Below are 60,948 nucleotides of genomic sequence, written 5' to 3' on the forward strand. Positions count from 1 at the left end.
CTGTCTCAGAATTATGTTCATTTGCAATGCACTTTGCTTCTTAAGTAGCGTGAAAAGTGTTGCATAAACTATGAAATGCCTCCTAACAGCACTGGCTATCGGTTTTCCGGTTCCATTTGATTTGATGTAGTTCATTTTACTTCGTTTTTCTGCCACTTTTGGTTAATCGTGAATGAAGATGAAGTGTTTATGCAAATTATCCTAGTGCTGGGGTTGCTTCCCTTAAGGGCAGGCATGCGATGCAGTCTCCACTGAACTCTTCCCAAGATCTTCCGTCCGTGGCAGTGTGCTAACTTGGCTCTCTAGGAGCCAGATCTGGCTCTTTCGTGCACTCATTCGGCTGTGAACTGGGAAGCCCACCTCCGTGCCCTACCATGATACCATCACTGGTTCCGGCCCATATAGGACCAACTTTTGTCATAATTATACATTTTGCACATGACATTATATTGGCTGCATCGCCCCACTCTCTCTTATCTCCCCAGCTACTACTTCATAGTGCCGTGTTTGACGTGAAATTGACATAATATTGTTATCAGGAAATTCTTTATTTTCGATTTCATACGACCATCGGTGGATTATTGAGATTGAGATGGGTGATGCCGCAGGATCTAGATGGTGAAAACTAAAAGTAAATTGTCATCAATTTAGAGTTAACGATAATAGCAGTGCCCCATCCCTTTGACAACTAACATTACCTAGAAGGCACTTTATCCAGCCTTCGTAAATCTAGCTCCATGAAAGTCAGTTTTAACGCCATTGAAGTTGAAATGTAGTTATTTTATGCGCATCAGGTTTGGCAACATTGCCAGCAGGCAAGGAGAAAAGCATTGATCATACGGGAGTATGATTTGATTCATTCTCTTGTGAATATAAAACTTCCGATGGAATAGAAAGAGATGTCAACGGGAAGAGGGCAGTTTGAAGATGCATTTCACCAGTGGAAAAGTCGAAACTTCAATCTGATTAGCCGTAACTTGATGTTGAAGTTGATTCCCCATACGGAATAGGCTACATGGGATTCCGAAAGTTCTTATTCATAATATTTTTCAAACATCGTGCCCAGCTTAATAATCAACATAAAACAAACGCTTCCACTTGCAACATGGAGAGAAATTCATACTCATGGATACACTCAGTTTTTTTTAGTAGCAGTGCCCATTTGGACGGTATTGAAATAATTCACAATTGGTGCGTAACTGTATCTCCTCCCCTTAAGAGGGGGAAAGCATCACCCCACCTTTCGCCCACTTGAAGCACTGCCCCCCTTCCCCTGAGAAAAAATCCTGCGGGCGGCCTTGGTGGCATGTGAAGCAATCTTGGGCGTTGTTCTTCCATGCCAGACAGGGGCCAGGGGAGTCTCAGCCCCCTTGACATTACGTCATTAAAAAAAAAATAGGTAATACTATTGTGAAAAGTGAAAATGTTGACAGCAGCTACGAGGGTCACTATTTATATTTTGAGCCTAACAATGAAAAAATAGGAATTTGGCATCGAAAACTGCTTTATTGTTTTTCGAAGTATTCTCCTTTATGGTCAATACACTTTTGCATTTGTCAAAGCAGTTTTTCCAATCTTCTTGAGACACCTCCATAATATGGTTTTTGAACGCATTAACGGCGTCTTCCGCCGACGAAAATCGTTGTCCACGCAATTTATTCTTGACATTCGGGAACAAGAAGAAGTCATTGGGTGCCAAATCAGGATTGTACGGCGGATGACCCATCAATTCGATTTTTTGACTGTTCATAAAGTCGGTTGTTAGACGAGATGTGTGACAGCTGGCATTGTCTTGATGAAGAATGATCCGACGGCGTTTGTTTGTTTTCCGTATTTGACCGAAGACCTCTGGCAAACAAATTGTTGTGTACCATTCAGAGTTGACCGTTCTACGTTCCTCTAAAGGCACAGTTGCCACATGACCAGTTTTCCCGAAAAAACAGGCGACCATTTGTTTCGACATGCTTCGAGCGCGAACAACTTTTGTTGGATTGGGTTCATCTTGAAACACCCATACAGTCGACTGCTGTTTACGTTTCGGCTCATATGCATATATCCATGATTCGTCACCTGTTACAATCTTATATACGACTTTTGAAGCACCACGATTGTATTTATTGAGCATTTGTTTGCACCAATTGACGCGAGCGTCTTTTTGAGTTTTTGTCAAATTGTGTGGGATCCAACGAGAACATACCTTTCTCACAGCTAAATGATCATGTAATATTTTATATATGCTGGTGGAACTAATGCCTATGGTTGCCTCAATCTCACAGTATGTCACATGACGATCTTGCAGTATTAGGTTTTGCACAGCATCAATGTTTTCTTGAACAACAACAACTGATTTTGGACGACCTTCGCGAATCTCGTCGGTGAGCGAATGGCGGCCACGATTAAATTCGTTATACCAGCGTTTCACAGTGGCAAAGGATGGGGCTTCATCGCCAAATGTGGAAGTAAGTTGATCGATGCACTCTTGTCTTGATAATCCACGTCGAAAATCGTAAAAAATCATCGCACGAAAATGTTCGAGTTAATTCCATTTTATTGTTGTCGCGCAATCTCCAAGGCAACATAAACAACACAAATGAAGGTATTGACAAAACATTTGAAGTACGTTATGGTCAATAATGCCAGACGATTCCGTGCAAACGTCAAATCGCGCCTAACTTCAATCAGTGTTGCCAAGGCTCAAAATATAAATAGTGACCCTCGTATTACATTCATTCATCTTGTTTAAGAGCCGAAGTCTAGGTAGAGAATTCTCTAGACTTTAGAAAGTCATTTTTTTAAGGGAACTCCTGCCTGCCCCTCCCACATCTACGTCAAAGATCAAAGCTCCCAATTTTTGGGAACGAAGGGGAGTTTTATTGCTTCGGGCAGGGGTGGAATTTACTGCAGGCACTATGATTGACTGTTGTGGATTTTTTCTTGTATGATATAAATATTTGTATCATTAAAAGTAGTATGGAGAGTGTAGTAAGGGATGATGTCAGTAGAAGTCAATTAACACTTCAATAGAAGGTTTAGAAGATAGAAAAAATTGTAGTATTTGCATGATATTTACACACACGCACGCGCGTAATTTACCATCATTTAATACTGTTAAACTTTCGTAAATAGACTTGGTGTACAAGGCCCCCCTTGATAACCCGTGATCTCCCCCTGGAGATCAATTCAAGCTACAGGCATAAGGCCTGGTCCATACACTGGCGTACGCGGAGAAGAGGGGAGCTGATGGGGCTACTCCCCCTCTCGAAATTTGGAGGAAATCAAAATTAAAGCAGTAAAAGCTCGGGATAAAAACAATTTGGTAAATGCAAACTCCGCTTAAAGTAACCTCCGATTACCATTTTTGTCTTTAAACAGCTTTTAAAACGAAGGTGAAAATCGGTGATTGCAAAATATTTCTGGGGGTCCGAACGAAGTGTCTCAAAGTAATAATAATAATAACGTTTAAACTAAAGTAATTATAATTATATTAAATGGATTAAAATAGTATTAATTAAAATATTCAAATTAATGAATATTAGGTATATTTGTATTACATAAAGTTAAAAGGCATTATAAGGATAATGAGATAACAGCATGTATTCATTATCTAGCTTTCGTATAGTTAAAGTCGGCAAAATTTGTAAAAAAAAACAAAGAGAAACAAGTGGCCTGGCAAGGAAATTAATGTAAAATAGATAAAGGATTTAATATCTAAAACAGATATTAGATACAGATGACGAAAAGTCAAGTTCCTGGTAATATCTTACGCAAATTAATGATCCTGATATAATTCTTGCCTTCCATAACTTCGGCGGAAATAAATAACACTCTAACCCCTAAATACGTCCACTCTAACCCCCCTAAATACGTCCTTGGCCCCTACCTAGAAAGCTGCTATGTGATACTACTTTTACCCAGCGCACTAAGAAAAGAAAAAAAGAGAATCCTGCGTATGCTACCAGTTGCAAGTGAGTGTGTATGTGGGGGGAGGTAGGTTGCGGGGGGTCATTGTAAATGCAAGAAAGAACATCACATGTAGCACGCATCTTCGAAAAGTCACGAGCTGCATCCTAAATCGTGTCAGCTGAAAAAGAAAAATATCTGCTGGGGTTTTTGTAGTAACATAAATAAAACATTGAAAGAAGTAAGATTTTTTTTTAAATTTTCTAAAGTGCATAGTTATTTGCATCTTTTGCACCTCTTAAGTACATTTTGCATGCATATTTTAGGTATTTTTAGTGCATAACTATCCGAGCTCTAATAATAAGTGTTAGCGGTTGAAAATAGGTTTTGAAAAGGAGCTGCTAAAGAAAATTAAGGGACGCGCAAGCATCCCCCCTGGCGCCTGATCCCACATTAAACCGTTTACGTCAACAAACATTTGTTTGGATTTATGTATGTAGAGAGGCTCGGAAACAATAATATCGAGAGGCTTCACCAGGGCCGGCGCTAGTCATTTTGGCGCCCTGGTCAGTGGCGGGAGATGCCGCTCCCTTTCAAACACGCCCCCCCCCCCCCGTCGTTACGCAGCGACGGGAAATTGAAAATCAATATATTCCTAAGTAAATCATTAAACTATAAAATAAATAATGAGACTTGTTACGCTAGTTCAATACTGTTAAGCACAAAAGGATATCTCGCTCGACCAGAGTTAAACTTTAAAAAATGCGACCCAAATTTTATATTATTATTATATCTTATGAAAACTCTCTCTCTCTCTCTCTCTCTCTCTCTCTATATATATATATATATATATATATATATATATTTATATTAGGAAAGAAATTAAGGCTTGACTTCATATGTTTACCGTTGTAGGTCTGTGATGTATGATTGGATTTTTAAAATAATTACATGTAATATTCCCGGATCTCCCGTGTGGGTGATATAAGGTCTGAATTCTTTCCTGTGTTGTCCTCGGATAAAGAAGCTCTTGGGTTCACCCAGCCTCAAATTAATGGGTACCTGGGGCAACCCTGGGAGGTAAAGGCGGCCGGAGAGTGGTGCTGATCACATCACCTCCAAAATGGCCGAGATCGGGAATGTGTGTGGCCCTACCCCCACAAATGTGCCTTCATGACATGGACATGCACGGGAAATTTTACCTTTACCTTTGCATGTAATATTCTTTTTCGTATAATGCTATCTTGCATAAAATGGAAACAAGCGTGTTTCAGACCGAAGATTGTATTTTTATTAGCCTTAATTTCCAAAAAAAAAAAAAAAAACGTTGTTCGCCACTTGTCACGGTTACCGACAAAGTTAATAAATTCGAAGTTCTACACTCACGTTAGGTGCATGACCCTTTATCAGTTTGTCTCCTTTGGTTTAATTGTTTTATTATTGCCGAAAGCATTTTTAGTTCATAATTTAATTCAGTAGCCATCATGTGTTAACGTTCCAGCAAGTTTTCAACACTTTTCAGACAAAGAGATCAGATGGCATGTTTCTATGCTCACTAATATCATAAAATAAATTGAAAATTCACTATCATGTTTAAGATGCTCAAATCGTTCTCTTAGTGCTAAAATAATGGTCTAGGACCTGGCAATAAAAATCAACTTTGTACTTTTTGTGGATCTTCAACAGTTTCGCCCATCAACCTGGACTCACAGCCCCCCCACCTCCACCCCACGACTCCACGAGTGGAAGGAGGCAGACCCTGCCAGGCTGCCAAGTGGCGTCTAAGAAACTTTGAAATGTTTCATCTCTCCTGCTTTTTTCAAAGCGCTGATATGTTTGTAAGAAATCATGTAACAGCATCTAACACATCGTAGATTAATGTTTTGAAGTCATTTGCTCATTACATTACTAAAAAAAAATAAAATAAAATACGTGGAGTAAAGAGTTATAACTAGTGTGTAAAGGAATGTAAAGCCACGCAACTGGTTAGCAATACACTGAGCCTCATGTGTGACCATTTGGCCAGTTTTATTGTCGCCAATTATTTGAAGGAGCGCATCATAGACCTCTCCCACTTGATTTCTCAACGGAGTTAGGCATCGAATCTGCTTTCCCACCTTGTAGCACTCAGTGGTTTTAAAGTGAGACTACTGATATGTTCCTTCAAAACGGTGGTTGGCATGTATTAAGTTCCAAGTTATATAATATAATATTATAACTTTCAAGTTTTCAATTGCCGTCCTGAAAATCCCTGAAAATTTGCCGCTCTGGGCGGTGGCATGGTTCGACCTCTCCCCCTTCCGCCGGCCCTGGGCTTCATGTATAATTTCATTATCGCCTTTCATGTTTCGTTGTTTTTTTAAATTTTGTGACCCTTTCTAAGCGGTTTTTACAATAAGTTCATTTTTTTCCTGATTATTAGAGGAAACATGCAGCTGGTCAATTCTTATCCCTCATCCGGCCCTGTTCTGCTCGCTTGTATTTCTCCTTTTATCAAATTTACATAATTGTTTATTTAATTCTCAGCGTCGCCGTTAATTTCCATAGGTAGAAAAGTGGAGCAATGTAAGAATACAAATCCAGCGTTTTACCACAGATTTTACTGAGCAAAAATTCTTCTTGTGAAACGGTTTCGTGCTTACTCGTGTACATACTTTGTAATCTTTGTACATGTCATTAATGCAAAGCTGTTCCACTTGTAGCCAAGTACCAAAAGATAAACAATTACCGCGTGACATGTAATGGAATGCCAAGCATTGCAAAGCATATACTAATAATAATTTATGATAGCGCAGACGACGCATGAAAAAAATTTCTCTTTGCCACATTGGTTGTTTTATCTTTCAACCAGATCTCAGAATGGCCTTATATAATGCATATATAAAGTATTGATAAAACATTTGAATATGATTTGATATTTGTATTCCAATATTTCGATGTGGAGAATTTGTTTTTGTGTAAATATCAGAAGTTTTCTTTCAAAATTATTTACTGAAATGTGGCAACTTGGATGGAATTTGACCACGCCTTTAGTACAACCAATGGTCATTCTTTGTTAAAACGGAAGTTGACTTCACATCCTGTAGTGCACCCGGCGGTTTGGCCGAGTGAATGTAGGGAAATTGGTTGTGAATTTTGCTATGCAGAAGGTGTAGAATAGTGGATATAAAAATAAAATATTTTGTGAAAAGAAGCCGTTAGTGACTGGATAAAATGTCAAGTGAATCTGTTAAAACAGTAAGTATGATATAAAGTTTCATAGTCTCATTTCGTGAAACAGTCCACCATTGTGTCAATAATACCAGAGGACACTGCACTCGGTACGATGAGGATAATGTTACGAAAAGTTTTGATGTTGTTGAGTATCAGTCAATAAAATTATACTTGTATTCTCCCCGTACAAGAGTAGAATAATATTAGTAGCAGTGTAATGTGCGAATAAGCTATAGGTCGAAGATAAATGAAAGATGTTTCGAGTTAGGCTTTCCAGGTTGTTTTTATTGCGAAACGCGAGAAAAGCTACTTCAGTTTTAAAATACGGTAATAACACGCTACGCAACATTGGGTGCGTCATGTACATCACTTTTATTTAAATTCAATGTACTGAATGTATGCATGTAAACAATGTACGGAACGTTTATTGGGGGTTTCTTTGATAGATAACATCTCTTCAGCCTTGACACATATGTATATTTACGAGCAAATTTGTTGCGATACACTACCTAGGTAAGTAAGGAAAATATCCAGGTAACAGTTTCATACATCGGAGACACATTTCTTCAATTTTACACAAGAAACTACGGAGCGAATTTACAATATAGAGAAAGTCTCCAATTTTGTTAATTTTCGGTATACTAACTAATTTTGACCTCCTAATCACGAATCTGTTGAAAAAAACCGGGGGTCACGTCTGAAAATTTGAAAAAAAAAGCAGATTGATTTTTTTTATATATAGGTGTATATGCGTAGTTTTACGAACAAAAATGTAATCTCCTGTCATTGTGTCCAACCACGCCGTTGTTTTACACGAAAATGATTTGTGATGTTCAATTCTAGTACGATCCCTATTTTTTCGATGAATTTAGGGGTGAAATGACTGCTAATGGAACCTAACCTAACAGGCCTAACCTAACCTCGTGTGAATGGTTCGTGGATGGATGGGTTTTGGGGCTAACGTCAAAGGTTTGTGGGGCTACCCGTGGATGGTTTGTTGGTCTACCCGTGGATGGTTTTTGGGTTAACGTCAATGGTTTGTGGGGCTACCCGTGGATGGTTTTTGGCACTAACGAACAATTTTTCATCAAAATGTACAATTTCCAGATGTGACCCCCGGTTTTTTACAACAGATTCGTGATTAGGAGGCCAAAATTAGTTAGTATACCGAAAATTAACGACTTACGGAAATGAGTTTCTCCAAGGTTTACAACGTTCGTCGAGGTATTTTCTTTCATCGTGGAAAATTTTTGACCGGGAAATCATGTATTTTTCAAGAGAAATATCTCACCGACGCACAATTGCCATTGCTTTCATTTGCTTGCCCTACGACAACTAGATGCTGCGTACCTTTGATGACGTAAGCCCCTGTCAGTGTTTCAAACCCTCCCCTTTTTTACTATGCTTGCCTAACGTAACCAAACCTAACCTAACCTTATCGGAAATAGTTCGTAGGGCTATCCGTGAATGGTTCGTTGGACTTTCCGTGAATGGTTTGTGGGGCTATCCGTGTATGGTTCGTGAGGCTATCCATCAGCTACCCGTGCATAATGTATAATTTCCACCGGTGACAAACACGATAGTAGGTAATTTTCGGTGCTGGAGGTTGAAACACTGCATACCCACAATGTGAGTCAAGATGTGCCTGCCATATTGTGTGTTCCAGAAGCGAAGAATGGAATAAAATAAAGCACTCAGAATGTGAAAAATTGAGTTTTGTTTTCGTGTAAAAAGCATAATGGCACCTTGAACTATGTGGTAAGACTGCAGTTTATGGGCTGCTAAGGAGGAACGCGGTTCATGATTTTTTGGTAACGTTTTGTAGTTATTAATCGAGAAAAATAAGTTTTAAGGTGCGGAAAAAAAATTCTTTAAAAAAACAAAACAGAAAAACATGTCAAGGTTGGGCGGTATTGAAATCGTAGCAACGAAGGAAAATGCATATTCCTGCACAAATCTAGTGAAAGCAAAAAATGCCTATGTTGTTAGGTAGCTAGGTTTAGTTCACATAGCCTAAATAATAATTAGTCATTGTGCGTAAACAATATGGACGCGAACAAATGGAGAAATGCATTGTTTTTAGTAGCAGGGAAAACATTTTTTACGTGCAATAATATAATAGTAATCGTAAAAGGAACACCGGAAAATGGAAGTAGAAGGTACGTACTTTCAGAGGATATAAATTTTGTTCGTCTATTTAGAGGAAAAAAGCAGCCCATGTTCTGCAGTGAGACCAACTATGTTCCGCAATACACAATTGGTAAGTATGAACCATGCGAAACACAAAATAAACGATTTTAATGTGTCTCCGATATATGAAACTGTTACCATTAACCGATAGTTTGGTAACTCAATGTACTTTAACAAAGTGCAAGGTGCATCATAGTTGAGTAAGTCGATGTAATGGAAAACCGTTGTTGACTTTTTTACTGTACACTCTTGTTAAAATGTGTATCCCTATTTCTTGTGTATGTATCAAGTCAGAATATGTGTTAGCATATGGGTTGAAGCAGGAAATGGGACCTGTTAACAATTGGCCCTCCCAAAGAAAAGACAGATGTGTAACAAGGTAGACAAAGATTTACTATTGCTTCTTATCCTAAAAATGTTCATATGGACTACACAAACATAATGATCGTTTTGTTTATTTTACATTGTAAAGTGTGTTAGGGCAGTTAGCTGTGGGTGTCATAGTTTTTCTGTACATTTTATCTCCACCTACAGAACTATTTAACAGAAAACTTTTGTCAATAATTGCCAGTTTTGAGAACACCTAGTGAAACATACTAGAATTGGTTCCCATTGCTTCAACAAGATTTCATCCTTCATGGAAATATTTTTGCCTTTTCTCATTCAATGTAAAAATCAAGTAATATACAGAAGTCAGAACAAGAAAATTGTGGGTTTACTTTCCTTGCCAGGACTATAATACTAGTAAGAAAATAAATTCTGAGTATGTTATGTACTTTCAGTGTACCTTATTTTGTATTATTAAGCTTTAGGCCCTCCACTGTTAAAATAATATCCTGCTTATATTGCTGGGTAAGACTACTTACTCCCTTTTCCTAAGGAATACGTGTCATATATCGTTGGAAAGCTTATTGTATAAGGAATTCAACAACGTAAATCCCAAAGTGAGGAAAAATTACCTGGAGGAGGAAATCGATAAAAACCAATGTTGTCCGTATATATGTGTAATTAAACGTACTGAGGAAATTTTTCGATGAAGCACATATTTAGGGGTGAAATTAGTGCTAGTGGAACCTAACCTAACCTCGTCCCCGTGAATGGTGAACAGAAAGCGTAAAAAGAAAAATTTACTTACCCGAAGAGATGCAGGCTGTCTGCAAGCACGGTTTTGAATGATGCACTAAATTATTACTGGGGATAAACGTATTTTACACTATCTACAAGTTTTTGGAACCTGTTCTTCATGCACCATACACACGCACAACACACCGCGAACGCAAAGAAGCAATCACCATGCAGAACGCAAACGAGCATTCACAATGCGGACACAAAGACAGCCTGCAGTGTTGTTAACTCCCATCGGTTACCACCAAAAGGCAATAAGGACGTAAAGTAGAGTCTAGCCTATTGCTGCTGTAACGTACTTGAATACTTACCTTGTACTCATCATAAGCATGAATTTCTATGTTGTCAATCAGATTTGAATTGTGTATACTTCTGAGACATTCACAATCAAGTAATGTGCCCTATAGTTTGTATGCATGCCAAGAAGAAGGGAGAGATTTGAAAATGTTTACTGTTTTCAGCATTTGCATAAACTGACAGATTCTGTCTAAATTTTGTATGTTATGATTTTGCCTGTAAGGGAGAAAAGTGTAACATTTCAATTCAGTGAGTACAATGGTGACTCTTTGGTACGTTAGTCGTTGCAGTGGAATAATTAAAATTATGTATACGATTAAGGGTAAGTCCTACCTATGTTTACATACTTACAAATTTGTGTATGTGCTACAAGTACTAATTCTTGCAAGAATCTAGCAGAAAAACTTCTTCCTCGAAATCACATCCTATCTCAACCCTAACACATGTTTGAGTGTTTTTCAGTTGTCGTGTCGTCATTGCCAGCACCCATTAGAACAAATGTGCTAACTAACATAAAACAAAATTGTAGGCCAGATCAGCCAGTATAATCTGTGTGGAGCGTGTGTTGTGTCGCCCCTGTATGTTTGTGATTGTCCTTTTGAGTGGGGAAAAAATGTGCTGGGGTAGGGGTTAAAGGTGGCCAGGTGTAATGCTGATCACATCATCCCAACTATGGCAGAGATCAAGGGTACCTTTACCTTTTACCTTAATGATGGAAATATGTCTGAAAATAAGAAACAACTGTTGTTCTACTCACGAACTCAAACTCCAACCTTCAGCAAAGTGTATCTTTTCTACCATGTCATCTAGGACGAATGATGAACAGATGAAATAAATGAATAGAACAAACACTATGACCAGTGTTTGAAGTTTAGAACCTCGAGCTTCGTAGTGCTTGATGCTGCCCGATCCACTATTAGCTGTCTTAATATTAGATGAATCGTTAAATGGAAGTGTAAGGTCCAGAAGACAAAAATGTGGTCCCTTTGACATGCATGTAAGATTTCGATGTGTTCAAATGTTTGCAGCACTTGGGGTGGTGGCCGTCAGCCACTGGGGTAGGAAAACAGGCAGGCTTAGTGCCAGAATCACGCGTAAGAGGATAGTCTCCAATGCCCTCTTAGAGTGGTAGGAACTAAGTACACCACCGCGCAGTGTGTACTCATCCTCTTTATGCACAGGAAGGCTAATGCGAGACTGGACCTACAGTTTAAAGTGCGATAGAAACCATTAGGGGCCAACACTGGATATCAAACACAGCCACGTTCATATAAAAAAATGTGGCTTCAGAATAGTCTATTTCTAAACCATTGCATAAATGTTGACTTGGGAGAAATTTAGCATTTTTTATGGAATTATTGAATGTGGAACGTTACAATATGCATAAAGTGGATTTAAAAAGAAAACTAAATTAATGTGTCTGTAAAGTGTGTACGAGGGTCACTATTTATATTTTGAGCCTAACAATGAAAAAACAGGAATTTGGCATTGAAAACTGCTTTATTGTTTTTCAAAGTATTCTCCTTTATGGTCAATACACTTTTGCATTTGTCAAAGCAGTTTTTCCAATCTTCTTGAGACACCTCCATAATATGGTTTTTGAACGCATCAACGGCATCTTCCGCCGACGAAAATCGTTGTCCACGCAATTTATTCTTGACATTCGGGAACAAGAAGAAGTCATTGGGTGCCAAATCAGGACTGTTTGGCGGATGACCCATCAATTCGATTTTTTGACTGTTCATAAAGTCGGTTGTTAGACGAGATGTGTGACAGCTGGCATTGTCTTGATGAAGAATGATCCGACGGCGATTGTTTGTTTTCCGTATTTGACCGAAGACCTCTGGCAAACAAATTGTTGTGTACCATTCAGAGTTGACCGTTCTACGTTCCTCTAAAGGCACAGTTGCCAAATGACCAGTTTTCCCGAAAAAACAGGCGACCATTTGTTTCGACATGCTTCGAGCGCGAACAACTTTTGTTGGATTGGGTTCATCTTGAAACACCCATACAGTCGACTGCTGTTTACGTTTCGGCTCATATGCATATATCCATGATTCGTCACCTGTTACAATCTTATATACGACTTTTGAAGCACCACGATTGTATTTATTGAGCATTTGTTTGCACCAATTGACGCGTGCGTCTTTTTGAGTTTTTGTCAAATTGTGTGGGATCCAACGAGAACATACCTTTCTCACAGCTAAATGATCATGTAATATTTTATATATGCTGGTGGAACTAATGCCTATGGTTGCCTCAATCTCACAGTATGTCACATGACGATCTTGCAGTATTAGGTTTTGCACAGCATCAATGTTTTCTTGAACAACGACAACTGATTTTGGACGACCTTCGCGAATCTCGTCGGTGAGCGAATGGCGGCCACGATTAAATTCATTATACCAGCGTTTCACAGTGGCAAAGGATGGGGCTTCATCGCCAAATGTGGAAGTAAGTTGATCGATGCACTCTTGTCTTGATAATCCACGTCGAAAATCGTAAAAAATCATCGCACGAAAATGTTCACGAGTTAATTCCATTTTATTGTTGTCGCGCAATCTCCAAGGCAACGTAAACAACACAAATGAAGCTATTGACAAAACATTTGAAGTACGTTATGGTCAATAATGCCAGACGATTCCGTGCAAACGTCAAATCGCGCCTAACTTCAATCAGTGTTGCCAAGGCTCAAAATATAAATAGTGACCCTTGTATTATATTTTCTAAAACTAAGGAGTGTAGACCAGTGTGATAGCTCTGATTATGTTATTTAGGCTTGATTCATTTAACATGTATATCCATCTGAAGCTACCATAACTTTGCTTTGAAATATTACTAATTTCACACAAGATAAAATATTTAATTGCAAAATTAATTTCTCCCATAATTCTGTTTAAAAAATGTATTTTTCATAATTTCCAGGATAATCTTCATAGGCAAACAACAGAAAATTCACATGAGGTAATTTGCTTTATGATTACATTTCATAGCCTAACTAGTATTCACAACATAATAATTTTAATAATTATGTATGTAAGTCTAGAAGTAAACACAGTCAAAAAAGTTTTGCATCAGGACGGAAAATGACAAAAGATATATGAAGCACAAGGTTTATTGACAATGACAGTGGGAATACAAAAAAAAGAAAATATATAAAGAACAAGACATGTTGAATGAAAAGGAAACAAAAAATGTACAATTTTCTCAGAAATGTGTTTAAACCGAAAATGGCACAATTCATAATGGAGGCAAAAAAACAACAACAAAGAACTGTCACAAGAAGACTGTTCGTCATACCAGATCCACCAGAAACATTGTCTACCACCTAGTGTGTCCTCCCCTGGCTGGAAGAAGGTCTTGAACATGCTGTGGCATACTGAGGATGAGAAGATCAAGGTGATCTTGTGGTAAATGATCCCATTCGTCCTGTGCTGCAAGAAGACAGGATGGTTTGCAATGGCATTTTTTAGCATTGCCCATGCACGTTCGATGCAATTCATGTCAGGACTTTGCGCTGGCCAGAGCATGCAATGGATATTCGCCACCTGCAGATAATCGTGCACCATCTGTGCATGGTGTGGATGGGCATTGTCATCCACAAAGACAAATTCATCACCATTTTCCTGAAATTGTTCCACAGTTGTCTGGAGAATGTCCCTGACATAACGAGCAGCTGTTTGTGTCCCTCTGATTGGAATTAGGTGCATTCGAGCATGATCCCTGACCACACCATGATTCCTCCTTGGTATGGATGGACCCCCTGGACACCACGAAGCTGCTCCTGCAGTCCAGGGCCTCGTCACACCCATCCTCTTCGTGAATCTGGCCTTAGACAGAGCCTACATTCATCGGTGAAGAGCACATTAGCCCAATGATCGGGTCCCCAATTTCAATGCACACGGTCACGTTGATGTCGTTTCAATAGGTACTGGTGCCGGAGAGGTCTTCTGGAACGTAAACCAATTTCTCCGAGTCTGTTACGGACAATTTGGTTTGACACACGCACACCAGAGGCTGCCTAGTGGGCATGAGTGATGTTCCTTGCTGTCATGGTATTCTGTCGCCAAGCTGAGAGTCGTACATAGAGGTGTTGAGCTGGTGTTGTGAACCGTGGACAACCTGTCCGTTGATGATCTGCTACTGTTCCTGTCTCTGTATACCGCCTCCAGGTCCTACAGACATCGCCTTGCGCCACTCCAACAGCCCTAGCTATAGCCCATTGTGACATGCCTGTCTACAGTAGCGTGATGATCCTGGCCCAATCAAACTACATTATCGTCCGTCTAGGCATGCCTTGCACACAGCTGCACTCGCTCGCCTTCGTTAACTGGACACAAGGAACACCTAACCAACCTTCGCCGACTACCGTGGTGCTACGCTCGAACACACGCATGTGCTTGCCGACTCCGGTAGTCGTCTGTGGTGATCGGTATTGCACATCGACCATGTTACTTCGCACAATGAGCTCTGCTTCATTGTTTCTTGTCCGCTTCGGCATGTTGTGGACCCTATTTTCATCGCTTCTCTTGTGATGCAAAACTTTTTTGACTGTGTTTATGTGGTCTTTTGCACAACTTTGCTGCCCAAAGACCAGCAACCACTGGTTGAGGATCGTCATAGCAGTTTTGAGAGGATAGATCGTGGCTTTGTTTTATGACATATTGCTTGTAAATCAGCAGAAACTACACCATGAACATGTAGAAAGTTCAGTGTTTGTTTCAATAATTCGGTAAAATAAGTGCTAAATTTATCCGTACTCTACGTTTATACAATGGTTTTCACACTTGCACACAAAGAAAGTAGCTACTCGGAAGGTCTGTGTTTGATAACTGTTGGAGTGACATGCTAGTTCAAGTCCCACTTTAGGCTGTAGGTCCAGTCCCCATTAGCCTTCCTGTGCATAAACCGTATTTGAAAACAAACTCTATGAACATGACTGTAAAAGGTATATTTTATTTTGTAAAATTTTCTGTAACCTCTCATTGTACCAATTAGGCTTTATTGACATTTAATATCCATTATTATTTCTTATAGTCTACGGTTATTACAAGCATAAAAACACAATTTTTCGTTGTGACGTTTCAGGAGAACACACGCACAGACGTGTTTTTATGCTTGTAATAACCATAGACTACAAGAAAAATAATTAATGCAATTAAAACAATAATTTCCAGATTAATTAATTTTGTTATTTACGTGGAGTAGGACCACTTTTCACGGAATGTCCCTAACACATTTCCGTGAGCATTTTTTTTTACAATAATCTTAGACAATCAGCTCTGTCCAGGGAAACAAGTGAACAATGGCTTATATATTAGGTAGCCATAAACAATTTCAGAAACAGATTGCATAGAAAAAATATTCTGAGCACAGAATTAAGCAGCCGTGTTGTGTTATGTCAAATTTGGGGGCGTGTACCCACTGTACCCTCTCGAGAATTATGTTGATTTTTTTTTTAAACTACAGATTTCGATGTTTTACATAATATATATTTGATTCCAAAGTATGGCCTACATAAGTAAGAACCTGCCATCTTGAAGTACTTTCATCACTTTTTATTAGGAAATACTGGTTGTATGCACACTCAAATAGCTAAAGAACACATGTGAAATATCACACCATCAAACTTGCTATCAGCACCAAACCAAACAGTCCAAACGACGTAAAATTATAAGCACTACTAATGATAATTTCACTTCTATTTTGGTATCATAAGTTTTCAGTCATTCGTGTTTGATTTACTTTATTTTTGAAATGGTAGGCAACATCATTTCTCTTGTGGAATGTCTTGTTGTGTGCTATATTCACTTGCAAGAAGCGTTCAGGCTCTATTGCTTCACTAATGTTACAGATGTACTTTACTTGAAAATAGCACATTTCCTGGTAAAAACAACTGAAAATGTTCATAAACAACGTCTCCATAAAGCATGCAAAGTATTTCACTTTCTCAAAGGGATACAGAGAGTCAAGGGTACCACAAATTTATATAATAGTAGAACAGGAACAGTTCATTATATAACATACAAAACTTCAGCCACACCTCCTAATGTAAGTTTACTTTTGCTGATTAAATTTAAATTAGTAACACTTTTGTTTCTCCTTTTCAGTTCACAAGCTTGGAAACTCCCGGCTATGTGGGTTTCGCCAACCTTCCCAATCAAGTTCACAGGAAGTCCGTGAAGAAGGGTTTTGAATTCACATTGATGGTTGTTGGTAAGTATTTTGTTGCATTTGGAACAAAGTATCTGTGGTTGTTTTAATCTTTAATCATTGGTTCAATTTATTACTGATCAAAGTTGATTCTGCAGAGGTCTCGTCGGTAGGGCATCTGACTGCCATGTGAGTGGGTGATCCAAGGTTGGAATTTTTCTGGTCGTGTCCCTGCATAAAATGGCTCTGGGTCTCACCCAGCCTCAAATCATTAGGAACGGGAGGGTGGTAAGGCAACAGGAGCATGATGCTGTTCCCATCACCTCCAAAATGGCCAAGATCAAGAATATGTGGAGTCGTACCCCCACATCCCGTAGATGTGCTTTCATGGCATGGTGCTATATGCACGAGGAATGTTACGTTTTTCTCTTGTTGAAGCAGTTAAATGCAGTTGAAGAGATTTTAATGTTAACCAGGTTAGGCCTAGAAAGTTTTGAAGCTTTCTAACTGTTTTTAGTTCTTGTTAATCCCAGAAGATGTTAGCAAGCCTGGAAAATTTGCTGAAACACTGCTCACTATCTTGAGATAAACTCATCATCATTCAGGTAAAATGATTAGTAATGTGTCTGATGGAGCCGTACAATCTCATAAAAAATTAACCATGTTCTTACATGGTAGCAAGTTTTCCATTTGAACTAGAGTTTTGCTTAAAATATTCCACACAAGATAAATATTTAATCACAAAATTAGTTTCACCCCATAATACAGTTGCAAAATAATAATTTCCAGGATAATTATAATCTTCAAAAGTGTCCCTCAGCATCGTTTTGCAAATCCTCTGAGAAAATATCAACCAGTATCGGTGATTGTCTGGTATCAGCGGATAAAAATATGTCACTATCATCTAAACTGCAATGTACTTAAATTAATTGGTTTACAATTTTTCAGGTGAAATATTGTCCCAGCAAATGACTGTTCCTATATACAGTGCAATAATACTGTTCAACAGTTGGCATCTGCCATCATATATGAAAAAGCCAATCTTGCATGCACGATTGAACTCACAGTTAGTTGCACTCTTGTTTAAAACTTATATGAATATGTATCATTGCTCAGTAAATGTTTCTATTTTTTCAGGCGAATCAGGCTTAGGAAAATCAACCCTTGTAAATAGCCTATTCCTTACTGATCTGTACCCAGAGAGGGTAGTGCCAGATGCTGTAGGTTAGTACCTTTCTTGTATATTAGCTTTGTATTTTCCTCATACAGTAGTTATAGTCCCCTTTACATCTGAAGTTACAGTTATCTGCAGTTCTTTGTCTACATAGTTGTGTACTGCAATGTTGTGAAAATGACACGTAAATGAGTTTAATGATTAAGAAGGTTTACACAAAACCAACAATATCCAAATGGTACTGTCCAAAATAAAATGGAAGGTTTGTTTCATTTTTTAAAACTTTAGGCTTGAAATATGGGAATTTGATCCTTAGAAACCTGTAGTTGAAATCGCACCCGAAGTACTACGCACGTAAAAAGAGCTACTACCTCTATTTCAAGCTCTTTGAAAGGTTGACTTCTAAGTTTGCTGCAAAGGTTGTGGGGGTGAGTAGTTGTTCTTTCGTGAGTTCCTTCATTTATATTATCTAATCATCATTCATCCTCATTGAAATTTGCCAGAAGTGGCAGAAAAGTTACCCAAAGTAAGAAAAATACAAAATTGATTATGTTACGATACTTTTCTACTGTTGGAGGTGAATTATGGGAAGTAACAGTTGGGCTGAGAAGTTCGTAGGCTAACATAGTAAAAAATATTTTTTTGACAAAATTCGATTTTATTATTCAATATAGTTGCCTTTGAGGGCGATACAACGATTATAGCGGTCATACAATTTTTCGATGCCATTTTTAGAGTACAATTTCTCTTTAGCCTCAAAATAGGCCTTAGTGTCGGCGATTACCTCTTCATCAGTGCTAAATTTCTTTCCAGCGAGCATTCTTTTAAGGTCTGCAAACAGGAAAAAGTCACTGGGGGCCAGATCTGGAGAATATGGTGGATGGGGAAGCAATTCGTAGTCTAATTCATATAATTTTGCCATCGTTTTCATTGATTTGTCTTGATGAAACAGCACTTTTCTCTTCTTCAAATGGGGCCGTTTTTTCGTGATTTCATCCTTTAAACGCTCCAACAACGCTATGTAATAATCTCAGCTATCTCCATCAACTTCACTTTACGATCATTTAAAATTATTTTGTGGACTTTTTTGATGTTTTCGTCGGTAACAGCCTCTTTGGGGCGTCCACTCCGTGCATCGTCTTCGATGCTCATTTCGCCTCGTTTAAATTTAGCAAACCACTTCTCAACGGTTGATTTTCCTGGTGCAGAGTCCGAATAATGTTTATCAAGCCAAGCCTTGGCTTCAACAGTATTTTTTTCGCCAAAAAGCAATGCTTTATTAACACACGAAATTCTTTTTTATCCATTTTTTCACAATAACAAAAGCTGCTTCACTCACAATGCTATATCTCACGAACTAATTATCCGGCAGCTGTGAAATTTATACACGTATCTTTTGAAGGTTAGTACTAAGTACAAATCACATGGATTTAATTCTAGTAACGCCATCTATGAGTCAGCCTACGAACTTTTCAGCCCAACTGTTAGAATTTTAAATGTGTAGTACTGTTCCTGTTCAATCAAAAATTATACAATACTCTGCATGCATCATGGAATTACAGCTGTTAATGTTTTGTATGAAATTTCTATTTCCTATTATTGTACATATTTTCCACACTTTTAGTACCTTTTTGCTTGCTTATTTGTCTACTTTTTAGTGTTTAGAAATCCAGGCTGTAGTAATCAGTCAGTTGTGCACTATTGCAGATTTTTTAAATTTTTTTTTCCAGAAAAGACCAACAAGACTGTGAAGCTCGATGCCTCGACTGTTGAAATAGAAGAACGTGGAGTAAAATTAAGGCTTACTGTAGTTGATACTCCTGGATATGGTGATGCCATTGATAACACAGACAGGTATGTCCGTTGAATAATAAATTAAGATGGAAAGTTCATCCACAGAAGTTATACTAGTTGGAGGGGCTGAGTCTATACTAAAGGCACGACCATGAAATTAGGTGGGTGGCAGTTGTGCTGTTGTCATGTTGGAGCACAACCCCGTGTGTTCAGAGGTTTAAGAGAATAAAAGACTTCATTGTATAGTTTGTCTTTGTAATCCATGTGATACAAACTGACAGTATTTGCTCAAAAGGTCAGGGACGACACAAAAGTGTTGCGGAGAGAGGTCGGTCTGATGCTCGAAGTAGGCAACGCAGCCCGGTTATGTTGCCACACAGTGCTCTGGAACCAGCTACTTTTGTCCTGTTCTTACTTTGCTTTTCCCATACATGGTACCAGGACAATTCTGCCCAGCTGCCTATTTTCATGGCTGTGCGTTTAGTGGTGATATATTAAATTGTAAAGCATTGATTGGAATTCATTTACAGATAATGGCCAAAATTTTTCCGATCTTTTGGTGTTCAACGGGGTCCACAAAATGAGATGTGGCACTTTCATGGAGTCCAATTATCCTGAAAGTTATGCAAATCAAAGTTTCCATATATTTTACACCAGTAATGTGTGAAAAACTTGACTTTATAATTACATAACCTACCAGGTGGGGCCACAATTAAATCAGAGCTCGTTCGAAGTAACGGATTGCACTGAAACCTGATATAGATTCTATTGAGACAATGTAGAGGAGAGTTCAAATTTTCACCGCCAGGTGCAAATTCACTTAGAATTAAATTTCCCCTAATCAGAGCACTCTGGAGTAATGGGTTGCAGTGAAACTTGGTATAGAAACTATGGAGGCCATGAGGAAGCGAATTTTGATGAAAAAAAAAATGTTCAAATTTTCAATACCAGGCGAATGTGGCACTGAAGTAACAACAATCAGTAATTTGAGTTTATGCCGGTACAGTGCACCCTGTCATCGTGAATGACACTTTGGAAGTAACACAGTGTGATCAATGGTTGCCAAAAGAGTTTCCTTTTATGTTGTTCAATATACACCAGGTATCAGCACCCCATTTGCACCTTGTTGTTAATATTTGAACCATATTATTTTTTTGTCACCTTTGCTTTTGCTTCGAACGGGCTCTGAGCAGGCAACTAATTGTGGCGACTCTATATGTTTTAATATTCTGATGTAATTCTTGAATATTTTGAAACAAAACTGTTGACAAATTGTTGTATAATAAATTGGAGTGGAATATTTGCGCACTAATAATAATCAATCTTTTGATATTTCAACTGTTACAATTCAGAAGCATCGATATCAGTAGCGTTACAAGCTAAGGTTCTGTCCCAGGGCTGGTCCCTGGAGACACAATTGGGGGCGTTAAAACCTTAGCCGTACCGAATTTCATCCACTGTATTTTTATTGATCCTGTCTTACAATTATTAACATCTTTGTTACTATGTTAGGTATATTCACCAGAAGAGATTTTAGCTGTGTCTCACAAAGTATATTCGTATATTTCAGCTTCAGGGCAATTATTCAGTACATTGACGATCAGTTTGAGAGGTTCCTGCGAGATGAAAGCGGCCTGAACAGGAGAAATATTGTTGACAACAGAATCCATTGTTGCTTCTACTTCATCTCTCCCTTTGGACATGGGTAAGTCTGTCTACACATCCAAGTACTTCAAACATGAATGAAACTGAGGTTATATTGTATCATAAAGAATGTATAGTACTTTTTTTCCCCAAGTAATGACACACTTTATATTTACAAGTATTTTTCCCCTTGCATATTAGTTGGGGCTGAATCAACATAAACCAGGATGGCGTCAAACCTGGAAAAGTCAGGGAAATTTGTTTTGATTGACAAATGTTTCTTTGTAGTATTTTCAGCGAAAAATACAGGCTCTACCAGGACTTGAACCTGGATCTCTGGCATACGGTGCCTGGCTTCACCTGATTTTTTGCTGTCACTGTTTTACCTGTGGAATTGTTACGAAATGTTTCTTTGTTGATGCGATGTAATGAATCTGCCAGGCCTTTGCTTGTAAAGAGGTCATTATGAAACTCTGCATGGTAAATCTTGTTGCAAAGCCTCTGTGTTAATTATTTAGACCCCTTTTACACACCGGACACAACCAGGACACCAGAAACAAGTAAGGGGGGGGGGGGGGGGCTAAATTACCAGAGGGATAAATCTGTAAATGTTACATGTAAAATGGCATTGAATTATCATATTTCTTTCTGTATGGGTGCAGCAAGGGGTGAAGCTGTTGATTGGAAGAGGAGGGGGGCACCACCACTTTGGTACCATTGGTGCCATCCGACAGTTGTCAGATATCATAGCACGACATTTTTTTTGGACATCGTGAATAGTCATGGGCACAAATGAGGGCTTTAATGCAGCTCAATTTTTGTGTGTAATGCTGTTGTATGACATTTTGTCGGATGAACATTTAGGCTCCAGTTATGCATGCAATTATTGTCAGGTATTCCAGTTTGACTATACACAAAACCACATACGCATTTGTAATTCCAGTTTGCTTAACCCTGCATTAATCTCGCACGGTCTCTCGTTCCGGGTGTGTGATTTTCACATCGTTATATATCAATGATTGTTTTGTCAACACCCTTCTGTCTAGCTGTGTTTCTAACCTTCCTCTTTTACCCCACGATTTTGTTTTCAGTGTTAGTGAGATTTTCGAACCGCTAGGGAGGGTTTGTTGAAGCCCCATGCTGTCTGAGTCTATGTGCAGTTTTTACTGAAAATCCGATAAGCCGTTGCATACCCAATTATAATTATTTTATAATTTTATAGAATTTCAATTTTTGTAGTTTTATAGAATCTCAGTTGTTGAAAGAAAAGATGTGATTGTAATAATTGAGAATTTAGCATTTTAGACCAATAATTGAACATACAGTCAACTCTCGATTCCACGACCTTTCACAGTTCCCTGGAAAAGGGTCGTTATTTCGAAGGGGTCGTTATTGGAATTTGCACCAATTTTCAACTTAAACTGAGTTCAAACGGACACAAAGATGCCTAGGAGATGGTAACACCATGTATCCTGGTAGTTATACAACCTGTTACGCACAGGATGCGTGTTGTGAGAAGGAAAATAGAACATGAAAATGTTTTCAGAAAAAATAATTTAAAATAATGTTACTTTCTTTCAATTGTGCACAGTCGTTGCTTTTCCAGGAAATTCTTACAATTCTAGTTCATGAGAAACCCGTTTGCACTGAGACCTATGGAAAGGAAAACAATCTCTCGCTTATTACAAGCGAAACTCGAAGAATATTGACACCAGTCACACTGGCACCAGCCAAAGTCGGAAGATAATCGGGCAGAATAAATGTTGGGTTTTATACGGGTCTACTGGAGCATTGTCTGTTACAAGATTAACTGGTAAGATTAGATCTCTCGGGAGAAACAACACAACCTTTCTAGGCAAAAAAAAAAAAAAAAAAAAAGGCGGAGCTGTAATTTTAGTTCTGGTTCGGCTGTGTAAAATACATCGCAAAAAAAAAAAGTCACGTTTTCTTTGCTTCAACTAACTTCATACACCCTCCCCCCTGCCCCTTTCAAGGGAGCAGTCAATACTCCTTCCTTGACTTGCATTGTAATCCAGCGTGAAAAAGGAAGCGCAACTTGCGATGTCTTCACCCAATGCATATTCTAGGACATGTCATTAAACAGCGTCCCAGACGAAAGTCATTCGGGTTTGGAATTGAATTTCACTTTAAACTGTATATTTAGTCCCGATTAGCCCATCATCATAAAATGAACTGAAAACAAGCTTTATGAAACTGCGCATTTTCACATATCAAAATGGTAGATCGGTAGTAGTAGTACTTACTCTCACGTTAATCGATGATTTAATGTTGGATTTAGGAGTAGGAGTATTCTCGATGTCAAACACCCACTCCTCCAAAAGTTTTCCCCTCGAATAATGTCTTTTTAATCAGTCTGAGCGACCATTCCTAAATTGAGCATTTTTTTTCTTCTTCTTTTCACGTGAATGGTGGTTCTGAAGAAAAGCGGATGCGAATTAAATTTAGTTAATTCAGTTTTGCTTATCAGAAGGTGCAGAACATGAAGTTATTTTAACTCTTGTTTTCCTTTCTGGAGATCAAATTTCGTTATCGTCAAATCAAAACAGCTTTGCGAGATTCAAAACAATAACTTTTTCCTTTGCACTGGATGAGTCATTGCTGTTATCGGCAAGCAAGAGCTTTGCAGACGCTAGACAAAACACTGGCACCAGCTGCATCGTAAAAACAAGAAGACCGGCTGGAAGTTCGAGCAACAGGTGGCGGAAGAGAAAAATCCCAGCATTTTAAAGATAACGCAGCAACTGTGGAAGACGGAACTTTTAACAGCAGTTTAAAGAAGAAAGAAATGACCGACCCTTACTTTACGTTTTACCATACAACAGACAATAATACGGGTAATATTTCCTATGCAGACAACAGCATTAAACAAAAAAAAAAAAAAGACCTGAATTCTGCAATTATCAACATTGTCGTGCACAACAGTGGTGGAGAATAAGCTGGGAAAAGGGGGGGGTCACTTTTTTTCTTTTACTGCTATGGTTTTTGTTCGTATTCAAGAATATATCCAGAACTGGTTGCCCCATTTTAGACGTCAAAGGAAAGGAAGAGGGGTGGGTCCTCTTCCACCCTCGCCTGTAATCAGCCCGTGTGCACACACGAGCAAGAAAATCGTGGCCGAAACAATCGGCATTGCCCCTCCCCCCTCCCCCCACGTTTGCTGACAGGGAAAAAGGGAGAAGTCAGTCAGCCAACAAAACACTTTTTTGGCAGATACGAGGGTCACTATTTATATTTTGAGCCTAACAATGAAAAAACAGGAATTTGGCATTGAAAACTGCTTTATTGTTTTTCGAAGTATTCTCCTTTATGGTCAATACACTTTTGCATTTGTTCGAACCATTTGTCAAAGCAGTTTTTCCAATCTTCTTGAGACACCTCCATAATATGGTTTTCGAACGCATGAACGGCGTCTTCCGCCGACGAAAATCGTTGTCCACGCAATTTATTCTTGACATTCGGGAACAAGAAGAAGTCATTGGGTGCCAAATCAGGATTGTACGGCGGATGACCCATCAATTCGATTTTTTGACTGTTCATAAAGTCGGTTGTTAGATGAGATGTGTGACAGCTGGCATTGTCTTGATGAAGAATGATCCGACGGCGTTTGTTTGTTTTCCGTATTTGACCGAAGACCTCTGGCAAACAAATTGTTGTGTACCATTCAGAGTTGACCGTTCTACGTTCCTCTAAAGGCACAGTTGCCACATGACCAGTTTTCCCGAAAAAACAGGCGACCATTTGTTTCGACATGCTTCGAGCGCGAACAACTTTTGTTGGATTGGGTTCATCTTGAAACACCCATACAGTCGACTGCTGTTTACGTTTCGGCTCATATGCATATATCCATGATTCGTCACCTGTTACAATCTTATATACGACTTTTGAAGCACCACGATTGTATTTATTGAGCATTTGTTTGCACCAATTGACGCGAGCGTCTTTTTGAGTTTTTGTCAAATTGTGTGGGATCCAACGAGAACATACCTTTCTCACAGCTAAATGATCATGTAATATTTTATATATGCTGGTGGAACTAATGCCTATGGTTGCCTCAATCTCACAGTATGTCACATGACGATCTTGCAGTATTAGGTTTTGCACAGCATCAATGTTTTCTTGAACAACAACTGATTTTGGACGACCTTCGCGAATCTCGTCGGTGAGCGAATGGCAGCCACGATTAAATTCATTATACCAGCGTTTCACAGTGGCAAAGGATGGGGCTTCATCGCCAAATGTGGAAGTAAGTTGATCGATGCACTCTTGTCTTGATAATCCACGTCGAAAATCGTAAAAAATCATCGCACGAAAATGTTGGAGTTAATTCCATTTTATTGTTGTTGCGCAATCTCCAAGGCAACATAAACAACACAAATGAAGGTATTGACAAAACATTTGAAGTACGTTATGGTCAATAATGCCAGACGATTCCGTGCAAACGTCAAATCGCGCCTAACTTCAATCAGTGTTGCCAAGGCTCAAAATATAAATAGTGGCCCTCGTATACTATGTGCTTTCAATTCAATTATAGTGACCCTCGTATTACGACATCGACACAATTAGGAAAACGTATGAAGTGGGAAACGGGAGTTATGATGCATGTAAGATCGAAGTAAACTTTTGTGGAAACCTGGATGACAACGCATTAAGCGGTTTGACAATCTTTAGTTTGCCTATGTGGTTTTGATTATCTCTAACAGTTTCGCTTTTTTATGAAGTGTTGCAGGGAACAAAGAACATGTTTTTAATGAAAACGGTTACTGGAAGTTGTAAGCTATAAGGCCGAGAGTTGCTGACTCACGGGAACCTACTGAACTCTAGGTCAGAGCTGGACTGATGGGCCAGACTTCCAGGCGCAACACATCTGTATTTTGGAACATACCGGCGATCTTATCTCTCAAGGTGGTGTATTTATCGATGAAAGAGTTTGACCTGCCATACACATTGGCAAAGACTGCAAGTCCAGCAGTCATTTCGGGTGCTCCCCCCCCCCCCTCACCTGCGAGTTTTCAGCAGCTCTTAGGACAAGGAAACAAGTCAAGGTCGATTTAAAATAACATTCAAGCTCATTCGATCTTCTCTTCTCACGTATCCAAGAGCAAGCCTGGCACGTTGGGTAGCAGCCGTCGGATGCAGGGTAACATTGGTGTGCTTGAGGGAGGGAAGGGCAGAGGTAAAGTGCTATTGGATATCACTCAAGCATGGTGTGGTGGTGTCTTTTTTTAGTTCAGACCCAATTGTGAGCGGTAGAGCGCTCGTGAAGGGAATGAGTGGAAAAAAAACAACGCATTTTTCACGGTTCCCGGGAAAAGGGTCGTTACTTCGAGGGGTCGTTATACCCGGGGTCATAGAATCCAGAGTTGACTGTATTTTAAAAACTCTGTCTCTGAGACCGTGGGGGACCATCAACGTAACTTTTCTTGCGCGACCCACGAAGGGTTAAAATTGATGTGATATTTAATACATCTGTGGCCGCGGTGGCTCAGTCGGTAACGCGTCTGACTACCATGCTCAAGGTCCCGGGTTCGATCCCCGGCCGGTTCAAATCCGGGAACTTTTCTAACGGTGGAAGCGGCCCCGGCGCCTACCCAGCGTCGAATAACATGGGTACCTGGGGGAAACCCTGGGGGGTAAAGGCGGTCAGGGGCGTGATGCTGATCACATCACCCCCACTCACGACCGGATCAAGAAAGTGCGGGGCGTTACCCCCACACCCCCTATACGCCTTCATGGCGTGGTGCTATGCACAGGGGAACACTTTACCTTTACCTTTTATTTAATACATCTTACTGCATCAAATGTAATTTCTACTGTGATATGTGTCGTTTAATGCATCTTAGTGTTTAAAGCGAATTTGTTTTTATGTATTGATATGCATGAACAGGATCTGATGCACTTTAATGTGTTATTGAAATAAAATATGCATTTTTGTGTTAATTCACACATTTAGGGTTCTGTCTGGTTAAAGTGTGATAAAATATCTCACTACAACACTAGCGTTTTTCTGAACTTGTGACCTGGTTTACCGCAACAATTATTATTTATTGTATATATTAATTAAATAAAATTGAAATAAAACAATGCAAGTAAAACAAAAACAGAAGTCTGGAAATTTCTAAATATATGTGAAAAATGTTGGTTTTCTGGATGTTATGAAGGTAACAAGGGAGGATATGCTACTGCTACAATGTCCGATCTCATGCATAGTACCCTTGTGGATCTGTTTTTTGTTGGATGTCTTCTCACTGCAGCATTTGACAAAATCCACTTTCATAAACAGAGCCTTATGTTTTTGTCTGATGTTGTAGTATGACATTTCGTCAAGACAAACTTTTAGGCTCCATTTATGCATGTAATTTTTGTCACATGCAGGTCGACAGTTGTCATTATTCTGTGACATCTGACAAAAATTGCATGTATTGCACTCTTATGACTATTTGTTGGATGTCACAATGTGACATTTCTTGTTTGAAAGCAAATCAACACTGCTTTTCTTATACATTATCTACCAATTTTCAACATACATTTTTTTGTTTGCTTTGGTGTATTGTGGTGGCTATAGCTGGATGCGGAATACAAATTTTTCCATAAAATTTTGATTTTCTTTTTTAAATTCTCATTATTGGGAGGTAAAATGTATAAATTTCACCTCTGCTAAGAGTCATTTGACAAAACAATACCAATTTCATCCCTTTTTAGTTCTGTCTACTTTTTTCCCCCCACCCTTCGTGGAGAGAGTGAGAAGAGCATATGTGAAAAGTTCCTATCCCAAGAGGGTTAAAATGCAGGAGAGGTTCCCATTCTTTAAAGGTTAATCTGTCCTGTCCCTATATGACAGAAATATATGTATGTATGTATATATTTCAAATTTATACTTCTGTTATGATTATATGATTCTTAGAATGTGATTTTAATAATATTTTCCCCTCCTTTACAGGTTGAAACCCTTGGATATAGAATTTATGAAGCAGCTTCACAATAAAGTAAATATCGTTCCTGTAATTGCCAAAGCTGATGTCCTAACAAAGAAGGAAGTGCTCCGGTTGAAAAAGACGGTAGGTGGCAGAGATGGAAATCGCACAACAGGCTACCTTTGGATAAAACCATTTTTGGCTTCATTGCAGGTGCCTGAGCTCACCCTGTGTGGCTGACCACATAGATTGATCGACATAATCTATATGCCAAAGATTCTGGGTTCTAATCCGAGCCAGGTTATAAGTGTTTTATGTTGGTTTTAAGGCTGAACCAGCCCCCGTGGCGGAGTGGTTAGCACATCATGCTACGACACCAGGGGTCCCGGTTTCGAATCCTGGCCTGGGCATGGATGTTTCTGAGTGTCCATTCATCAATTTCATCATATCACTCAACCCCATCTTCACGAATTAGCCAATAGCAGCACAAGAAGTGAAGTAAAATAAAACAAACCAATCAATCAAACCAATATAATTTTGAATTTATACTTTTACTATTTGTCTCATATATCAACTTCTTAATAGGTTAAAGATGTATTTCTTCATGAAGCAGTTGATATTTTGTATTGGGTATATTTAATATCACGACACTATAATAATATCATGTACTGAATGAAAGGAAGAAGGCAAGAAGCATTATGCAGCAAATGAGAAGGAAATAGGAAACAAAGTTTCATGGCCTCATCTTCAGTTGTAGATAAAGAATCATATACACATGGTGTTCCAAAAGTCAGTTTACTGAAAGAAATGAATGATAGTGTCTGATGTTACTTACAAATTAGTACAAATCTGGGGTGAAACCAAGAAAATGTGTTCTATACGCATGTTTTGAATGACTACACTGTCCTTTTACAGCAATGCGTTTGTCATTTCAGTTTATTTTCAGTGTTATCTCGCAGATGTTTCAAATCCATTGATTTTTCAGCAAACACATTATGATAGTTGTTCTTGTATGTACGCATTGCTTGCATTGTAGAATTATTTTTCTGTAGTTTACGGTTATTACAAGCATAAGACGTTTCAGGAGAACACACACTCACTTCATCAGACTTTTGTTTTCATTTTGACTAAAGATACAGTTATAACAATGGTTAGCAATTTTTTAAACAAAAAGAATCTGTTATATAGTGGATGTTGTCAATGTTACATTGTTGTGATATAGCAACTTAACTGTGAAAAGAAGCAGTCTGTTTTATTACTATGTGTATGCTAACCATTGTTATAACTGTATCTTTAGTCAAAATGAAAATAAATGTCTGATGAAGGGAGCGTGTGTTCTCCTGAAATGTCACAACGAAGAACTGTTTTCTTATGCTTGTAATAACCGTAAACTACAGGAAAATAAACACATTATGTACACCTCAAATTGCAAAATTACGTAGTGTAAGATCACAAGACCGTAGTGTCCAGACAGTAGATTCTCACTTCCAGTCCATATCCTAGAATTTACTGTTAAGAAATTCATGCAGCTCTGCACATGAGAATGATATGGTTTTTAATTTCAATTATTTGATCACATAATAGAGGGACAAGGCAGGAAAAATTCAGACCTTACATCACCCCACTCCTGGAAATCAATCTGGCTCTCCTACGTGGTAGTTAGATGCCCTACCGACTAAGCCTCGCGACAGGCTAAGTTTGCAGCAGGTTTTATGTATTAATCCACGCGAGAATGGGGCTGAGCATCTCCTGTGCCAGTCTTGCCCCAACCGCCGAACTGTTCATATCACAATGAGATAATGGACAGTATTGCAGCGGAACTATATTCTGCGCGCACGTTTGGCTTCTATATATGCAAAACATTGCTGCAAACTGAACCTGTCGCGGGGCTTAGACTACTGCAGCTCGATTATACTCATTACAAAATTATATTCCATTAAGAAAAACTTAGCCCATAGCCAGATCTAATAGGTCTGTAAATTTAAAATGGATAGAACTAATCAAAAATTTTCTTTTGAATTTAATTTGCTAAATTCCACGGTTATTCTAAATTGAGTCAACAATTCTAAACTTTTATTGTAGTAGAAGTTTATGATATTTAAATGGAAAGCTTACAATAACAATTGCAATTTTCATATGTACATCGGCGTGGTGCTATGCACAGGGGAACACTTTACCTTTACCTTTACATGTGAGGATGTGGTCAAATTTAATTTATATTTTCTCAAGCATATCCGGGTCACGCACCGTGGCCATGCGGTCTAAAGCGTTATGCTTTGGGCTCCGGCTATGGGATGCACACAGGTTTCGTCTCTCCTGGGGAAAGTGTAACAACTTTCCCCCTAAGATTTCGGCCTGCGTATAGGACCCATGGCCACCCACCATTGTGAAGAAATTGGGGAGCTACAAATGAGTAGCATAACACGATCATCAAAACCTACAAGAACGACTGGGGGGGTTATCGTGTTGATCACACGTCACCCCGTAACTGGTTGAATGATCTCCCGCCTTCACAGGTGGGAGTGACGCTGGCAGTCGGTAGGTCGTCCCTGGCCCTCACAGGCTGTTGCACCACGGGTTATTGTTTTGTTTTTTTTTAGTTATAAACATATCCACATTGACATGTGTTGCTGCTTCGGGTATGCATACTTGACAAAAATAAGTCTTGCACCAAATACCAAAGAAAGGAATCCACTGGCATAAGATCAGGAGATTTCCTGAGTGTCCTTAGCTGTAATGAAGCTTTAATTAATTACTTTGCTGCTATGTTGTCAAGTTTATTTTTTTAATAAATCTGTATATGCATTGTGTAATTATATGGAATGAAAGTAATATATTTGTTGAATTCTTAAAAGCATATCTAACATTTTATATTGTTGTGTATTGTAGGTGATGGAGGAAATTGAAAGTAATGGAATAAAGATTTATCCACTTCCAGACTGTGATAGTGATGAGGATGAGGACTACAAAGAACAGGTACTAATCTGATTGTTTAAATCTTTTTAGAGCAGATTGAATACAGGGTCTCCAAGAATGAATGGTGTGTTTTGGTGAGGTTATTGACATGGTATGCATAAAGAAAATTTTACAGATGGGTTGAGAACATGTCTTTTTAACATTTCATCCCAACCCACTATGCCTTTAAGCCTTTGTCATTATGGTTATTTTCATATTTATATTTTTGTAACACCTGGATTCCAACATTTTTCTTTCAATTTTACACGAGTTCCAAGAAATTATATACGAGGGTTGATGGAAAAGTTTCTGCAAACTACCACCAACAGTGGTGCTACTGTTCTGCTATTATAAAAATCGGAAGAATAGACCTTTTTTATGTTTAAATTATCTTTGATTGTTTGTTTAAGCCTATTCGTTTATTTTTCACGGCAGTTTGAAGAAAAAAGCAGTTTCATGTAAGAAATGGAAATTTCTTGTGAACACTTTCGGGCAATGATTTTTTATGATTTCAAATGTAGTTTAACACCGAAACAATGCATCGAGCGACTTCATTTGGCTTTTGGGGGTGAAGCACCATCCAATAGGACTGTGTACAATTTTTTTTTCCAAATTCCAGGATAGTCGCACATTTCTCAGTGATGAATTTCGTGAAGATCGTCCATTCACGTCTGTTGATGCTGTGCGTGAAATGATTGAGAGAGATCAGCATGTGACATACCGTGAAATTCATGCATCCTTGAACATTGACATGAAAGCAATACATACGATTTTGCATGGTCATCTAAATGTACAGAAACTTTCAAGCTGTTGGATCCCACACAACTTGACCGAAGCTCAAAAACAGGCTCATGTAAATTGGTGTAAAGAAATGCTCAAAAAATTCAACCGAGGCAAGTCAAATTTGGTGTACTACATCGTTACAGAGGACGAAACTTGGACCTATTCATACGAACCCGAAACTAAGCAGGAATCCACTGTTTGGGTGTTTCAAAGTGAGCCGAAACCAACAAAAGTTGTTCATTCGAGGAGTGCTGCCAAGCAAATGATTTCTTGTTTTCAGTTATATCGGACATGTGGCAACATGTCTTATCTTTAGAAGATCGAAGGACTGTAAATGCTGAGTGGTATACAACAATTTGTTTGCCAGAGGTCATCAATGAATTGCGTAAAACAAACCCAAATAGTCGCATTATTCTTCACCATGACAACGCTAGTTCCCATTCAGCACACCAAACTGTTGATTGTTTGTCCAGTAAAAATGTCGAATTAATGACTCATTGTCCGTACTCACCTGATTTATCCCCTAATGACTTCTTTTCGTTCCCACACATGAAAAATAAGATGCGTGGTGAGCAATTTGTGTCGCCTGAAGCAGCTGTTGACGAATTCCGAACAGCAGTTTCTGAGGTATCAGCTTCAGAGTCGACAAAATGCTTTCAAAATTGGTTTGAGCTTATGCAAAAGTATATCGATCTTAAGAGTGAATACTTTGAAAAACAATAAAGCCATTCCCAGAATTTCACATGTCTTTTTTTCATATTGATTGCAGAAACTTTTCCAGCAGCCCTCGTATATATCAGTTTTTATCCAATCTTAAATTCCGCTAATTATGCAAAGGAGAGCAAGAGCCCAGAAAACTTACTACGAACTAAATTGAACATTCATTTGTTTTCTACTCTTGTTTCCTGTTTCGCCCATTCATGTGTTGTCACATTAATTGTACTTGTATGTGTCAAGGAATGGAGTATTGTGCTATGTTTTACTTAAATGTGTAACAGTTGTGCTTTATTTATTTATGTACTGATGTACAAGGGTTACAGCAAAATTCGTGGCAACTGTATTTTTTCTCAAAGTGAAATGATGGTACCACAATAAGATCGTATGTCCCTGAGAACATGACACCTGTAGTATGTGGACACATCACTAGATGGCAGTGTGATGAACGGTTAATGTACAGAGGGCAGTGATAATTCATTGTTAATTCAGCAGTCGTGCCACGGTGTGAACAGCTTTTGTGTATCAAAATAGCCGTTCTTCAGGAAAGAAATGCCACAGGAAACTGGTGGAAACTGTGCAAGAACAGCGTCATACCGTAGAATGCACCTCTCTTGTTTCTGTAATGTTCCTGTGCTTTCAGACTTGCAAACACATGTGGCACGATGCTATCTTTGAGGTTGTTTTCTCGCTACCCTATCCCACACCTATCCCACTACATCTGCACTGTTCATACGTTCCACAATACCATACCCTGCCCCTTCCATTTGTATATTTCGGATTTTCATACTGGTCCCGCATTCTCGCGAAAAAAAAATGTTGCCATGACTTTTGCTGTAACCCTCGTATATGCAGAGAACACCCTAAATCTATTCTTATAGCCATCAGAACATAGTTGCATACCAAATTCTTCCATGAACAGTTTAAGTTTATTGGCCGACGTATGTTTACCGTGTGTCCAAAATTTGTCACCAAATTCCCCAAATTCCCGATTTTCTTGATAAAACTCCAATTTTTTGCATTCCTGCTGCTGCACACTTTGTAGCTTGTTTTACACATTATTTATAACTTCCCTTCCCTTGTCCACTTTGTGTAAGGTTTTTCCCTTCATGATTGTACAAACACAAGACACTGGATAAAGTTTTAAGTCAGTGATCTTGTGATGTATAAACAAAACTTGACTACAGCACTGAAGTTCTTTTTTTCTTTTCTTTCTTTCTTTGTTCATGGTATAGCTATAATGTACATGCAGTGAATACAGATTTTAAAATATTTGTAAACCCAAATTTGATGCAAATCCTGGACCGTGCAGTCCAGCCTTTAGGTTCGAGTCTCCTGGGGAAAGTGTAACAACTTTTCTCCTGAGGTTTCGGGCAGTGTACAGGACTGGTGGACACCCACCATTGCAAAGAAATTGGGGAGCTTCGAATGAGTAGTGTAACCCGGTTAAGGAAAACCTACAACTACGACTGGGACTCGTCGTGTTGGCCACACATCATCTTTCCATGACTGGATTACCACCCTCCTCTGCTGGAGGCCAGCAGTCGGTGGGTAGGCCCTCAGGGGATGTTGCACCATGGGTAGTTGTTATATGATATAATTTGATGCAAGATGTGTTTGTAAGTAAAAGAAAATACTGTAAACAGAGCTTAAATAAGTGAAAGCACTAAAGAAAATATCTTGGAAATGTGAAAAATATGTTGTTTCGTGTTATATCTGGATAAGTTACGAAAGTTGCAAGTTTGAGCCTGGGCCTGATTCAATTCTTAATCCCTGAGGCCAGTTAGACCCTGTACCAGCTAACTGTAGACCAGGCAAACGAGAACAAGTCTCTGCGCAAGTAATGACGTGAGACGGCTCCACCAATGAACAGTGACAGAAACGCGATTGCGTAATGGACGACTTGAGTTACCCGCTCTCTCTCCATCATTCTGCAGTGTTGCAAACTTTAGAAAATGATAATAACATACGCACATGACATGTTTGTCTCCAGGTCCGTTCGCTTGGTTTAAGAAAGAAATATTAGGGATAAAACAGCAAGTGAAAATTTTGATAAGTCGCACGTGTAGCATACGGACAAAGGTCTGGACCGTACGTCCGTACATGTACAATCAGTAGAGGCACATATTTTTGGTAAATAAAAAAGCAAAATTTCAGTACAAAAACTGAGTCAATTTCAGGTTCAAAAGCGGTAAATAAAATGAAATATCGGTGTTATAGCGGTGAAAAATTGGATGAAAAGTGGTATATAAAAAGACATTTTGGTTTTAAAATTGTGAATATAATCCTAAATTTGATTTAAAAACTACACTTATTCCACAGAATTAACATTTCACTTCTAATAGCACATTTATGTAGTTATAAGAGTATTAAGTTTATTTCTGTGTAAAGGAGTCCAATTTTGCTTCTCCAATATTAACAGCAGAATTAATCAATTTTCCGGGAATTGCATAACTCACAGGATACTTCAGACTTCAGAAAGTGTCATGTCGGTATATAAATGGTAAATTTCGTGTTTAAGAGTTAATTTCGCTCATTTCACATTAGTTCGTGACAAAACATGGTCACAAAATGCATCTCACACCTTTCAAAAACATGAAAAATTAACACTACAATGTGTTTTTTCAAATTTCGTTTTTTTGTCAAAAACGAAATATGCATGCCCCTAGCAATCAGAGCTCTACGGTTGACAACGCTGCACTTTCACCACTCGATTTCCCCCCTCCTCTGCTGCTATGCGCGGCCCTGCTCCACAGCTGGGACAGGGTATATGTCCGTGCATTTTGTTCAGTCTCTGAAGCAGTCCTTATGTTGTTGGACTTCACACACACCACCTTTCCACTTTAAGCATGTTCATATTGTGCATGTGTGAATTCAAAAAGCAGTGAAAAATCTAATTGCTTCCATAGACACTCAAGTCACACACTCACAGTGCCTTTTTCTTAGAAGAACCACATTTTATGTTCAGTCTCAGAATTAATAATCACTACTCCTCTGTTCGCAGCAACAACAAAGTTCACACTGTGAAATAGCCTGTGCCACACCCAGAACTCAAATCCGGGAACTTCTGTATTCAGGGTGGACCATTCCACCACGTACCATCACTCTTGAGCAGGTAATCTTTGCCATCTGTCCAAGCTTCGGTGCTGGCTAGCTTTTTCACAGGGTTGTTGCTTCACGTCACGTCTCACTGTATATAGAGATTCACCATCCTCAGTCTATTTCCTTTTCAAGCCATTTTTTCTACAATTAACCATCTTTGTCTTCAGCACCAATTCTTCTTGTCTTGTACATGTGGTCAAGTGCCTCCATAACTGTGTTCTTCTGTTTTTAAATGCATTGACCCAGTTGTCCATTTGTGGGATAACAGGTGACCTTTTCAAAGGTGCTTAAATATTAATCTCTGTTTTGTGTCATACACCTCAGAAAATTCATTCATGCAGGCTAACGAGGCTCTGGCACTGCAAATTATTGTTTTTGCTTTGGGTATGGGTATGCAAATTTTTATGTTAACAGTTAGTAAAAACTAAACTATTGCCTTGCGATTGGTTCTAACCTACATCATTAAATCTTATGATAACATTTACACATAATTTAGAAATACTTAATATAGCTATTTATATTCTAGGACAACCCAAACTCATACATAAAAAGAGCTATCGAACTAGTAACAACGAAAACTTGACCAAATTTCTATTGCCAAGTTGAAATTTATTGTGCATCTAACATACCTAGAAGTTTCTCCTGAACATTAATACATGTACCTAGTCTTGCCATAAATACTGTTACAACGTAAATAATGAAGAACAGCAGTGGTTAAAGATATATAAATGTAACTTTACGTGACACTTATATGGAGTATTGACACACTTAGCACCAATCATTTTTCAAAATGGCCACCTTTGGCCATCACACACGCTTGAAGTCGTCCAGGCCACTCTTCTATTGCAGCACGCATGATGTCCACTGGAAAATCCGCCACTGCTGCTACCAAGGAACGCTTCAAACTGGCAATTGTGGGGTGCCTCTTCTTGCAGACAATGCCCTCAAGCACGGACCACAATTCGTAGTCCAACGGGTTGAGGTTGGGGCTGCTATAAGGCCAGTCTGCAAGTGAAATGAAATCGTGCGCGTGATGCTCAAGCCACTGTTGTGTTGATCGTGCCTTGCAGGCTGGAGCAGAATCTTGAAGCTCTCTTCAATCGTGAAAATTTTCTCATCGGTGAAAAGAATCCTCCTATGTCAATTCTGGGTGTAACGCTGCAGAAGGTGTCTGAATTTCACCACCCTCTGCAGCTTCAGTCGTGCGTTAAGGTAATGTCTGGTAGATCGGCAAAATGATTTAAGTCCAAGGTCCTCATGAAGTAGCCTGGACATCAATCTTTTCGATACGTTCATCTTACGAGCCATCGCTGGTCTGCTTCCGAACTGGATTTTGGCGAACATGTTCCGCCACCACCTTTTGCACTGCTGGGGTCTTCACAGTGCAAGGACAGCCTTGTCGCAGGCGATCCTTAACAGACCCGGTTTCAGTGAAGTGCTGTATGGTCCGGTGCACAAACATACGACTGATTTTCAACTTTTTTTAAAGGTCTGGAAAATTTCACTGGCTGATTTCTCAACCTTGTGTAATGCTATCACAGCAACATGGTTTTCGTAATCTCCCCATTCCATGTTGCCAGGTGCAGGTACGTGCTTGCTCTTTCACAGCCACACTCACAATGACTCAGGGTGGAAGCAAGCACATAGGTGGCACTCTATTGTTTACACGTGTTGGATGGTATATCTCAGACATTTGTAACAGTATTTATGGCAAGACTGGGTAAAATATGACCACCATGCCATGAAAAGTTGAATGCAAACAGCCTGCTGTTATCTCTGCTCAGTACTACTGCTGGTCTGTTTCAGAATTGTGTCCTCCTTTAATCCACAAGGCTTCAGGGAAATCGTTAATACCTGGAACATTAATACTCAAACAATGTTTCAATTGTGTTTGTTACATGTGGTATAGTATGTGCTTTCAATTCAATTTTCTTTTGCCAGGAATACCCCTTGTTATGCAAAATAATGTAACAGTTATTTTGAGTGGTTTGTATTTGACTGTATCTGCTACGTTTCTTTCTGGTTTCCCAGAACTTTTTCAAGCTACACTTACAACAACACAATCTCACATGGCTAGTCACTCTACACAACACAGATAAAATCAATTAAAAACCACTAAAAATAACTGTTAGATTATTTTTCATGTACAAAAAGTGGTTCAAGAAGAACATTGATACACCTTGTTAATTTGTACACTGGGTATCGGGACCTACAGCCAGGATAATCATGTTTGGGGTTGTGTGGTTTCCTATATGTACCCTGAATGCTCGTGTACAACCTTAGCTCTTATCAAAGTATGGGGATTTGAATGCTTTAATACTCGAATAGGATTTTAGTTGTGCTAAGGAGTTCATCTTTCGAAGATATATTTTTAATTAAAAATACTTTCGGTTTTAATTTGCGAGATCTGTCGTATACAGGGTTATTCTAAATAGTTAAACAAAATGTAACACTTTGTAACTGAAAATAGTAGTCACACAAATTCTTCCAAAATACTACAAGACTGGGACCATATCATCAAATTTAACTGTAGATCCACTCCCCTTCCTTTGAGTGGATTAACCAAATACATAATGTGACCTACTATGTAGATGACATGGAGAATGACAGTGGTGTCCATTGTTCCATGAAATGCAAGCGGAAATCATTATTCAAAGCCAATTTGGAACAACATATTGCACATACAAGCAAAGGGCTTCAAAGCTTGATATAATGGATTTGTCGAGACTGGTTGTCAGGCACCAGGAGTAAAAGGCCAGTGACTCCACAACGTAACAGTGCATCTGCAGATTCGGACATGGCCATAGAGGTACTAGAAAGCAGTGGTGGTGATTAGGGGGCACATGGTGTAGTTACCCCAACTCCCTTTTTTTGCCACTATTGCCTCCGCACTATGCCCTCTTAATGCTAAGCCTTTTTTACCAAGGGATATTAACCCTTAGACGCTAAGGCTGATTTTCCAGGTATTTGCACTAACGCCGAGCGTGTTTTCAGCAGGAAATTTGAAATTCTGTATGGTTCTAAATGAAATTTGGGAGATATAAATGATACCTCGTTTTGTTCAGTATACTTTGGGCTATAATCCTGATGGGAAAAAATAAATTTTCTGTAATCAGTTAGAAGAAGAAGAAAAAGGGAAAGTAACTATTTTTTTACACGAAATTTGAAATTCATAGGACCCTGGGGGCTTTTGACTTTCTTTCCCTTTTGCCTCCCCCTTCCCCCTCCTGCTTTTGGCACCAGGAATGTCGGAAGGCCGTACTTCTATTGCCAAAAGTGTGAAACACCAAAATTGAGAAAGAAGCGATGTTTTCAAAACCAATGAAAAAAATTCACAATTTTTCGGACATTGTCACCCCCCTCCAAAATAGTAACAATGAAATTAAACTTTACTAATTGTTTATTACTAGGGGATGGAAGTTGATGACCTATAGAATGTCCTAAAAAAAATGACCATTAAATTTGTTAGTTTCAGGTTAAAAATTGAAATTAAAACAAAATTTTAAAAAATGCAATTTTGCTTTCAAAAATTCCCCCGCAGGTTTCACCGTTTGGCCAGGGTATTTCCAGCCTCTCCTTATCTGATCTTAAATCTGAGTTTGTCCCCAGACCGACACTTGGTGGTTTCCTCTGACACAACAAAGACTGTCACCAGTTCAGCATTTCTTTTGCTCGTAAATTGCAATCCTGCGAAATATATATAGGCCTATTTTCACCTTGGTGAAAAGACTCAAGAATATTACCAAAATGAAACAAATGACGAAACATTACACCGAATATTGTGAAAAATTCCGAAAATCGGGGAAAATTACCTAAAACCTGAAAATTGGCAAAAAGTGCACTTTAAAATTACCTTCTTTGGGTTCTAGACGAAGTGTAATATTGTGTATATTTAATGGGCATCATGTCCGAGATGTCAGATAAAAGATGACATTTCATCAACTTCCCCTCCCTATTAATTACATATCTCTAGACTCGTGCAGAACTCAAAACATGTATCTCCGATCATTATCCAAGTTACAGTATGTTAAAAAAAGTAAAATACTATGAGAAAAAGCTGCTTGTGACACCGGTGTCACAAGCTGTCCTTTAAGGGTTAATGTTCAAGATAGATTTGAAAAAAAACTAATCTCTATAAGGTGGTGTAATTTTGGATGCAGAAATGATACTGTCATTACTTTAGAGTAACCATGTATTTTGTTTAGGGAAGGACGATATCGGAAATTTTATATCATCACGGACAATACAATATTTTTTCTGTATCGTGATATCAGCGATATATCCTAGATGATATATTTTTGAATATCGTGATATATTCTCGATGCATAATAATCAAACATGGTTATTTTTAGTGGTTTTTATTTTATCTGTGATGTTTCGTTCTGGTTTCCCAGAGGTTTTTCAAGCTATACCAAAATATATATACCTAGGTACAACACAACCTCACATGACTAGTCACTCTACACTTTTAAGGAATGAATAACTTCTGTCCTTATTTCCTCCTAGGTAAACTGGTTTTTGAAATATTTTTATTTTGCATCTACAAAAAGTGGTTATGCGAACCTTTAAGATAAAGAGTGATATATATTCATTTTGTTCGATATATCACCCAACACTAGATGGGACAGATTAATCAGTAATCTTCCAATATCAGCCAGTATAGACACATTAGTTTATCGGTAAAATTACTGATAACTTTACCAATCCGATAGATCTATATGTATTTTATAATTTGTGCAATGTTGTGCCTTTTTGCTATAATTTTTATTGATGTAAACATATAATCTTCATTCCATACTTTTGAAAAAAGTAAATGTATTAATATGCAAGTCACCTGGTAACATACATTTAGTAAGGAGGTCAGTGAACCATTCAGGTTCTTCAGGAACCATTTGAAATGTTACATGGGATTTGTAGAATATCGGCATCGGTAAATTTTATATCTGCACTTTATCGGTCCATCATTCATATCAGTCCATCCCTAATTTTGGTCATGATAAAAGGCATGCACATGTGTTGCATGATGATTGCATGCAAGCTGATTGTAAAGTCTCATTATAATGTAATTTAATTTATTCTGCTTCAATATGACCATCTGCACTGTTCCCAGCATTCTTTTGTTCAAAAAGAATATATAGCTGGAGAAATCATTGCAACAGCATCCGTAATGCAATACTTCAGGTCCTGAAGGTTAGTAACGTATGTGTACACCTTGGATGTAATCAGCTCCCTCACAAGAATCCAAGGATATGAGATGGATCAGTAGAGCTTTATGACAGCTATAGGCTTCAAGCTTACCAGATTTAACACCCTTGTATTTCATGCTACAAAGGAATGCTGGGAGCAGTGCAGGTGATCCTGTCAAAGTAAACTAAACTAAACTACATTGCAATGAACATATTCAAAAGGATGGTAAAAAGTTTCATTCTATTGGTTAGGTTATGCATCTTACATTGGTGGTTCAAAAATGGATGTATATTTTATAACCACCCTGTATTTCACTTCAATTTAATATTCCTGTTTCCTTCTGGTGAACATTTCATGTCTGCTCCATGCAACTGTACTAAAGCTATTGCCAGTGTTTTGTTTACATTGTCGTTGCGGAGATCTTAACATTTTGGCACCCTGTATAGTATGCAAAGAATGATGTACAGGGTGGCGGTGTACCATCTTGTTGAAAAAACACTGCCCATGGTTGAAATTCCTGTAACTGAGGCACAACGTAAAAGATTCATAATCAGGGAAAGACTTTATGCTCACCCTGTAGATAAGAGGATGCAGCAAAGAAGTGCAACAAAGAGAGTTAGGTATGAATATCAAGAGAAAAGAAGAATTGAGAAGAGAATCCATAGGAAGAAGAAAAGGGAATGGACGAAGCAGGAGATGAAGCAGTTGGAAAGCCTGCATGAGCAGAAGAATGTAAGATAGATGTATAAGCTGGTAAATAATACAAAAGATGTTTTTAAGCCAAGGACAACAGTCTGTAGAAACGAAACAGGCGATATAATTAGTGACAGTAATGCAATTTTAGAAAGGTGGAGAAGGCATTTTAATGATGTATTGAATGGCAGTGCAGATGAAGCAGGTATGCTGGAAGAAGGATTAAATGAAGGAGAAGAGGGCATAGAAAGTCCAAAGTTAGATGAAGTATGGGAGGCAGTCAAGATATTGAAAAATAGTAAAGCACCTGGGATAACTTGCAAGCAGAGCTGCTTAAGCATGGAGGCGAGTGTGTCATTAGAGGATTGAAGGAAATAATAAACATAATTTGGAAAAAGGGACAGATGCCAAGTGAATTACGTGGAATTACGTTGCTGAACGTTGACTATAAAGTATTTGCAAGAATTATATATAACTGACTACTACCATATGTAGAAAAGTGCATTGGACCATATCAGGGTGGGTTCAGGACAGGAAAATCTACAATTAACCAGATATTCACCTTAAGGCAAATACTGGAGAAAACTCTGGAGTTTGGAATAGGAACGTAACATCTATTTATTGATTTTAAATCTGCATACAATAGTATAAACAGGGCCCAACTATATCTGGCAACGGAAGACCTTGGAATTTCAGTAAAATTACTAAGAATGGTGAGGATAACCATGGGGGGATCTAATAGTAAGATAAAAGTAGGAGGACAACTCTCAGAACCTGTTGAAATAGAAAATGGACTGAGACAAGGCAATGTGCCTTAGAGCTCTGGTGCAAATTAGGGGTACCATATATTATAAGTCAATCCAGATACTAGCATATGCAGATGATTTGGACATAGTAGGAAGATCTGTACGTGCAGTGGAAGAAGCAGTTCTAGCCATAGAAAGGGAAGGAAAGAAGATGGGATTGGTGTTGAATGAAGGGAAGACTAAGTACATGGCAGCAGGTACAGCACATGGATATAATCCATCACCAACCATAACAATGGCTAATTATACATTTGATAGAGTGGATTCTTTCATCTACCTGGGTTCTGTTTTGATATATGAGAATGATTCACAGGAGGAAGTAAAATAAGTGGGAACCCTGTCATCTGTCTTACCACATTTTGACAATGGTAACATACTAGTAGAAAAAGCTGCTTGGGTGTCACAAGCCATCCTTAAGGGAAATAGGTGCTGTGACACCCATGTCACGGCTTTTCCTTTAAGGGTTAATGTTCAAGATACATTTGAACTGCATCAGAATCTGTCATCTTTCTCTAATGTTCACCTCTGATGGAATCCAACCTTTCATGCAAAAACACTAAAGGCATATGTCCATTCTCCAAGCAATTAAACCAGACCCTGTGGCCAAGTGGTTAGCACATTGCGCTGCAATGCCAAGGGTCCTGGGTTCGAATCCTGCTCGGGCTTGGTTGTTTGTGAATCAATTTCATCACTCATCCCCATCTTCGCAATTTAGCGAAGAGAGACAAAACGCAAAGTAAAATAAACTCAATCAATCAAGCAATTAACATGTCTGCCCCTCCTTACCTTGGAACAAGACAGGCGAAAATCAAATAACACCAGGTCTGTGCTATAGGCCAGTTGTGGTAAGTTAGAACATTAAAGGAAAAGTCCTGGGATCCTGTAAAGCATGATATGTAATAATAAGGTATTGTTGAATTGCATACACCATTTCTGGGTAACACTGGAACCACCTCCCCCCCCCCCTTCCTAACCACACCAGACACACACCATAAACAGTTAGACCTGAATTTTTTTAAAAAATATTACTAAACTGGTATAACTTTTAACCATGATAGTACCTTCTGTTTTGTACTTTAGGCACTTTTTTAAATTGTATCATAATATAGTGAACAACTTATCAGGTTTATTATTTAAAAGAAAGTTCAAAGAAAGTTGAACTTGAAACAAATATCATTGTTGTTTTTCATTTAGTTTAGTCTAAGTAAATTCTTAAAGTTGTTTACTCTATTATAATACACACTGTATATCCTGATGCCATAAACTACAGAATGTGTTTAAGAATTATATTAGTTTATGCAGCAATGTTTTTCCAGCTTGTTGAATTCAAACATGTTTGAATTTTGTTTGTAGGTTCGACAGTTGAAGGAAGCTGTGCCGTTTGCAGTGTGTGGAGCGAACACCCTTTTGGAAGTTCGTGGAAGGAAAGTGAGGGGTCGGCTGTATCCGTGGGGAGTGGTGGAGGTGGAAAATCCCGAACACTGTGATTTCATCAAGCTCCGTACAATGCTGATGTAAGTGTTGCTCGTGTGTGAAACTTTGTTTCTTTATGGGAGTAAGTGATAGCATTCATTGGAAGATTCCAATTTTTGTTAACATTGTCCTTGGCACTGACACTTAAAGCTTTGATAGGGATGCTCATAACCAGGGAATGGAATTATATGTGAATACATATTTATGGGTGAAGCTGAAATCTTTTATCCTTGCGCATCATGGCTTGTAGACTCGGAAAATGCAGTTTTTATTTTCCAAATTTGCACATGTATTAGGTTTTGGCTCATATTTAACATTTTAGTTCTTTTTACATATTTCAGAATTTTTGTCAACATATACTCCATATTTGCACAATAAATACATTCCCCCTTGTGACCGAGAGAGTTGGTTGAATTTCTTGCGAATAACTGACGAAGTCCGAAGTGACATTAAACAATCAAAAAGTTTACAACCTTTTTTATATCCTTGCAAGTTAATTGCAAGTTTTCTGTCATCTGAACAATATATTTTTTTAATTTTACACCTCCCAACTGTTTGCTTTTGCTGTTGTAAAACATTTGTAATTCCTGTTTATTTACAATTGTTGTCAACAATAGAGAATGAGGGCTCCAGCATCGGCTCCTGATTGTTACAAACGTTATTTTGACAATGTTTGAAGAGTGTCCCAAGTCAAGCGGCGCATTGCTAACCTCACAGCAGCGCCAGAAGCAATGATTTTGTGGCACACATACAGAAAACAGAGACTGTATTTTATGTGGCTCTTGTAGTGTCTTATGTTATTAAAATGGTAAATGTTTACAATTTTAAGTCCATATTTAGTACATTTTCACTACATAAGAATCCGTTCCGTTCTGAGAACTAAACATTGCAGTGTATCATATCAATCTTCAGGAGTTTTATTTTTAAATATTCATAATTTCATATCATTTCATTAACATTTAATGTCATTTAATCACAAAATAGTGCAAAATTATTCAAAATTAACCATTTGACATGATATCCTGGATTTTTACACTCTATGCAAGTGTTGCGTGGTATTTTTGCAGACTTTGCAACACACCCAGATTCTCCTAAAGGATGGGTGGTTATATTCCAATGAAAACTTTCTGGCCTACATCAGTACATTTGTCAGCTCAGTCTTAATGTTAGTACCAAGGATGTAAAGTGTATTAAGAGTGTATGGATATTCTTATGTAAACAAATCCTGATTTTTTTTTTAGAACACACATGCAAGATCTGCAAGAGGTAACTCAGGAAGTCCACTACGAGAACTACAGATCTGAGAGATTGGCCAAAGGAGCTCCCATGCCAAAGAGACAAACGTAAGCATTGTTTGATTATTTTTCCCTTGTATCGTATCCACATCAAGTTTCATTGTGGTAAGGTGCTGTGGATTTTTCGTACCACTAGTTCCAGCATTATGAGTATGCAGTGGAATATACGGGGTTATTCACAAATCTCAACAGATGCAATATATTACACTGAAATAAAGGTGAAATCTCTCACGTTTTTTTCTATATACACCACAGATTCTCACTGTGCCCACCTTTGCAGATGTGGCAGGCATCCAGATGAAACTTGATGTGATTGCAAAGTTCCATGAAATTGTGGGAGCATAACAAATTCTCACAAGAGTTATACAGGGTTGAATCCGGAGACTTGGGTGGCTACTGCCATGTTATCGCAAATTGTGCATCTTATCCAACATTGTGGCAATTTTAATTGAGGTACCAGCAAACCATGTTACCTGTACATGAACAGTAACTTCACAACTGTATGTATTTGGGTCTGAGTGTTTGCTATGCCTCTCCATCTTATTTTGCTTTTCTGTAATTGCTCATCTTGCCAGAGAAGTTGGCATAGGATACTGGAAAACCAGAAGGCCCATGTTTGAATACTGTGTAAGGCATGGTTGTTCCTTCGTGTTTGTTCCATCGTCAGTTTGTCACTTATTACTATTGTCATGATTAGACCTCGGATTTTTAGGTTCCTAAAATAGGATCTAAGAATCCTAAAATAGGTTCTAAAAATTCTAAAGATAGGTCCTAAAAATCTTGTTAGGCTCAAAAAATCCTGGAGTAGGTTAAAAAACTTAAAATAGTTCAAAATTCCTGAAAAATGCTGTTTAGGTATAGTCACCGGCAATGAAAATGGGACACCTATATCCTGAAATACGCACTATCTTGCATGACGTTATGTGTCTTGCCTAACCCTACGGCGATGGCGGAACTTACCATTGAAAATTTGCTATTAAAATCCACTCCACCGTATAGTTAGGCAACAATCTTTTTGCATGTTATCCACAGTCAAACTCCGCAATTTTATCTGTGAGGATCATCTTATATGCTGAAAATAATCTTTCAACAAGAACATAGTCAGTGGTTAAACTGCAATGCTGAAATGTTAGTTTGCAAGGCATGAATGCCACAAAGCACCGAAGTGACGTGAAAGTGAGCAAGACCACACAGATCAGACTACTTTGGATTGTACAGGTAACAGTGGCACCAGACATTTTGCTTTGTTTAGAGCTTTGAAAAATTAACCTTGGACTTGGAGGAAGGGAAATCGACAGAGTATGTTTCAAACACGTTCGCCATTGAACATTTTCGTGACCAAAGCAAATGCTTCTGTGTGACATAAAAATCCTGTAAAACCTTTATAAATATATAAAAACCTAAAAAAAAAGGCTTGGTTTAGGGCCATAAACCTAAAATATGTTCTAACAAGCAAAATAGTTTTTTTAGGCACTATAAAACGTCATCAGTTTTTGCATTTTTTAACAAAACTCTTGGCATGACTTATTATTTCTTGCATACCCGTAAATGAAAAAATAGGTTAAAAACCTAAAATTCGAGGTATAGTCATGATTAACTTCCAGAGTAGAAAAGAATACATTTATACTGTTTTGATATGTCTTCCCGTGTTGATCATCCCACCTTATCTTTTGTTTCTTTCTCCTCATTATTTTTGATCATTTGTTTGATCAATTTTCTCAGTATGATATGAAAATTCTGTTAGGTGACTAATGCACAGATTGGCAAAGAAGAGACATTTAAACCCACGATTGGTAAAGAAAGTCTTCATGAATTAAGTAATGATAATGGTATAAGATTGATTACTTTTGCAACCTCAAAGAATTTAATTGTGAAAAGTACTACTTTTAAACATAAAGATATCCATAAATATACCTGGTCTTCTCCAGATGGTAAAACTCATAATCAGATAGATCATATTCTCATTGATAAGAGAAGGCATACTAGTATAATTGACGTTCATACATATAGAGGTGCTCACTGTGCCAATAACCGTTATTTAGTAATTGCTAAATTAAGAGAAAGACTCTCAGTGATAAATCATAAGCAACAAAATCTAAAAGTTCTAAAATTTGATACAGGAAAGTTTACTGATGAAAGAATTAAGAAAGATTACCAAATTAAACTGTCAAATAGATTTGATGTTTTGCAGGATTTAAATGATAATGAAAATATAAATGAAACAGACGTAAATAAGGATTGGGAGCACATACGTAATGCAATAGAATCAGCAGCTAAAGAAAGTATAGGATACCATAAACCGAGAAAAAGTAAGCCATGGTTTGAAAATGAATGTCATAATCTAATAGAAATAAGAAATCAGGCTAGACTTAGGTGGTTAAATAACTCTGATGATACAAATCTAAACAATTATAATAGAATAAAGCGAGAAGTTAACCGCACGTTTAGAAGTAAAAAAAGAGATTACTTGAAAACCAAAATTAACGAAATTGAAACAAACAGCAAAGACAAAAATATCAGAGATTTATATAAAGGTGTAAATGAGTTTAGAAAGGGGTGGCAACCTGAAGTAAACTTGATAAAAGATAAAGACGGTGATTTTCTAGCTGACCCAAGCGATATTCTAAATAGATGGAAGAACTACTTTAATGACCTTTTAAATGTTCATGTAGGAGATAAATCAGAAGTAAATGAAGTACACACAGCAGAACCTTTAGTTCCAGAACCTAACTTGACTGAAGTTAAAGATGCTATTAAAAGGCTAAAGAATAACAAAGCACCTGGCATTGATTTAATACCAGCTGAGTTAATTAAATATGGTGGAAATTCATTAATATGTCAAATTCATAAATTAATTTGTTTAATATGGAATAAAGAAGAAATCCCTCAACAGTGGAAAGAATCCATAATTGTTCCTGTGTTTAAAAAAGGTGATAAAATGAACTGCAATAATTACCGTGGAATTTCTCTACTCTCAACAACATACAAAATATTATCTAACATTCTTTTAACAAGACTAACACCATATGCTAATGAAATTATAGGTGATTATCAATGTGGATTTAAACGTAACAGATCAACTACAGATCAAATTTTTCACATCAGACAGACAAATGAAAAAAAGTGGGAATATAATCAAAATGTCCATCAGCTATTCATTGATTTCAAAAAAGCATATGATTCGGTCAAGAGAGATAAATTATATAATATATTAGTCGAGTTTGGAATACCTAAGAAGCTTGTTAGTATGATAAAAATATGCACCAGTGAAACAAAGTAAAATTCGTGTGGGTATTAATATGTCTGACAAATTTACAATTCATGATGGGTTAAAACAAGGAGATGCATTATCTCCATTGCTCTTTAATTTTGCCTCAGAATATGCTGTTAGGAAGGTAAAAGAAACTAAAGAAGGACTAAAATTAAATGGTGTGACTCAGTTGTTAGCATATGCAGATGATGTAGACTTACTGGGGGATGATATAAATACGATTAAGAATAATGCTAAAATATTTTTCAAAACTGCTAAAGAGATAGGTTTGGAAGTTAACAAAGAGAAAACTAAATATATGCTTACAGGCCGAAACCAAGTGTTAGGTAATAATGAAAATCTAATTATTGATAACAACTCGTTTGAACCAGTTTCCAAATTCAAATACTTAGGAGTAATATTAACAAATGAAAATTATATTAAAGAGGAAATAAAAAGTAGGCTTAATTCAGGAAATGCATGTTACTTCTCTCTTCATAAACTTTTGTCTTCTCGTTTAATATCTAAGAAACTAAAAGTTAAAATATACAAAACAGTAATTTTGCCTGTAGTATTATATGGATGTGAAACTTGGTCCCTTACATTGAAAGAGGAACATAAATTGAGAGTATTTGAAAATAAGATCCTTAGGAAAATCTTTGGACCTAAAAGGGATGAGGAGACAGGTGAGTGGAGAAGGTTACATAATTTAGAACTACATAATTTGTATTCATGTTCAGATATTATTAGAATAATTAAATCAAGAAGACTTAGGTGGGCAGGCCATGTGGCACGAATGGGAGAGGAAAGAGGAGTTTACAGGATTCTTGTTGGGAAACCTGATGGTAAGAGACCTGTAGGAAGGCCAAGACGAAGATGGAGGGACAACGTCGAGATGGACCTAAGGGAAATCGGTAGGGATGGAAAAGAGTATATAGAACTTGCTCAAGATAGGGAAAGATGGAAGGCCTGTGTTGCTGCAGCCATGAACCTTCGGGTTTAAGAAGGCTAGGGAGTTAGTTAGTTAGTTAGTTTTGTATTTTATTTCTCTTTAAATGCCCATATCATCTTACAGGGTGACTACTCACTGGGATTTCCTTGAATTCAGGGAATTATGTGTGAATTCTTCTTGAATTTTTCCCCGTTGACATGAAAAGTTGCAACTTTTATTAATCCAATTTTCATTGAATTTAATACACATTTTTAATGCCCTGAGGCTGGTTTTTCACTATTTAGCTTTTGCTTTTATCAATGAAGGAGAAGAAAAGAAAGTAGCGTGGAAAATAAAACAGAATTCTCTCAATTTGCTTTGCTAGTGTCCTTTGCAGACAGACGGAAGATTATTGCAAGATATCTTGAAGTTGATTAGGTAAATTTGAAATTCTTATGAAATTAATATTTTTTTTCGTAGATTACTATACATCCACCAAGCTTTCTGAAACCTCGTAAAATATGCGAACTACAGACTTCCCGTAACTTTAACTAGCGACACTAGCACCACTGCTCCCACCCCAGAGTTTCAGATGAGTTGTTGGTTCTATATCCTATTGTAGTATAATTAAGCCTTGTTTCCATATTAAAAAACAACCAGCCCCTGTGGCGGAGTTGTTAGCACATGGCGCTACGATGCTAGGGGTCCTGGGTTCGAATCCTGGCCTTGGCATGTATATTTGTAAGTGTCCATTCATCAATTTCATCATATCATCCCTCATTCCCATCTTCGCAAATTAGCCAAAGGTGGCACAAAAAGCGAAGTAAAATAAAACAAATCAAATCATATTAAAAAAAACACTTAAGTTGCTGACCAAGGCAGTTTATTAAGATATAAAAACACTTAACATGTAACGTTTCAACCCCGTATCAGGGTCTTCCTCAGACGGAGAACTAAACTAAAATCTTTGCATTGCTACAGAGGATGAGAGCTGTTGTGTGAGGTACGGCCTTGAAACGAAACACCAAAGCATGGAATGGCGTTCTCCTGCATCATCCCGTCGGAAGAAGGTCAAGGCGTAAAAATCACGCATCAAGACGATGCTTATCACTTTCTTTGACAGTGATGGCATGATCCACAAGGAATTCCTGCCGAAGGGAACAACAATTTTTCCGCCTTGCCCTTCTTTCGACGGGGTGATGCAGGAGAACGCCATCCCATGCTTTGGTGTTTCGTTTCAGGGTCGTACCTCACACAACAGCTCTCATCCTCTGTAGCAATGCATTGCAAGAAATTTGGATCTGAATCCTCCAGATTTTTCTCTTCCCATGCCTCAAAACTGCTTTGAAAGGTCAGAGATTTGAGGATATTCCGGACATCCAATGGAACGTGACGAGGGTCTTAAACACCATCCCGAAAGAAGACTTTTCTAAAAGTTTCCAGGACATGTACAGCCGTTCTCAACGGTGCATAGCCATGGGAGGGGACTATTTCGAAGGACAGTAAGGTAGGTTTCATTAAGAATTCGTCTACTTTCGATATTCAGGATTGAGGGTGTTGTAGAACCTCTGCAAGTAAGTTTTGTGGAAAAGGTTAGTAACTTGCTTAAGTCTAATTTATCAACCATGTCTTTTATTCCCCAAACATGAATAAATCTTGAAGTTTTTTTTCCAGTATTGTGAGTCCAGAGGAGAAAGGGACAGAGAAGGATCGCATTCTTCAGGAGAAAGAAGCAGAGTTGCGGCGAATGCAGGAAATGCTTGCGAAAATGCAAGCTCAGATGCAGCAGCAGTCACAGTAGTGTCCAGGCAAGCACTCGAACTTGAATTTCTAACGATAACCGAAGCATTTTTAATCATTGCATTTCACTTCAATATTGTAGCTTCACAGGCAGGTAGCATATGTTTTTTTTTAGCGAGAAGTCTGCATTTTTTTTAAAAGTGTTACGGACTTCAGTATTCATCTTGTTGCGTACATTATCACGATTTTTTCTTTTGGTAAAATTGTGTTACAGTGCACTGTAAACTGCACAGGTTTTTGCAGTTGTAGCTTCAGGGTGTGTTTCTGCGACGGAACTACATGTCTTCTCTTTTATATTTGTTTTCACAATTACAACTTATCAGATCCTATAAAATGTAGCTGAATTTTTATATCTTTGTAAATTACACAAGGAAATTTTGAAATCTCCTTTTGAGGGTGTGTGTAGATAAAGGGACTGTAGCGAGTGGATACAGTGTTGTGTGTTGTGTAGTAATTGTAGTGTATTGTTGATGAACAGGAAGCTGTTTATTTTTGATGAAGTTGGAAGTAGGAGTGTGAAACCAGCGTTATTCTGCCAGGGTATGGGTGCGAGGCTTGTTCGTAAGCCGTTGAATGCGTGGGGGAAAGAATGAGTGTGGCTTCAACGATCTTGGATTGTCAGTGAGTGCACAGGTGAAGCATACTTGTTTTTCCTTTTTTTTTAGAATGATTAACATGGGCTGGGGGGAGGAGGGGGTATTTGTGTGTAGATTATACCCTAATCTGCCAACCTTAAGAATTTTCCATTCGTTAATGCATTGTAAACATTATGAACGCGATGCTGACTTGTTTCGTCTTTGCTTCATGTGTGGTGTTGATGCTGTCTTATCTGCTTATGTGCTTGATATGTGTGTGTGGGTGTGTGAATAAATATATTTGGTATTACCAGTTCAGTGGCTCAAACTCAGGATATTATTCAAATCCAATTATTTTGGAAATATTTTTATTAATGACCTCCTGATATAGACTGTTGTATTGGACGTATAGTTGAGTGGGAATGAAGCTTTTGCATGAAAGTAGTTTCAAGATGAGATGGAGTTCAATCTGGATTGTGGTTACTGAAAAGTGGGAGTTTTGAATTTGTTTGCAAGTAGACAATTGGTCAATTCATCCCACAAGGATGAATTTTTACAAAATGTGTTTACAGTTAGTCTCTTTTAAGAGCTTAACAAAACTGACTCAATTGCAAATTTCTTGTTCTTGCTTGTTCAGTAAAGGATATTCATTTGACTGGGAAAATGCATTTAAGAGGATTAATGAATTTCAGAATTTTCTTTTAAAAAATACTCAAAAAACACATGGAAATCTTGCAGTTAAGCAAAATTATTTTCTGGGTTTTCTGCTCAGCTGATCAAACTGTACTTTTTACTGCTCAATATTTGTACTGTGAAAGCCAGAACTCCTGTCTGCTGTTATTTATCCACAGTAAATCCATATTTATATTGTTAATTTCAGTAAGTTTTAAAATTAGGGAAAGAATAAATGTAACAGAACAAATCTGTAGTATTGTAGCATTTGGAAAGAAGACAATCTTCTTGTGTATGTTGTTACTGCATACTCAAGTCACTTAACAAGATAAATCAAAACTAATGTGTGTCTACGCAAAAAGGTTGTGGTAAAATATAGTGAGGCGGACCGGCATATCAGCTGTAAATAAGAGATGTTTATTTTAAAACATTGAGACTTGTTTGAATCATGTTATGTGCTGGCGACATAGATTTGTAGCACTAGTGTGTTCCAAGTATTTTTGGGTGTAAGCTCACTTTGGTTCCCATTTTTGGGGATTCTGTTACCCCTACCTACCCCCTCCTCTCTCTCTCTTCCAAATTAAGTGTAGTGAACAGGGAAGTAGGTAGTTTTACTTCAGGTAGTTTCAGATGCACTTCCGTATATTAAATTCAGTTCATCAGTGAAAGATGGCAGTTCAGCTATCCTCTTTGAGTAAATGTCTTCAGGTGTGCAGGATGGGAAATAAGAAAAATCCTGATATTTAGGAAAAATTTCAATACACTTAATATAGCACCATTCAAAATATTCTAATGTTCAAGATTCCAACAAATTGCGATGTCATTTCCTTAAGTCGGAATGGGACTATTTTTTCGATACTGGTATCTGATATTGTTTCAGAATCCTACATACCCCTAAAGGAGCTGTCAGACCAAAGTGACAAGCAACACAGGCCTCTTCACTTTAAAGCAAAACATTCACACTGCATGCAGGAACAAGAGACCGAGGCAACACAATGCATGGTATTGTAAAAATGGCCTAGCGACACGTCCAATTTGCGATAGTGCTTCAGTCTGAAACCTCCCAAATGTACACATCATCACTGAAGAAGGTCACATGAAGATTAGAGGAACTAGCTCTTTCAAAATGTGTTACAATTGACAAACAGGGTTTTCTACATATATATCACAATTATTGGAATTGGTAAGAAGTATTGATGGGGAATATAATTTTTTTTCTGATACCAATACCATGACATTCTGCCAATCCTATAAAAATTGCAAATGTTTCATGAAGATCCTGTATGTTCATTCACCTCCTGAACGTGTAAAACCAGGTTACTGCTGTGCGTTTTGCTTTGGAAGGACTTAGATATTTACTATACAAAACAAGGGTAAATGAATTATACCTTCAAATTCACAATAAGAATGCACAATTTTGTACTAAGTTATAGGATACTCATAGAAATATCGGATTTAAAATTATTAGCAAATAACCAATGTTCATATATTAGCAGCCAATGTCAATAGATAACGACAGAGAGAGGGAGAGAGAGAGATTAACCACATTCTTGTGAAAATTAAGTTCATGTAATTCAAAATTATATAAATAAAACTAATTAGGATTTGTGGAAGATTGCCACTGTTTTAGAAGATAGGAATGAACATGTGTAAATTGTTTGCACACGACAGTGCAGTGAATAAAATTATGTTTTAATGTATTTGTGTATTTTGCTCCAAAATGCTTGCGATTCGTATGGCTCATTAAGAAAACTATGATACATACTGGTAATTTAAATTTCAGATCAATTATAAAAAGTATTACTTAAACTTTGTGTGTGTGTATGTGCAAAGATTTTCCCAAGGAAAGAGCAATAATTGTGTATGTGTAAGGTATTGGGAGTAAACTTATCTTCATTCATATACAGGAATGTGCTTAGGTTACATTTTTCATGATTTTCCAAGATAGAATTTCTTAAAACACAAATATCCCATGTATAACCATTGGTCAACATTAGTCTTTCCAAACATTACTTTGCTTTAATCTTCTGCTGCATAATCGTGCATGTTGAATACAACATTAACATACCTTATTTCTGGTGGAAGATAAAATACAATAGACAAAACCAAACATTGCACATAAAGAAACATTACAAAAAATGTGTCTAATCTCTTCAACATTTCATCTGTACCTTGGGAACAATTTGAATGTTTAAAAAAGCACTAACTTTGATTCACCTAATATTCCATCGCATCCCCTTTTATCTTAGATAACTTTTTAGCACAGGTATGTAACGAACATTACAGTATGTTTCTTGGTTCTTTATTTCCTTCCCTGCATTTAAATATTTTATATTTTTATACTTGTACTAGTTACCATCATTTAGAAAGACTCAAGCATGGATTTTTCCTACACCACAAACATGCTTCATCCAGTCGCAGCTTATTTCCTTTGTACAAATAATATTTGTAGCCCAAGAGAATATATGATGTGGGTCCCTGTTATGAATGTAACTGAAATGAAGATCCTTATCCATAAAGAAAAAAGGTTTGAATCACAGCTGTGATTGTCCTTCGATCGTTTTAATCTCATCATTTGGAGTTTAGGGTAAGAGAAAAGAAAAACTTGGAATATTTACACTTTTGTGTATGACTTTAGGTAACATATTCTTATAAATAGTCCTTGTGGATGAATGAACCTTTCTGCTACATTTCATCCTGATTCCTCAGAGCTTTTTCAATACTTACACTACCAAGATATACTCACACACACATGACAGGTAGTCACTCCACACTATATTTTGGTAGTGTAAGCTTTTAAAAATTCTGGGGACTGGGACAAAATGTCGCAGCAAGAATAAATAGTAACATGTACTGTATTATTTTGTAATAAGGTCCATATCAGATTGATCAGTTACAAGATAGTAAAAAATTCTTAGTGCTGCTTCTGTGTCTATTGTCCTACAACATTCTATTTACCTGTATCAAAGTTTGGGAGCTTGCGTTGAATAGGAAAACACTAGTCTTCTTTTCTTTTTAGTTATTTTCCAAATCCTAATATAGTAACTGCTATTGTTAATACTGTGTTCTTTTGATCTAAGTACATTTTTACATCTGTGGTCCACTGTTGCACCATGAAATGTTGAAGCGATCAACTTGATCGTTTGTTTTCCGCACAGTATTAATGTTGAAAAATGACTTGGTGAGCAATGTATCTTCTAAACAGTTATCTTTAGAGTGCATTCCGCTTGATTTGTATGTGTTTAAAAAAATGCATAAAATTCACGGTTGCTAGTAAGCAAAAGTAAGGTCTTTCTGCTTGTCTGGCGGATCTTTGGCAATAAGTTTATAAGGTATTATTTCAGATACCTTTCCATGGGTTGTATTAAGGGGAAGAAAAGGTAAAATTTGTGCCTTACCATGTTCCAAGCACTAATATTCATTGTTGTTCTTTGTAGACAATTATATTTGAAAAAAAAAAGCTGATTGGAAGTAATTAATTTCTCTTGGCATTTGAGATATATTTTTTAAGTAAAAATGCCTTCTGGAGGGTAACTTTTGATCTTGAAGAAACCTCTTATGTACAGGGTGTTTTACTTGCTCTCGGCCCCTGATTTTCGCTTATATATATATATCAAACTATTGGTCACAATGTAATGAAATTTGCTACGGACATACATTTGTGTATGAGAAGCATGGTGACGTCACAGCAAGTGTTGGAAGTGGCTGCCATTAACATGCCTGCACATGTATCTCCATGTTGCAGAAAGTAGCCTCCAACACATCAGGAGTCAGCGTTAATTTCCCGCCGAATGCTGTTTTGCAGTTCCATGATAGTCCGTGGCTTGTTGCGATAGACCTTTCCTTTCAGGTCAGGTGATCTGGTAGCCAAAGTCCTTTTGAAATGACACGATATTCAAAGGAGGACACATTTTTTTACATGTTGGCGTGTGGCAAGTGGCGCCACCTTGTTGAAAATAGCCATTACGGAGCTCCTCATCATCCAAAAGATTTACAGCAGCGCCAAGAACTGTGGACTGAAAACACACATCCGTATGATTGGCATTTAACAATAGAATCGCCCAGATGCACGCACAGGCTCACACAAGGACTAAGGAGACAATGGCACCATCTCCAATGACGTCACCATGCTTCTCATACACCAAGGTATGTCCCTAGCAAATTTCATTACATTATGACCAGTAGTTTGATTTTTATAAACAAAAATCAGGGGCCAAGAGCAAGTGAAACATCCTTTAGAAAACTATATAAAATTCTTGATCCTATATCAGTGTCTTTGTCAATGCCCTGCTATCATAAGCTGAATCTGAACCATAATATATGCAACTATAATTGAAACTATAGCAATTTTTGTGACCTTATTTGTAACATGAAAAAATTACAATAGTGAGATTTTGTTCTTAATATGACAACCTGAAAGCTATAATAGTTAATATTAATTTTTTAGTATTACTTCTGACCAGCTTATTGCACATAAATATTGGCACAAATTTACATATTAGTGCAAGGATATATCCTTGTGGAACATAATAGACGATGGATCTGAGTTAAGCTGGTTTGTTTGTAGTCAATGATGAACAATGCAATTCTGAAACAAAGTGTGGGGTATTTATGAACACATCTAGGTGACTATCAATATGCATTCAGTGTACTCTTCCAATTGAACAGTCAAGGTTGTAATGGACAATAGAAAAGTTACCGTAATCGTTAGTTCATATTGTCATCCTGTCTTATTTGTTCCTGGTGTGAAACGTATAAATTGTGCCAAAGAATTATATTTTATGGGATCAAGTTTCGGTTTTAACAAATGAGATTATGTGTGTGTGCGAGAGATAGAGAGAGAGAGATTTGCCTTTAATGGGCTTTAAAATTCTAAAAGCAGCATGCACATGTATGTCTTAGACAAATTTCCATGAGATCTGTATGAAATAATTGACTTTTCCCCTAGCAGTACTATAGAAAACCAATGTGAGGAAGACTGTCATTGTATCTTGAAGGCTGATGATTTGGTAATGTTGACGGACATTTGTTGCTTGTTTTAAGTATTCGTGTTACCAGCAAATTGTACTTTCAAAAAAATGCTTCGTAGTCATCGAGCTTCCATTTTGTAGTTAAACTAGTTCTGTATGTCTTCTCGTGAAGATTGTAATGTCATTCTCACGTGAATTACATGGACATGGAATGACAAGACTTGCTCGATGGCATCATATTGCACAAAAGTGTGTTGCATTTTCAACATGATTAGAATGAACAATAACATTAGAGTTCTGCTAAAAGAAAACGCTCCCGATTTCTGTGTGCAGAACTTTTCATAAACAGAGTGCTTGACATTGAAACAACAAGAATAACTATTGTATTTGCCAGTGTATAAGAGAGACTTTTTTCCTTTAACCTACATGGTCTCTCGTTCCTGGGGTGTGATTTTTAACGTCGTCATTTATTAATGATTGTTTTGTCAACACCCTTCTGTCTAGCTGAGTTTCTAATCATCCTCTTTTACCCCACGATTTTGTTTTCAGTGTTAGTAAGATATCCGATCTGCTAGGGAGGGTTCATTGAAGGTACTTGCTTTCCGAGTCCATGCCCGCTTAACGAAGAGTACCTTTTTATAATTTTATAGAATTTCAATTTTTATGGTTTTATAGAATCTCAAATGTTGAAAGAAAAGATCTAATCGTAATAACTGAGGATTTGGCATTTTAGACCATTAATTTGGCATATTTTAAAAACTCAGTCTCCGAGACCGTGTGTGACCATCGACGTAACTTGTCTCGCGTGACCCGCGAAGGGTTAAAAATAGGTTTTATACACACATACGTTTCCTTTCTTTTCATTTCTGAAATTTTCTCTTCCGAAATTAAACTATTTCTTTGCGGTGCGGGGCAAAGATGATTAATAACTAGGAAAGTTATTTGTTGAAAGTAGACCTACATATCACTTTATATTTGAAATACTGTAAATTAATTATAAATTCAGTGAAAGATTTTTCCTCAAACATATGAACGAAAAAGTATTTTACGCTGGTGCATCTTATATGCTGGGAAATACGGTAGTTTCACAATCATTAGAAGGTTCTGGTCTACGGTGTTTCTTCTGTTTGGCATGTTTCCTGCTGTCATCCAACTGCTATGCAGAGAAGACTTTGTTTCAATCCTTCCGGTGTAGCCAGTTATATTATTATGACCCTAGATGGATTATGTGTTATATGTGACTGGCATGAAATAATTTTATCACTTTTTCCATAACTGCTCATGGTTCGCTCGCCTCACCCCTACGAAGTCTAGAATCAGTACACTTTTGATGCCGGTTAAAAGTGAATTTCACATTGAACAAGACAGGCACACTAATAAGACTAGTGATATTAAGGTTCAAGATGGATCAGCCGTGTAGAAAAAGAGTTAGCTTTCATGATGCAATAACGTCTTCCAATTCTGCTCTCTTCTGTCTGCGATAAAGACTGATCTGATGTAGAAATAAGATGAGTGCCACTACTGATTTGTAAAGATGCTAGGGTAATACTCGCATGCTTAACATTGCGTTTGAACTTGTTGCATTTATAATGACCAGTATTTGCTTTGACTGCACAAAATATCGACTTTGAAGTACTTGAAAATTTGTTTATCCAACCAACTGTGTTGCCTCGTTTAAATTGTTTCTTCATTTTAGGAGTTGAACTGATTGGTGTTTATAATTTTCCTGAAAATTGTGCAAAATATGGATTCTTTTCATTCTGCTTGTCTCGTAATTGAATCTCAACATTTAAGGCAGAACTGTTAGTATGGTTGAAAATTATGCTTCTAATTCATCTCTGTATTTTAAAAACTTACAGGTACTGAATGTATTATTTCTCGACAACCGTACACATTGCAAAAATAAGTTGGTTTAATGAACAAATTCTTATAATATACTTCGGAACTTGTATACCAAAATATGCTTTTGAACTTCCCAAAAAGCACAAAATTGAACCTGACTAACTCAAGAAATACATACTGATTTTTTTATATATTAGTGTGCGTGGGAACGGAATGTATGGAGAATGCTAATGGATCTTCCTTTGTAGTCTATGTATATGTAATAAATACTTATCTCGTGTAATTTGAAAAGTTAGATATAGAAGCTCAATGAAATTGTATTTTTTTTTGTACAGTAAAAAAAAAATAATGAATCTCGGACATGTATGTTTACAAAATGTATTTAGTATTCTTAGTTATTTATCTTGTAATGTTTTTATAATATTTTTGTAGTGAAACTTGTATAATTTGAATTTGTTTCATGCTTGATAATGGCTCTAAACTTTTCATTATCGTACCAAAGCCTAAGTCTTGAGAATGTAAAGTGCTTTTTGGCGTATTCAGACACTTCATTTTTGTAAAACTAAGTTGGCCCATATGTTGACAACTCATTTAGAGTTTGGTTCTTTCAACATGCTTTGTATCATTGTCAGTTCCTGTTTAACCCATTTGTAAGAAAGAAAGGGAGAAAAACCTTTTTCGGGTAGTTGTGCCTTTCCTCAAGCAGGTAGATTATTTCTGTGGTTTCGTGCAAAGGCCATCTTGATCTGGTGAAAGTTAGCACTTGTTGGAAGAAGGTGATGTGATGTGCTGTAAAATCAATAAAGGGACATTACTCCAAAGTTGTACTGTAATTGAAAAACCTTACTCTTCCGCTGTTGTTGCTTTGCGTCGCAGGTTACGTGGAAAAACCCTGCATTTTTCTTTTTTTTCTTCTTCAAGGTTTCATCTGCTCCTTAAAGAAATGTAATATGATCTTGCAATAAGGTTGGTGTTTCTTCTGTGCGATATTTAGGTTTCCTATACACTGTATTTAAACAGTTAATAGATCTCAACACTACATGTGATAAATGCATTTAGAGATCATAGTTTTGTAATTGCTTAACAATATTTTAGTTTTTCTAACAGTGGGGTGATATTTCCTAATTTGTTCTGCAAAACAAAAGAAAGATTCAGGTTTTGTTCTTCCACATTGCTCTAATTTTTGTGACCTATATGTATGTGACCATGCCTTCAGTATCATGTGTTAGGGAATCTGGGCCAAAGGTGATTGTGTTACACTCTGGTGATGGGAGTTTGCTACATTTGTGTTTCCTATTTCAGATGTTTTGGAGTACGAGAGGGTCACGTGTGATGTGCTGACTGTTCAGTGTTGGTTGCAGTAAGGTGCTGTACAAGGCCAAACCTTAGGTGATCACTTGAACAATGCCAAGAAGGAAACACCAATTTGCCTTGCACTGTATGGATGGTTCTACCAATGTAACAGCTTACTGTGGCAC

General features: G+C 37.7%; 1 protein-coding gene across 4 annotated transcripts; it reads left to right on the forward strand.

Annotated features, from left to right (window-relative positions):
• The first annotated feature begins 6,967 nt into the window (after window positions 1-6,967).
• Septin1 (Septin 1) lies at window positions 6,968-60,291 on the forward strand. 4 transcript variants are annotated; one of them, XM_083140318.1, is made up of 12 exons: window positions 6,968-7,137; window positions 13,651-13,689; window positions 16,836-16,941; window positions 18,016-18,102; window positions 19,783-19,906; window positions 21,417-21,551; window positions 28,449-28,566; window positions 31,312-31,398; window positions 35,879-35,989; window positions 44,016-44,176; window positions 45,377-45,478; window positions 51,286-60,291. In XM_083140318.1, the coding sequence occupies exons 1-12, from the start codon at window positions 7,114-7,116 to the stop codon at window positions 51,410-51,412; spliced, it is 1,221 nt and encodes a 406-aa protein (XP_082996444.1). In that variant the 5' UTR covers window positions 6,968-7,113; the 3' UTR covers window positions 51,413-60,291. The 4 variants fall into 4 exon arrangements, with proteins under 4 accessions (XP_082996444.1, XP_082996446.1, XP_082996445.1 ...); XM_083140320.1 differs by lacking the exon at window positions 35,879-35,989; XM_083140319.1 differs by lacking the exon at window positions 13,651-13,689.
• The last annotated feature ends 657 nt before the right edge of the window (window positions 60,292-60,948 follow it).

The sequence above is a fragment of the Lepisma saccharinum genome, chromosome 18 (assembly GCF_977018435.1).
Source record: "Lepisma saccharinum chromosome 18, izLepSacc3.1, whole genome shotgun sequence".
NCBI classification, from domain to species: domain Eukaryota; kingdom Metazoa; phylum Arthropoda; class Insecta; order Zygentoma; family Lepismatidae; genus Lepisma; species Lepisma saccharinum.

What these genes read in the sequence shown, in the direction of transcription:
- Septin1 (XM_083140318.1), top strand. Translation starts at nt 7,114, where the DNA reads ATGTCAAGTGAATCTGTTAAAACA. An exon ending in GTACCATCACTCTTGAGCAG is followed by an intron (nt 35,990 to 44,015) that starts GTAATCTTTGCC and finishes TTTTGTTTGTAG; the next exon opens with GTTCGACAGTTGAAGGAAGC. An exon ending in CCCATGCCAAAGAGACAAAC is followed by an intron (nt 45,479 to 51,285) that starts GTAAGCATTGTT and finishes TTTTTTTTCCAG; the next exon opens with TATTGTGAGTCCAGAGGAGA.